The sequence below is a fragment of the Choloepus didactylus genome, chromosome 7, assembly GCF_015220235.1.
Source record: "Choloepus didactylus isolate mChoDid1 chromosome 7, mChoDid1.pri, whole genome shotgun sequence".
NCBI lineage: Eukaryota > Metazoa > Chordata > Mammalia > Pilosa > Megalonychidae > Choloepus > Choloepus didactylus.
Window position 1 is genome coordinate 40,555,095 of NC_051313.1, and position 71,286 is coordinate 40,626,380.

General features: G+C 43.3%; 1 pseudogene; it reads left to right on the plus strand.

The window, feature by feature from the left end:
• The first annotated feature begins 3,596 nt into the window (after window positions 1-3,596).
• Window positions 3,597-22,224, plus strand: LOC119540541 (annotated as a pseudogene).
• The last annotated feature ends 49,062 nt before the right edge of the window (window positions 22,225-71,286 follow it).

Consider the following 71,286-nt stretch of genomic DNA (forward strand, 5'->3'; position numbering starts at 1 on the left):
AACTCCCCATCAAATATGGTAAATATAAAAATATTTCAGGGTTGAAAGCTACTGAGAAATCAGCTATCCAGAATGACACATTTCCTGAGAGCACATGACATCCAGTGTTTTTCTGCTCTGTGATAAGTGGAAGTGAGCAGAGGGGCCTTTGCAACCAGCAGCAAAGGGCTCTCTAAAGTATTTTTGAAGGAGTTCACAAGCTGTAGAAGTCTTGCCATGCACTGGAGGCTAAAAATCTAGGAGTTCATCCTGACTCTGCCTTTCTCATCATCTCATCTCATCCATTCATTCATTTAACAAATGTTGAGCGTCTGCTGTGCCAGGTATTATTCCAGTGCTGTGGAGTTTAACAAATAGCAAAAATACCTGACTTCATGGAGCCTATGTTCTAGTGAGGGAAGATAGACAGGAAACAAAATTAATAGGTAGAACTACATAGTATATTAGAAGTGATAAGTTCTATGAAGAAAAAAATAACAGGGAGGAGGTGCTAAGGATACAGCTTTAAATGAAGTCAGGTAGCCTCACTGAAAAGATGATAAGTGAACAAATAGGTGAGGGAGAAAGCAGCATCTTAGAGAAGAACATTCCAGACAGAGAATAGAAATTGCAAAGGCCCTGAAGTAGGGCAATTCCAAGCATGTTGTGCAAAAAGCCAGGAAGCCAGTGTGGCTGCAGAATAAGAGAGAGATAACTGGAAAAAGTCAGAGATTGAATGCAACAGAGCACACACGGACTTGTAGGTCCTTGTAAGCACTTTGGCTTTCACCATGAATGAGGTGGGGAGTCTTTGGAAGGTTTTGAACAGAGAAGAGTTGTGCTTCCAGATTGAGGAGGCATGGTTAGAAGCATAAAGACAAATTAGCAGACAATTTTAATAACCCATGCAAAAGCTGTCTTGGCTGGGCTAATAGCACTGGACGAGGAGACTCTAGATATGTGTTCTGAAGGGAGTACCAACAGAACTGGATGTGGGTTATGAGAGAAAAAGAAGTCAAGGATGACTCCAAGGCAACCAGAAGGGTTGAGATGCAGTTAACTGAGATGGGGAAGACTTTGAAAGGAACTGGTTTAGGGGTGAAAATGGGAGTTCATTTTGGGAAATGGTGAGTTTAAGATGCCTATTAGACACCCAAGAGGAGTTATTGAGAAGGAGATGGATTTACAAGTCTGGAGAGATTACATTTGGGAGTATAGATGGCATTTAAAGATATAGATGGTGTCACTCTCATCAGGGGATGAGAGGTGTAGATAGAAAGAGGACAAGTGCAAGCCTGAACCCTGGAGCCCTTTCATGTTCAAGGGCAGGGAGATGAAGGAGAACCAATCCGGGAGACGGAGAAGAAAGAGTCAGTGAGGTGAGGAAAAACACCTGGAGATTGTAAGGTGCTTGAATCAAGTACAGGAAACGTTTCAAGGAGGGAATGAGCCCTCACCTCCCTACCTAGACCTTTCCTCAGCACTTCCTCCCTGCTTCCCTCTCCCACCCCCCTCCCTTTTGACCACCCCAGCAACACACACCTACTGGCGATTTAACAAACCTTGCCATTTCATGCCTCTGTGCTCCCACACATGCTGTTCCCTCTGCCTCAAATGCTCTTCCCTACTTACCAACCTGGCAACCTCAGCTCCCCTCCGAAGCCTGTCCTGACTTCTCCCACATGTGGTGAATGCACATCCACTAAAACCCCAGCCCAGCACATAGCAAATCTGCCTGTTACAGTGATCTCACCCCTGGGTCGGGGCCCTATTTTACCCATTGCTGTGGCACACGGAAGGCGCACAACAAATGCTTGTTGCCATGTTGGACACAGCCTATTCCTCACACCGGGTGACTTATGTTGCATTTTCCTCTCCTCGGGAAGGAGAGGCTGGGCTGAAGGGAATCTTGAGAAGCTGGAATGCACCAGGAGACAAGACTAGGGGGAGGGTTTTATGGTTTCACAGCTTCCAGATGGTTGGCCCTGCTTTGTTAGTGGAAGGCCAGTGAGAGATTTCTCTTTCCTTTGTTGGAGTAGATTGAATTCAGACATGCTTTTAATCTTAATCCACGTTCCTGTGGGTGTGAACCCATTTGAATATTAGGACCCTTTGAAGATGTGTTATCCATTAAGATGTGGACTCATATGTGAGTAGAATCTTTTAAGATCCTACTTAGGTGTGGCCGGACTGAATGAGGGTGGGCCTTAATCCTTATGACCGGAGGCCTTATTGAGAGAGGAAATTCAGAGGCAGCCAGGGAACCAGAAGCCAGAAGACAGCAGAAACCAGAAGAGCAGACACAAGGAGAGAGGGCTTGCCGTGTGACAGGAGTCAGAGAGGCAAGCCAAGGAGCCCCAAGGATTGCAGCAAGCCCACACCAGAATGCTGCAGACTTCTGGAAGAAAGCATGGCCTTGCTCACACCTTGGTTTTGGACTTCTAGCCCCTGAAACCATGAGACCACAAATTCCTGTTGTTAAGGCAATCAGTGTGTGGTATTTGTCATAGCAGCCCCCGCATACTAAGACACTTATTTATTTTTTTTAATTATTCATTTTATTGAGATATATTCACATACCATGCAGTCATACAAAACAAATTGTACATTTGATTGTTCACAGTACCATTACGTAGTTGTACATTCATTACCAAAATCAATCCCCGACACCCTCATTACCACACACACAAAAATAACCAGAATAATAATTAAAGTGAAAAGGAGCAACTAAAGTAAAAAAGAACCCTGGGCGCCCTTGTCTGTTTGTTTGTTTGTTTCCTTCCCCCACCTTTCCACTCATCCATCCACAAACTAGACAAACATGAGTGTGATCCCTATGCCCCCCCCCCAATCCCACTGTCCCCCCTCATAAGCCACATTTTTATACAATTGTCTTCAAGATTCATGGGTTCTGGGTTGTAGTTTGATAGTTTCAGGCATCCACCACCAGTTACCCCAATTCATTAGAACCTAAAAAGGGTTGTCTATATTGTGCGTAAGAGTGCCCACCAGAGTGACCTCTCGGCTTCTTTTGGAATCTCTCTGCCACTGAAGCTTATTTCATTTCCTTTCACATCCCCCTTTTGGTCAAGAAGATGTTCTCCGTCCCACGACGCTGGGTCTACATTCCTCCCTGGGAGTCATATTCCACGTTGCCAGGGAGATTCATTACCCTGGGTAAGACACTTATTTTTAGACAAAGCTGAGATGACTTCAGCATTTCATTGTTCTCTCTTCTGCCTCCAATGCCTAATTGTTCTTCTGTGGGAGTCTTCTCTTGGAAGGGAGAATTCACAAGACACAACTGAACACAAAGCGCTCAATAGTAAGTACATCCTTAATTCTTCCTTGGGGGGTGGCTCCTTGGCCCTGTGGTGTGGTGTACATGTGTGGGAGTGAATGCCTCTACCACTGTGTACCCATGGGCCTTCTCTTGCCCACGGCATGTGCTGTGAGTAGGAAGGAAGTCTTGTGAATGTAAGTACAGCTAAGTTGGCTGACCCACCTTTCCACTTGACCTTGTCAGAAAACTGTGCAAGTCAGATAGCTTTTACTTTGTTTTGTTCCTCTTCAAATCAGTTTTACTAAGATGCTGAGAAGGTGATTGTTTGACCAACATGGAATCTGGGGAGAGACAGAAGGGCCAGGCCATGAGCAGACTAACCATGATGTCCGGTGTGGGGGCAGGAGTCTCAGCCAGTGCCCCCAGCCCACACCAACTTCACTGGAGCTGGGCTGTCCTGGAGTGGGCGGCCATGGACTCAAGGTGTGTCCTGCAGAGAGAAGCAAGCCGGGGTCTGATACGCCATCACGCTGCCTCTTGCACCCTGTATTTTTCTCTTTTCAGCATTTTCAGAGTTTGCAAGATATATTTGAAGGATTCTTTTATTAATGCTTAGCTCCTCCACTGCATTGGGAGATCCATGAGGGAAAAACATGTGTGTTTTATCCAGTCCCCAGCCCAACACCTGGCATATTGCATTTGTTGAGTGAATGAATGAATGAATGTTATTAAATGCCCTTGGAAGCTCTTGGAAGAGGAAGGGTTTTATGAAATTCTTTATCGTGATGCATTGTCCCGCTTTCACCAGAATGATATTCCTCTTTTATCGAGACACGACCCCTTCGACTGTTTGTCCAGGAGTGGAGAGAGTTGACACTGACAACCACGTGCCCAGTCCATGCCGGGACCCCCTCCTTTGCTGTGGGCCATGCCAGCCTTTGTGGCAGGACCCTGGTGAGGGCTTTGCAGCAGAAATAAACAGGAGCTGTGAAAATTTAGGGGAGTATATTTAGGGGTTTCCTGTGGCTACCAAAACAAATTACTACTAATTGTGTGGCTTAAAACAGCAGAAATTTATTCTCTCATAGTTCTGGGGGCCAGGGGGTCAGAGGTCCAATGTCAAGGTGTCGGGGCAAGTGCCTCTCAGGGCTCTGGGGGAGATCCATTCCTTGCCTCTTCCGCTCTCTCAGGGCTCCAGGCCTGCCTTGTCCTATGGATTCTACTGTCTGCCTCCATCTTCCCGTGGCCTTCTGCTCTGTCTTCTCTTCTCCTTTAAGGACGCAGGTCATCGGATTTAGGGCCCACTCAATTAATCCAGGATGATCTCATCTCACAACTAAATTATATATGCAAAGACACTTTCTCCAAATAAAGTCACATTTACAGGTTTTGGAGATTAAGATATGGGCATATTTGGGGGGACGGGCTCCATTCAGCCCATTACATGGAGGAAAACTTTGATTCTATTGCATTGGGTAGACTTTGAGGAGGAGGTAGCATTTGAGCTGGTCTTGAAGAAACAAAAGGATTTCAGGTGATGGCTGTGGAGCATCTTCCGGAATAAGGCTCTGCTGGATCCCTTGTTGTGTGAGCTCCCTTGGGGCTGACCTTATCCCTGAGGTATTTCATCTCTTGCCAGAAGAGGAAACTGAGGTTAATTGAGGTTAAGTAACTTGTCTAAGGTTAACCATTAGGTTAAGTAGCAGAATCAGAAGTTGAACCCAGGATTATGTTAGAACAAAACCCATGCTCTTCCATTATGTCAAATGCAACTTGTATCGAATGGTATTAATGATAATAAAACCAGACCAACAATAGCCATGTCTCTGGCACACACAAATTACGTGTTCCCTTAATTTAATCACCTCCAAAATAGTGAAGGTGATACTTTGGTTATTTTTATTTTACAAATTCCAAAATGTGGCATGGGAAGGTTTAATAGCTCATCCAAGTTCACACAACTAATAAGTGGTGGAGCTAGGATTTGAGCAGTGGCTGGTTACAGAATCCACGTCCTTAAATTCTCTTGAGTTTTTCAGATGTGCAAAAGTACGGGGGTTGGGGAATGGCACAGGAGCAGGGGGAGGGAGGAGTGGGGGCTGGATTTTGCCCGTTTAACGATTTTTCGACTGAAAACCTTTTTGGACAAGGATTGATTGGCAAAATCGTGTGTGAGCAGTAACAATAGTAATAATCAGCAATGATAAATATAGCCAAATATTTGTTTTCTCCAGAGCAGACCAATTAGGGTAGGGACAGTGTGTTTCCCTAAATCCCCTCTGCATTCTTGACTGGGCATTAATCCGTGGTGTTTCTGCAATTGAGGCCAGGGGTGGGGGCTTCAGTGACTGACAACCCTGACGATGCTATGGAGTCCTGGCTCTGTATGTTTGCTATGAAACTATATGCAGTAGTCGTGTATCATCCCAGGAATGAGGATCAGGGCTGGAGGCCAAGGGTCCCGGGGACCTGCTTCAGTCTGTGGCTCAGGGCAGGCTGAGGCTCTCTCTGCTTCCTGCAGGCAAAAGGCAGCCTTCTCAGGAGCCCTGGCCTTCAAGGTGGTGAAGGTACAGAATGGCCTCTTTCAGCCACTGCACCTGGTGAATCTTCAGTGTTCACACTGCATATTAGAGGGGGCCTTGGATAAAACAGGCAGAACAGTGTCAAGAGTCCCTCAGAAATGAGTCCAGGACTGCCTTGGCTTTCCTACTTGTGCTATCATCACAGACAGCACCCGGGCAGCCCTGGGGTGGGGGGTGGGAGGTTGTTAGGCAACGAGCCATCTTGGCCTCTGTTTTAGTTTCCTTGGATGCTCAAGCACATACCAAGCAATGGTTTGGCTTAAACAATGGGAATTTATTTGCTAATGGTTTTGAGGCTAAGAGTACGTCCAGATCAAGGGATCATCAAGGCAATGCTTTCTTCCCAAAGACTGTGGCATTATGGGGCTGGTGGCTGGTTCCTTGGTCCTTGCTTCTCTATCACATGGCTATCAGTGCAGATGGCCGCAATTCCTAGCTTCTCAGTTCTCTTCCTGGTTCCTTTGAATTTCACCTTCTTACTTCCTGCAGCTTTTTCCCTTGTCTCTCTGAATTTCATTCCACTTATAAAGCATTCCATCCTTAAGTAATAAGATTAAGATCCATCCTGGTGAGCTGGGCCACACCTTAACCTACAGACCCTCATCAAAAGGTCCTTCTTACAATGGGTTCAGACCCACAGTAATGGATTAAGGTTAAGAACACGTTTTTCTGGGGTACATACAGCTTCAAACCACCACAACCTCCCTCTGGTTTCTAGGCTTCTCCACTCAGGTGCCCTGACCCTGTGTCCTTCCCTGCGACAGAGTTTTCCAGATCTGGACCTAACATTCTGCAGGACTCCTGCAGGGCACCTGCACCCTCCTTCTGAGAAGAGTCTCCCTGAGAACCAATCTCTGCCCCATGGGAGTCTTCCCCTTCCAATATGACCAGTGTTTCCATCTTATAACATTAAAAATATGTATGTCCCAGAAGTAACTCATTACAGAGGGTTTATTAGTGCAGGCTTGGGTCATCTGCAAGTTTTCCTCTTTTCTTCCCTGCTGTTACTTTCTGGCCATTTTCTGCCAGGGGCCAGAGATCCCCGAGTACAGAAGAGTAACCCCTGCACAATGATTTTGCTGCTGCTGGTTTGGGAAGCAATGTGTTATCGATTGAGTTATTTTTAAAAATGTGAATGTGGTTAAAAGGGGAAAATACTAAGTGGTGTATGTTAATAGAATAAAAATTTTTTTAAAAACCATAGGACTGCACAATACAAACAGTGAATCCTAATGTAAACTACAGACTATACTTAATAGTGCAATTATAATAATATTCTTTCATCAATTGTAACAAAGGTACCTGTCACAGCCCAAGGGGGCTTTTGTAGCCAAAGGACTAAAGAAAGCACCGGACACGTTCTGAGACATGAGCTTTTATTATAGGGCTTACCTACAGGGTGGGGAAGTTGAGCCACATTGCCCTGAAATTGGGAGCTTCTCTGGATGGATTCAGGAGCTGCCCTGAATGGAGGCCAGTTCAGAGCACAACGTGGAAATAGTCCGCACTTTGGGTGGCTGAATAAGCTGCTTATAAGGGCTTGATATTCCAATAGGTATGAGAGCATAAGGCAGGGAGCTGGGTTGTGCAACATAGGGAGGGGTTGATTGTCAACAGGGAGGAGGAGAGGATTATAGAGATAACAGTATCTCAGGGAATCTCAGGGAGGAGGTAGTTTCAGGTATAGATTACAGTTAGCATCTGATATTACAAGGAGAGTACCACAAATACAAAGTGTTACTACTGGAGGGGGTGGTATATGGTTACTGTATTTGCTGCATGATTTTTTCTGTAAACTTACAACAGCTCTAATAAAAAAATATATTTTTAAAGTAAAAGCTTTTTTAGTTCTGTGGTCAAAGATTAACAGGTTTTGAAATGAAGAAATAAAATATTAAATAAATGACTGACTCCCATCCTCACCTCAATGTTTTCACTCTTTATGAAAAGTCGGTGTGGCAGCTCCATCAGGAGGACCCGCAAAAATTGCAGTGCGCTGACTTGGTTCCTCTTCAGTCTGCTTCATTCAGTATTCTCTCCTTCTGGCTTTCAAACCCTGTTTGCATGGCCTCTAGTGAAATTCATAAGCAGTACAAGATGAAAGAAAATGTTAACCAAAGCAGCCTTTTAAACCATTTGGAGGATTTCTATCAAACATCCCAGAACCGTTCATGGATCTTTTCTGGCTGGATTCCTCCCACCACATGCTCCCCAACCCCACTCCAAAGGACACCATCCTTTGGTGTCCTCCATCCCTCTTCTCTCCCTCCCTACCCATTGAGGTAGCCGTCTCCTCCCAGTGTCCTTTGCCTCTATCCATGGAAGACTCCGTCTTTCTGAAGGCACTGTGGTCGTAGGTGTGAAGGATTTAAGGGACAAGAACCAGCATTTATGGAGGAGCACTGCTGATCAGGCTCTGCCATAGGAGCTTTCACTACTTTTTTGCATTAAATCCCTACAACAATCTTATAACATAAAAATCCTGTTTTAGAAAAGAAGAAGCTAAACTCAGAGAGATTGAGAGATTTGCCCACCATCACACAGTTGGTAAAATCCCCTGTACCTCCACTTGGGAGAGTCTCCAGAGCAACAGGGGCTTGCTAATCCCCACAGCCATCCATGACAATTCCCCATGCCTCAAGCATGGGAAGAAAGAGAAATGGATGGGTGGCAGGCAGGACGTCAAACTCAGGTGCTAACACTTGCAATGATCTGGCAAACAAAACAGAATTGACCAGGAAGTCCAGAAGAATTATTCAAATTTAAGGTAAGCTGGGAGGAGGTACGCAGGCTGGAAGCCTCTTCCGTTCCTTGGATGGCCTTGGGGGGGTTTGGAAATGCAGCCTCGAGGACCCCTGCTATGTTTTCTGAGCTGGCAGATGTGGAAGTTGAGTGGAGTTTATGATACCACTTAAAGCATGATCATTTTTCTTTTCAAGGAGAGCGTCAGCCTGCAGAGGAAGAACTCACTGGCTTCATTCTATGATCCAGCAGGAGCTGCAGGCTTGAACTGCCATGTCCTTGTTGCCATAGGAACAATTTTCCTCCACATTTTCTGAGATACACAGACCTGGGTAAATGCTGCCATCGTTCATGCATGCACTTCCACTAGTTCCATAGGAAAAACAATGGCCAGATGGTCACTCCCAAAGACAGAACCTGAAGGCCTCTTTCTCAACTTGGAAACTAATTGGTAATCCCATTTCTAATCCCAGGGTGCCTGCAGACTGGCCTGTGGCACATTCAAACTCCCCTCTTGGGCTGGTTTCCTAGGTGAGCAATGATTGGTGGAGGAGGTGTGGGGCGGTTCAGTTCAAGGAATGCATCCTGATGGCTCTGGCTCATCCTAGGAAGCCAGGTTCAGTGAAAGCAAAAAGGAGCTGCCGACGAGGAGTGGTGTGCGCATGTACTCATTCGCACACGCACGCACACAGCTCCCAGTGTGATTGTTTTTGTGCCCCACAATGTTCCCTTCCTGGAGGTCATATCACAGTTTAGTAAACAGAAATTTCTTAGGGGGAGTCACTGAGACTTAGGACTCAAGCAAAGGTTGCCACAGCCTACATGAGGAACCAGAGTCCATACAGAATTTGTGTTTTGTGTTGGTGTGCAGGGCATTTAATTTTTAAAGGATGATAAGGACGTTTGTTCAAGGTTGAATTTTGAAGGTGGAGGCAGCTTCAATGTATGTGGAAAAGGGGCTGGATCTTGACTCATAAAACTTGCCTTGCCACTGATCTAGCTGTGGGACCTCGAGCAAGTCACTAGGCCCAACTGGATAACATTTTTCTCATCATAAAAAGGGATGATCAAGGGTCCTTCACAGATAGATTGATTCTGTTAAGTAAATTGATTGATTCATTCAAGGGTTATCTAGCCCTGGAGTATTTCAGATGAATGTGGGATGAGATCCCTGCTCTCATTCTATTGTACATAAATAAATGAGAAAAATAGTAAATAAGAGTAAATAGTATGCAGATAAACAAACAGGGGTGTGAAACAGAGGGACAGGATAACTACTTTAGAGGAGGGTAATGACAGGCTTCTCTTTAGAAGTGACATTAAAGCCAAGATCTGAATGACAAGAAGGAGCCAACCACACAAAGATGAGAAAGAGCAACTGGGAGAAGGAACATATAGTGCAAAGGGCCCTGTTAATAGGAACGAGCTTGTTTGAGGAGCCCAAAGAAGGGAGACATGGCTGGAGCAGGGCAGGGTGGGGGTGGGGGGTGGGGGTGGTGAAGGGAAAGCGGGGACAGGGGCCAGGTCCTACAGCATTTTGTAAACCCAGATAGTGAATGGGGACTTTATTCTAAGAAAGATAGATGCTTCTGGAATGTTTTGGGAAGGAGCAGGGTAATATGATTTTTTTTATGTTAAAAGATACCTGATCACTCAAAAGAAAGTGGATTGGAAACAAGAAATCCAGTTAGGAGACTATCACAGAAGTCCAGGCAGAAGATGATAGTGGCCTGATCTGGAGTGACAGGAGAGAGGGGGAGAGAAATGCACATTTCAGGACTATGTGTTGCAGATAGCATCAACAAATCTGGTTGATGGATTGGATATGTGGGAGTGGAAGCAAAAGGAAAAGAAGTATCAAGGATACTCCAGATTTTTGGTGTGAGCAACTTGTTGAGTGAACAGATTTTGAGGGATCAATAACTCTGTCCTAGACATGCTGGGTTTGCAGTGTATTTTAGAGGTGCAAGTAGAGATGTTTTCTAGGCAGCTGGATATGGGGGTGCAAAGTTCAGGAGGCAGGTCAGAGCTGGAGTTAGAAATGAGATTGTCAACACTGGGAAGGTTTTTGGATCCGTGGGCCTGGAGAAGGTCACCTAAGGAAAGAGAAGAGGTACAAGGACAGAGCCTTGGGGCTCTTAAACATTTGGAGGTGATGTTGAGGAAGAGGAGCCTGCAAAAGAGACTAAGGAATACAAGTCACTGAGGTCAGAGGAAAAGTAGAAGGGTGTGGCATCATTGAAGCCAAGAGAAGAGAGTGTCTGACAAGGAGAAAGTGGTCAACTGAGTGGCCAAGTAAGATAAGAAAAGTGACACCTGACCTTGACAATATAGAGGCTTACCATGTGGAATGGAAAAGTGCTTTGAAAACCATGACGTGCCATCGGCATGTCTCAAAAGGGGCATTTGTGTAATAAGAGGTACCCAGGGAGAGCTTTTTTCAAAATACACACAGCTGGATCTCAATCCCTGATCAGCTGAATCAGCATCTGTGGTGTTTGGAAAGCCTCTGATGTAGACCTGATCAAGAACCACCAGTTTATACAATTGTAAGTTTTTGCTGCATTTACTTCCATGTCCTACTCCCCAGTATATTCTGTGCAACCTTCAGCCTCTTCAGTGACTCCTAATGAATATTTCTGTGGGAGGATGGCTTATGTTTATCACCTGATATACTGATAATGTTGACACAATAATCATATTCATGACCCTCCTGTCCTATTCCACATAAAATAAATATTTGCATTGTCTGAAACCCCTTGGAGCTCTGGAATTAACAACTGAAGAGTTCACAGTATGTGTTGAACATACGGGTCCTCTATGAATTGGTTTATGAAATGTACCTGTTCAAAAATAAGTTCTAATTAATTTAGATGAGAAAATTAGTAGGTAACTCTATTAGTTTTCTGGGACTGCCATAACAAATGATCACAAACTGGGTGGCTTAAAACAACAGAAATTTATTCTCACAGTTTTAGAGGCTAGATGTCCAAAATTAAGGTGATAGCAGGGCCCTGCTCCCTCTAGGGAGAATCCTTCTTTCCTTTTCCAGCTTCCTGTGGCCCCAGGTTTTCTCTGGCTTTTAGCAGTGCATCTCCAGACTCTGCTTCCATCTTCATCTGGCTGCCTTCTCCTTGTGTGTCTCCAGCCCAGGGTCCCAATTTTCCCCTTATAAAACACCAGTCATATTGGAGTTAGGGCCTTCCCTAATCCAGTATGACCTCATCCTCACTTTATTACAGCTGCAAAGATCCTATTTTCAAATCAGTTCACTTTCACAGGAACTGGAGGGTAGGATTCGAACGTATCTTTTGGGGGGACAGAATTCAACACTCAGGAGTAAACAAAGATGCCCGATTCAAGCCACCGTGAACGAGGCATACTCCAGTCCACGGCAGGCAGCCCTTAGTGACCTGCAGGAGGCTTGGACCTTCCACTGTGTTTTCATAGTCCTCCATTTAGAGGACCTGGATCAATGAGCCAATATGAACAGGATGGAATAGTAAAGGGAATAGTTTTAAAGATCTCATAAATGATTTATTGATTTAAAAACTGTAGTTTAGAAAGTAACTAATCCTTGTATGAGGTTCTGAGGATGCTGCTGAGTCTCTGGGGAAATTGTTATGAACACAGTATTATGTAAATTATCACACAAATAATCAAACTCCCTTGTTCTCATGTTAATCTACCTGGATATGGCTCGGGAGGGTTGTCAGCATGCCTGCTCTGTTGGGATATCTTTATTAATGAGCAAGGAGAGGTAAATACTGTACTAATTAAATCTACTGTGGATGCTAATATGAGGCATGGCCAGCCAGGAGAAATGCAGATGCCACACTCACTCAGAGCTTTTAAGTAAATGGAAAGAGAACAACAAAATGAGTTGTGGATATAGGGAATGAAAATGTGAGAGAATAATAGCCTAGATGCACAGATTATTGGAAAGATTATAGGAAGAAGAAAATACCACTTACTACCATTATAGCTCAGCAAGAACACTGAATCAGCCTGGTACTGCCCACAAATTAGATCTCCAAAGAAGACTGGAATATTACTTGGAAATTCAGTTTTCAAAGGCAGGAAAGAGGAAACCAGGGGCATTTGAGACGATGTTTACTGAACGGGAATAGTCAAGGTCAGGTTGGCTGGGCCTAACTAGAAGTAGAGGCCAGCTGCAGGGGCCTGCCCGAGTGAGAGAAGTTAGGGGGCAATCCAGGGAAAGGAGAATTGATGTAGGACCTCTTCCCTTCGGGGTCCTGGGCATGCACAGTCAATGGGCATCTAGTTGGGCAGAGGTTGACATTAACAAATGATGATTGTGCCCGGGAGGGGAAAAGAGGGCCCTGTGTCTTTGCCCCCTTGGTGGCACCAGGCACTTTTCACTTTTTCTTTCTCTTTTCTAAGCTCCTGCCCCCTTAGTACTGGCGCTCTCCACTGTAAGCCCTGGGCCTGGCTCCAGAGTGATCGTGCAGAAAATTCCCAGGAACCCAAGAAATTAACCTCTTGTCAATCCCTAGCATTGCTGTCTAGGGCCAAAGAGACGACAGCCCCACCTGACACACAGGTGGAAGGTTTAGGGAGAGGTAAGGACTCCGGCTCTGACACGGCCACTAGGCCCAACCGCCTGGGACCTGGAGAGTCTGCTCCAAGGTGGGACCCAGGAGGGAGCCCTGTGATCTCCCCAGTAAAAGGCCATGTTCATTCATTCAATTGAATTCTGTTTGTATTTGTTAGGTAGTTGCTAGAGCCAGGGTTTGTGTTAGGATCCTCGGACATAAGGAAGCAGGAGGGGCAAATTAACAAATCATGTCAACACTGGAAGGTAATCTCCATAGCCTGTTCATGTCCAAAGAGTGGACACAGAGGAGGATGAAAACCACTTATAGCTGGGATCTGAGGACTATCAGAGAAGGCTTTGTGGAGGAGACGCTAAGTCTGCGTTCTAAAACACAAGTCAGAGTGTTTCCCGGGACATGCTTTGGCAGAGCAAGAAAGGGAGAAAGAGGCAGAAAAGGAAGAGGATGGATCAAGAATCAGCTCATTAACAGGAGCATGGGGAGAGGACAGGAAGTAAAGGAGAGAAGGTACAGCTTGGTTCTCACACAGGTGTCACATGGCTGCTGCAGGCCAGGGGGGTGCATTCCAGCCTTGGCCAACTGGCCTGTATCCCCGGGTTTGGAAACAGGGAGTCCTGGGTCTGACTGAGCAGAGCAGGGGTGGGCAGGGACAGCATGGTGACTCATAGGACCTCAGTGAGAGAAATGAATGTGCAGTGCAAACTAATTATCCAGCCCAACACCCCTTCTAGGGTCCCCTTTCTTAGCATAAGTACTATAGGGGAAGTTGAGTTGTGACAATTGCCAGGCTCTTGGAGCTGCGATTCTTGTGCTCCCTTCCCACTCACAGTCTTTGGACCTCAGTGCAGCGGTTAAGAGCCCAGGCTGAATTCACTACTTACATCATGTTTGAAAATAGGCCCTTTGCTTAACTTCTCTGAACCTTGTGCTTCTCATGTAGAAATTGGGGCTAACACCTGCCTGATAGAATTATTACTGTGAGGATTAAATAAGATAATTATGGTACAGGGAAAGATCCCCACTCCCACCACCAACTTTAATTATGGAAATGTGATCTAAAAACTGGAGGAGGGAAGCTCCCATCTGGGACAGATTTTAATGAAGAGGAACTTGGAAAGCAAATGCAGGAAGTAACTGGAGGCTACAGAGTTGGGTGTTAAGGCCTTTATACTTCCAATCTCCCTCGCCCCAACTACAAGTCTCTAGTATAAGGTTTGTCAGAATCTGCATCCAGAAATATCGACTCACTTGGGATTCTCTTTCATCTTTGTTTGCTGTGAGTAAATCCCACCTGTGTGGTGGATTATTTGCTTAGAACCATCTGCCCACCACGCTCAATACCATATCAATATTACCTTAGGCTGCAGAACAAGGGCTCACTGCAGCTCACACAGTTTCACAAGGTTTCTGAGCCCACTCTTTGGGAGTTCCACAGAGACTCCTCTGCCCACCGAGAAGTGAGCTGCCCACTGATAGCTCTTCTGTGCTGTGAGTTCTGTGAGGCCCGTGAGATGTCCACCTCTCATCATAGCCTGGGAAGAATGAGCAAACGGGTGCTGGTGTCTGTAAGAACATCAAGGAGCGCCATCAGTGAAATCTCTAGGACCTGAGGTTTCCACAAGCTATGACTGTTTGTGCAAATTACTTAACTTTTCAGAACCTTTGCTCCCCTGTCACATGGGGCGGGCAGCCTAGCTCAGAGGCTTGGGGAAAGATGAAATCTGTTACTATTCATAGACAGCCCAGCGCCGTGAGGGAGCCAGCGGAATTCAGTGCGTGTTAGCAACCCCTTGCCCCTCCCTGGCCTGGCAGCACCCTCACGGGGCTCCTGCACCCACCTTGGCAGCACAAACCGCTCTGCCCAGCAGACCTGGATGGGCCCCTCCCCCTGCCCTGGCCCCGTCACGGGCACTGCTCTCTGGAAAACACAGGCTGCTTTCAATGCGCCCCTGAGGTTTTCACCGTGTCACTCACATTCTCCAGCTCCCTGACGAGGCCCCTTCCTCTTGGAGCATGAACGTGGACCTGCTCACTTGTGTCACCATGGCTGGGGGCTGGGTCCCCGGGCTGCTGCAGCTGTGGTGCACGGTCTGCCCTCCCACTTCACCCTTCCCAGACCAGGTCACCTCGGCTTCCTCTCCACTACTCATTGTGCCCCTGGGGAATTCACCCAGTTTCGGGAAGTCTCTCTGTCACACTGATGAGGAATCTGTAGGACAGTTTCCCCTGGGGCAGTGTCAAAGGTCACCATGAAGAATATACGGGGTCACCTCAGAAGCATGTCTCCCCCTCTGGCAAGGCCTCAGGAGGGAGCTGGCACTTCACAGCGTAAGTCCCCAGCTCAGGGGAGTCAGCCTCAGAGATGTCGGGAAGAACCGCCAGCCCCCACTCCTGACTCACTTTCTCCCATTTGAGAATCGGAACCCTCTGTTACTGTAGCTTTCTACCCACCTTCTGGGCCTGGGTGGGCCTCTTTTGTCTGGGCCAGAGCCTGGGAGACAGGGTGCAGGTGGGGTGAGAGGCCACTGTCTGGAGGCGGTGGAGTGCTGCGCCAAGGGGGGCCAATCGAAGAAGCATCTTGGGGAGAAGTCAAATCAAAAAGCTAGTAGAGAAGTGGGCTGCACAGAGAGGGACAGAAACAGAAGCCAGCCTGACCAACCTGGGCCCTCCCTGGGCTTGTGCACCCAAGAAGGCTTGTTATCTAAACCATAGGTTGGCAAGTTCTGTAAAAGGCCAAATATTAAATATTTTGGTCCTTGCAGTCCTTAAGTCGCAGTGGAGCACAAAAACAACCATAAGCCATATGTAAACAAACAACTTTAAAGCAAAATAAAACTTTATTCAAACACAGTCATGTTTATTTGTTCCAATAAAACTTTACTAGAACACAGCCATGGACACACAAATATTTTTGTACACTGAAATCTGAATCTTATGTAATTATCACATCACAAAATATTCTTATTCATTTCTTTTTCAACCATTTAAAAACAGAAAAACCCTTCTTAGATTGTAGGCCACATAAAAAAAGGTGGCAGGTGGGATTTGGCCAGCAGCCCATAGTTTGCTCACCCCTGGTCTAAACCAGACCACAGCCGGAACCAGGTCCCGAGCTCAGATACCACACTTGTTTCCTCTTGCAAGCCCACAGAATCCCCAAGTGGAAGCCCACGCAGGACAGAGCAGTGTTTTCCAAACGACTGATTTCCACCTATTTGGGGGTCAGAGAATGAAATAAGTGGTGACAGCCAGCATTTTAAAAATGAAATATAGTAAGGTGAAAAGTATCAGAGTGCATTATTCATAGTAAAGGTAAGTATTGTTTTATTAGGCTTTGGTTTCACTTATGCATGTGCAACTCTCAGTGGGTGTATTTGTACAAGGTCGCCACGTAAAATGTATTTCTTACTGAGGGCACCACCCAGAGTCAGAAAAACAAAGAGTTAGAGTCCCCAAGTGGGTCAGGAAGGCCACTGTCTCTCTGGGATTGTTACTATACTGAAATTTCTCTTCACAAACAATTCTCGATTGGCCACATGCTCAGATGAGCAAAAGGATGGGCACTCCACACTGTCTTTTGTTGTAGTCTTTTGCTGTTTTCTTTGGTCCTAACCTCACTTCCAGTTCATGTCTGACACTAGAGGATATTGAAATGGACTTGCCTCCCTGACTCACAAAAGGAAGGTGTCAGGGAAGGCAGCCCCGGCATCCTGGCATCCTTGATGCTCTGGATGATGCCCAGGGTGGAGTGATGGACCCATGAGAATCATCGGAGCTGGGCCAGGTGGACCGGTGGCATCACTGGAGCCCGGCCTGAGGCCCATCATTGGCAGCTGGACACATCCTGCCCATCGCAGAGCCGCTCGAGGTTTCACCGTGATCTGCCTCTCCAGTCTCACCTCTTCTGATTCTCATCTTGCCTCAGACACACCGAAACCGCAAACCACTCATCGCTCCCTGGGGACTCCTGGCTCTTTCACACCTTTGGACCTGAGTTCATGGACCTCCCGGCATTGCCCTCTTACTCTCCACCCTGTCCAACCTTAGTTCAACCAACTCTTCCTCATTCTTAGGACTCTGTTCAGGTGCTATCTCCAAAAAGAAACCTCTACTGGTGACCTGCCCTCCTCTCTATTTGAATTGAAGAGCCCTTTTTCAAGTCCACCCTAGCAACCTTGGATATCATAAGCCATCATAGTTCTTACCACATTGCATCTAAGTGATCTGAATCCATATTCATTTCCACTAAGGAAGTAGGGACTGGGGCTTATTCATCTCTGTATCCCTAGAACACAGTGCACTGCTGAACAGATGAATGAATGAATGAATGAATGAATGAACCAGGGGAGATAATGCCATTGGGCCTTGACCTTCTCCAACTAGAGGAGGATGCCCTCTTACAGATGACTTAACGTGTAACCAGTCTGTGCTATTTCAGGCTCTAAATCCTAGATATGGGGGCTCATTCCTCAGTTTTGTCTGTGTTTCTGAAGCAATTGCTACACTTCAGGTCACTGATCTTGCAGAATTAATCTCAAAAGGGTTTTTATATTTTAAAAATAATAAAATAAAAATAAAATACTGCAATGGGCCCTCTATGGAGAACAGATAAATGAAGATCTGCTTTAGTTGAGAGTGGCAGGGGTGGAGTGGGGGATGATGATGGAAAGTATGGGAAACAGAAAGAATTCAGCCTGATCCATCCCACCCTCCCTCTCCCCCACAGACTCCCCTGAAGGACTGTGGAACCCTAGGGTTCCTTGGAGCCCAGTTTGAAAGCCACTTAGAAGAACAAATAAAGAGTACCAAGTGATCTATGCAATGAGGTACAGGGGCAGCATCACTGCACTTTCAGAGCACTGAACACATATCCTGCTTTTTGGGCCCTCATCTCCAAACTGACAGCCAGACAAATTGGAGCCCAAGTTAAATCAGCCATTGGATCTCGGTAAAGCCTTGATCGTGTACTGACCACACACAGTGATTTCTTTACTCCAGCTGTGGGAACTCAGCACCTAAAGTGGAGCGGTAGTTGGGATTCTGCCTTATTAGCAATGTGGACCCCTTCATTCATTCAATAGTTATAATTGGGTATCTACAATGAGGCATGTGCAGGGGTGGGCCAAGAGTAGCTTTGCAGTCCAGCTGAAGGAGAGTGTGGGGCAGTGGTGATTAGAGTCCAGGCTTCCAGTACAGACTGGAACTATTGGGTGATTGAAATATCTATGGTTGGTGGCCCTTAGTAAAGTAAAACGGATATACCCATGCCAAAAAGAAGTCTAAAATGAGAGAGAAAGAGAATAAACTTTTCATCAGACTGAACAATAAGACAAAATCATCAAATCTGGGCAGAAAGTAATCTTCCTTGTGTAAGACTTTTTCTCTGAAATAAAAAGTTTTCTCGTTAGTTTGTTTTGGTAGCCATCCTGCCTCTCTCATCGCCTGTCCCTCACTGCCATTACCTTCTTCACTTCTTGAGTTTGAGTCGAATGCAACTCAATGAAGGAGCTTCCTTTCTACACACTGGGCAACATGGATGGTTTTATCCTAAGGTATTTATATTTCTTACTCAGAGAAGATTTTGGACAAAATAGATGCAAAGTGATTGATGAGAGTTCCTATGGTTCTGCCACGGGCTCCTTCCCCTCGTCTCATTCTGTTCCCCTCTGGCTCCACCCCAAAGGCTCAGTCACCTCCTAAGCCTATCGTTCTCCCAGGGCTCTGCAGATCAGAGCCTCATCTCTGATATCCTTGATGACTCTTAGGCACAGTTGGAATTTCTAGGTCAGTTTTTATAAATGAAGCAATAGACTCAGAATAATGAGGTAACTTGATTCATCTCTAAAGGGCAAGGGCTAGTCTTAAATGTCAGTCTTTTGACTAGTCCAGTCACTCAACCTCACTGCCTTCTTGCTGCTTCATGTCCCTTATATTGACCCACATGACACAGCCTTTCATTGGGACCTTCTCCATAATAAGGCATTAAAAAATGCATTATTTTTGCATGACATAACCTACACAAGTAAAGTAAAACTACAAATTAAATCCTGGGGAAAAAGTAATTTCAACTTCTATCACAGGAAAAAAAAAAAAGAAAAAGAGAATAGTCCTAATACATAAAGAACTTCTGAAAATTGAGCAGGAAAAATCACCAAAACCTGAGAGAAAAAGTGAGCAAAAAAATATGTATAGGAATTTCTTTAAAAAAGAAATAAAAAGGCCTTTAAATATATGGAAATATGTGCAAACTTGTGCCTACTAAGAGAAATTGATATTAAAATTAAACTAACATACTAATTCTCATCTGTCAGACTGGCAAAAATCTAAGTTTGTCAAATGCTCTGTTGGAAAAGTGGGGGAAATTGCTATTTTCATCCACTGTCAGTGAGAAAACAAAATGGCGCTACAAGGAATGGGAGTTTTGTTGTATCTAGTACAATTACGTGCATTTGCCCTTCAATCCAGTCACTCAGCTTCTAGGATGACCTCAAAGACACACTCGCATAGATACTAAATGATGTAAGCACAAAGCTCGTCACTGCAGCACAAATAGCTAAAGACTAGAAACAACCTAAATGTCCATAAATAAGGGGTTGGTTGAATAAACTATGGAACATACAATGAAGGACTAAGAGCCGTCAAAGAGAACGAGAAAGACCTCCATAAACTGCTATGGAGTGATCTCCAGGATATATTGTTAATAAGGGCAAATACAAGGTTCAGAAAATGAATATACAGTTATCCCTTCCACATGGCGGAGGCTAGAGGTGTGGTGCCCCTCGCGATCTAGAAAATCTGTGTAAAATTTTTTGGTCATCCCTTCGTACCAGAGAAGAAGTCTGGAGCTTTTCTTTTCCTTCTATGTCCGCATTACCCCCGATGAAGAGGCTGAATGAGAGACGCTGTGTTAGGTGGCCTGTAGAGGACTCCAACACCTTCAACCTGGAATTCATGGGGCTCTGGGTGGCTAGGGCATTGTCCAGAAGCAATAACATCTTAAAGGGTAATCCCTTGCTGGCAAAGTTCGTTCTAACCTCCAGCACAAAACACTGATGGAACCAGTCAAGGAAAAGCGCTTTGACCATCCATGCTTTCTTACTGAACATCCAGAAGATGTCCAGCTCCTTTCAAAGCTTGAGGGTGGCAGATTTATATATCAGGGCTGCTTGATTGTGAACCCTATGACACTGGCACAAAAGAGCAGTGTTGCCCGATCCCTGGCTGCTTTAAAACCTGGGGCTCTCTTCCCTTCTTGGAAGTTGTATGTCCTGAGGCATTTTTTCCCAATATATGGCAGTTTGGTCAGCACTGAGTACCTGTCCTGGTTTGTAGCCTTTCTCTTCAATCAGTTTCTTCAGGGTTTTAGGAGACTCCCCAGCTGCCTCTTGATCAGCAGACATTACCTCTCCAGTTACTTTTACATTGCGTAGGCTAAACCTTTGCTGGCCTGAAAATCTATGGGGTAGATCCTTCACCTTTGTTTTCTTTTAGAGAATCGTATAAGGACTTAGTCCTTTCTCTTCTGATGCCAGGGTCTACCAGAATGTCCTTTTTATAACCATCCTGCACCCAAAAGAATGTTGCACTTTCTACGTGAGAGAGATGTGGATCTTGTGGTTTATGCAAATGCTCTGCAGTTGTTGGTGTATATATATGGTATTAAAAGATAAAATATGTTAATATTATACAATACTGTATTGTATTTTATGTAATTTCTGAGTTTCTAAACTCTTCTTGTGTCATCTGTGGCTTCCACAAAAGTCCCCCAAAATTCCCATTTAATTTTTATGCTGACTGCAATATATTAAAACCGTGATGGAGAAAGTCAAGATGTGGAAGGGATAACTGTAGTACACTATCTTTTGTGTAAGAAGTGGAGGTGGATATAAGAATATAAATAATTTGATCACATTTTCAAGAAGAATCAATGGAAAGATAAGCTAAAGACTAAAATTAATTAATTAATTAATTAATTAAAAGCTACCATTAGGAGGAGGGACAGAAGATGAGGGAAGTGAATTAAACAGAAGCTAGACATCTCTAAATGTACCTTGCTTTATATGGAACCATTAAATAATTTATATGTTTTTAATTAAATTAAAAGAATTCCCTAAACATGGACAACAAACTGGAAAAAAAAGAACCTAATTTTATATGTAGTTGGTGGCATAACCAACTTATTTCATATGAGTTTAAATTACAGTACTTTCATTACACATCCCTAGTGGGATCTATCCAAAGGACAAAAAGAACCACAAAGACACGTCTTCGCGGAGAGTCGCCGGCGTTTCCTGCTTCAGCAGTGCTTGAACGGAGCCCGGCGCCCGCCCTCCGACGGCCCGCCCCTCCGCGCAGCCCTCCGCCGCCGATCCAGCGCCGCGCAGCCGCCGCCGCCTCTCCTCAGCCGCCACCACGGCCGCGCGCCCATCGCCCGTGCGCCAGAACTACAACCAGGACTCGGAGGCCGCCGTCACCCGCCAGACCAACCTGGGGCCACGCCTCTTCCGTCTACCCGTCGACGTCCTACTACTTTGACCATGATGATGTGGCTTTGAAGAACTTTGCCAAATATTTTCGTCACCAATCTCATGAGGAGAGGGAACATGCGGAGAAATTTATGGAGCTGCAAAACCAACGCGGTGGCCGAATCTTCCTTCAGGATATCATGAAACCAGAACGAGACGACTGGGAGAGTGGGCTGAATGCAATGGAGTGTGCATTACTCTTGGAAAAAAAGGTGAATCAGTCTCTACTGGCCCTGCACAAACTGGCCACTGACAAAAACGACCCCCACTTGTGTGAATTCCTTGAGACCCATTACCTGAATGAGCAGGTAAAGTCCATCAAAGAATTGGGTGACTACATAACCAACTTGCGCAAGATGGGGGCCCCGGATTCTGGCTTGGCAGAGTATCTCTTTGACAAGCACACTCTGGGAAACAGTGATGATGAGAGCTAAGCCTTACACCGTCTTCCCCAGAGCCACAGGGTGCCTTCCATGGTCACCATGGCAGTTGCATGCATGTTGGGTTTACCCTTACTTTTTTTATAAGTTGTACCAACATCCAAGTTCTTTCACTTGTACCATTCCTTCAAATAAAGTGATTTGGTACCCCCCCCCCAAAAAAAAAAAACAAACCACAAAGACATCAAGAAATCTTACTCTGTGTTTAGTGGTCTTGTCGATGCTAATGGTGGTATCATAATTTTGAAAGTAGATGTTAGGATAAAACAAATATGCTTGTCCAATGTCATTAGGAAGGAACCAAGATTTTCTGTGTGATGAGAAAAAAATATAGACATACAAAGTCACGGAGTTTAAATAAAAGCTCTGTAATTTTTATTTAAAATTGAAAATATCAATATTAACTTCTGATTTATTTTTCTTTTCCTAAAAAACAAATATGTTCTTGTTATGTCCACTGAAAAGATTTGGAAGCAATGATGACCCAATAACAACAAACACCCCAAGTTCCCAGACTGTAGTCTCTTGATGCCTTTTCCTACCAAAAGGAACAAAGGCTTCATGAGCTGGAACATCTTGTCATGTCTACAGGCAAGGAAGCTATCAGAATTACTGTGGTCATATCAAATGGGTATGGTAGCCAACTTGAATGACCTCCCACTGATCAAAAGTGAGACACTTTAAGGATCCAAAAAAAATGACTACAATGGATTGAAGTATATCAAATATTTAAAAGATCCTGGGTTCATAATCATTTGCCACATCTCCATACACACCACCCCCACCACTGTCCCAGTAGGTAAAACTTCCTTAGTCACCTTCAGAAGCTACTGGAGCACCAACTCATTATTCTGAAAATTAACAAAAGAAAAGAATCAAGCAGTTATCCTGCTGTTCCATACAAACAGTTGCTATGGGGAAGTTCTTTACAGAAGAGTCACAGTAGGAAGGATAGAATTATGAAATCACCAGTTTGCAAACACTAATGAAATAAGGATCCTAGGTACTAATCATCAATTGTTACTAAAACCACTGGGCTCAAGATGGATGGGGAATTCTATAATGTACGGATCAGGTTGACAAGTTTCAATCAACCAGACATTATGTGCCTCGTGATATGATGCAACAGGAAGTACACACCATCACCTATGAACTATTAACACCCTCCTACCAAAAAAAAAAAAAAATAGAGCCTGAATGTAATCATACTCTAGATCTAACTCTGTTTGCAGGAAATATAGGGCATAGAGGAACATGTTAAATGACACCATGAAGAATTAATCAGAAATGTTAAGTATGTGGGAAATTCTACAGGTGAATGACCCAGCTTCATCCAGAGATAACTGTGTTTTTTAAAGATACTTGAAACTGCGATAGATGAATAGAGATTTAAGAGACATACCAACTTTGGTGACTCTTAAAAGTTATACACGCATTCATTGTACTCTTCTTCCAGCTTTTCTGTAGGTTTGAAATTTTTCCAATTTTTTTTTTAAATTTGAAGGAGAAAAAGACATAGCAACAAAATGAAGTGTGTGGATCTTGTTTGGATACTGATTTGAAAAACTAATTTTAAAAGATGTACCTGAGACAACCAAGGAAAATGGAACACAGGCTTTATTGTGAATTGTTGTTAATTTTGTTAGGTGTGAAAAGTTGTACTGTGGTTACCGTAAAGGAAATTGTTGTTAAAAATACATAACATAGTATTAATGGATGAAGAATATTATCATAGAGGCTAAGGCTATAAGGTACAGGGGAAAGGAGAAAGAACATGTCAGTGTCAAAGTGAGAGCTTGGGTTCAATTCCTGGTCTCACCACTTTTTAAATGGGAGAACTTGAATGAGTTTCCTGGGCTCTCTTAGCCTCAGTTTCCACCAAATACCACCTGCCTAGCAGGGTGGTGAGAATCTTAGAAAATAGTACTCATGACAGTGCCTGACACATGGTTGACATTTAACGGGATTTTTTTTTTTTAAGTGTAATGGGTTATCCCTTACAGATGGATTTGCAGTCAACCAATCAACATCCTTATCTAGTGGCTCATGATAATTTCCAAGCATTCACTACAGGCTTACATCACATGAACCCAGGTCCTCTATAGTGACCACTGGTCCTTGAAAGCATCATACCATAAAGGGCAGCAATCAAGGAGAGACTTAGAAGAATCATCAGCCCTGAGGTGGTCATGCAGTGGTCAGGCTAAATGAGTTAATGTTTGTCAAATGTTTAGAACAGTACCTGGGCCATGGTTACATTATACAAGCACCAATATTGTTATTATTGCAAACAACCTAGCAGAACACAAGACAACTTCAACTTCTATAAAGTCTTCTTTTTTCTGTTTCTCTGAACTTCCTCTCAGGTGCTGAGGTAACAATCTATAAATTGATATATTTTCCTGGGCTTCAAAAGGATGACTCAATCTCTTAATTCACAGATTCAGCTCTTGCCTTGGGCTTGAGCCATTGTGAGTTTCCATTTTGACTGCATCATCACTAATGGGGCTTTGGCTCTCAAAGTTAACAATTGCCTTGACCCATAATGACGAGGGGATCGATGGCCCCATGGGGTCCTCCCTCAAGCCTCATCCTCTGCTCCAAGGGAAGTCCAGTCCTCACTGCAGCCAGCGGTAATCAGAGACAGAGACACGAGTCCTTCACTAATACAGTGAGAATTCCCAAGAAGAGCCTGGGCTAACTAGTGCCCCTGGAAGTCGGTGAGTTTGTAGACTTTGTGCTGTAGAGATTTCTATGTTAGAGATTTCTAAACTGCTGTGCAACACATATCCAGAAACTTGACCTGTGAATGACCAGTTGGGGCATGGAGATGTTTCAGACCATGGATGTGGGCTCAGAAATGGGACCTGCATGAGGACTTTGTGACATTGGTAAAATTGCAACATCCTAAGACAAACAAGGGAGCAACAAGACTGGGCCACATCAGCCTCCCATCCCACATCATTCTCCCTCACAAAAGGGTGTAGAACAGGTATGGTTGGCAAAGAGGGGATTCCGCTTAGGCAGCAGTCTTGGCCTTTCCACAATGAATAAAAATAACAAAAACAAAAGACCTTGAGGTTTCCTGAACAGGAGGTGGTGGCTGTGGCTTTATCTGAGGTGCTGGGAACCACCCAAGTTAGCCTGCAGACTCAGCATAAAGGCTACATGAAGATGTGCACTGGGGAGAGGCAGGGCTGGGGGTCTGTGGGAACCATCCCATGTGTATTTAGAGCCGGGTCTCAAGCTTCTCCCCCTCCACCTGCACCGCCCAGCCCCTGCTCCAGCGGGGCGTCCTCACCGTTCTCACCCCGCCTGCCGCTGCCACAGCCACCCGCTCCAGCAAGCACTTCTGCTGCAGCTGCCTCAGGACATTGCCAGAGCCCCAAGCCCACGCTCTCAGATCAAAACCTGAGTCCAAGCTTTCTGTTCCTGCCTTTCCCAGATATGGGTATTTTCAGTGGTGGCTGGGGCAGGATGTCAGGCAAAGGACCTCATTTGAGCCTAAGCAGACTCACCGTATGGGTTGTGCCCTTCACTGGCTTGTGGCCTCTGGAGACTGTCGTCCCTACAAATCCTGGGGGATAACCTCCTAAAGGATTCATACTCAGTAATTCCAGCTATATTGATATATCAGTATTATGGGATATTTATAAATAGATTTGCCTCTTAGAAGATAATGAGGTTGTTGGGAAAATTAATATTTGCAATTAATTAAAGAAATGTCAATCTTTTCCACCCATACATTGGGAGTAGTCTTCCCCCTGAAGGGATCATGGTATTGATGAAAGGATCATATTATTAGTTTTCAGAGAAATAATAGGTAATGTCCTTTCTTTCATAATTTTCTCCTATAGAAAAGCATAAGTGATGAGCTAATAACCAACTAATTGCTTAGCTGTTTTGGAAGTGACTGTAGTCAATCAAGTTCCCTCAAGGATATTTTACTTGAGAATTTCCAGTAAGAGACACAAGTGCATAAACACTGACTTTTGGCTCAATTTATAGTATATATACGTCAATGCTCAGTTCTGTGAAGTTAACAAAAATCTTTATGATATGCCATAGAATTCACAGGTAAAGAAAAGTGTGTGATTAAAATTAATAATAAAACACAATTCTATTTCACAAAAAAAAAGAAAAAAGAAAAAGGGACTCATACCCATCCCCCTCCATGGCCAGAATGGTCCTATTTGCATATGTGAGTCAAGAGCTGTGATTTGGATCTGCGTCCAAATGTTGCCTTCTTTAGTCTGTCATGAGGTAGTATTCATTGATTCCTGAATGTGTCACTATGAATTATAAAGTTTCCAGAATAGGGAAAATTAATATGACAGTATAATTTTGCTTAAAGATTCAGTTAAGCAATACCAACTATGGCTCTTCAACTAAGGTCACTAATCAGGAGTAATAAAAATAAGACTAATGTCTATATGCATCCGTTTAGGCTTTATAGCTGAATACATGTTTTTGAATACACACAATCTCACTTTATTTTTAGAGTTAAGCTCTAGTGTCACTTGGGTGAATCTCCCATTTTAATTTAGCCAAAAAAGACTCCAACAGATGAAGTGACTTGTCCAAGGTCACCAGACCGAAACATAGGTCTAGGCAGAAGAGGACACTTTCTCTTTCATCTCTGCAGGAACTCAGCCCCTGGCAGATCGCAGCACCTTGCTAGGCAGCTCTTGAAGCTGCCTCCCCCTCCTATATGCCTCTCTCAATTTATGGTTGGCCAGGATACCTGACGGGGTTCAGCGAAGCCCACTGCCCACCACTGACTGAGGGTCTTTGCTAGCAGCAACTCTTTCCATTGCCTACACCCCCCAGGCTTTGGAGAAACAAGAGACCATCTTCCTCCTCAGTCTTGGGACACTGCTGGTTCCACACACAGGGGTCATAAATGGCTCGCACTACAGTGACAGTGTGGCTAGGAAAACGCTTGTCCAGTGTGACAGAGTCCTATAGGCGGCATCACTGTGAATGCCCAGGGTGAGAAATCTGTGCGATGCTCGGGAGGAAGGCTGAACAGCAGGGAGAGAGCTGTGGTGTACACTGACTCTGCACACACGGGATGGCAGTGGAATGGAGGTTTGAGCTTCTTTTCCTCCTTGAAGGACAAGCAGGCTATGACAATAGGAAATCAGTTGTCTTGTTGGTTTCTTCCTTTTTTTTTTTCCAACTTTCTTTCAAGCTCTGTCCTTTTGTCAATTTTTTTGTTTAAAATCATTTCTTCAGAATTGCCTGTTTATTTCTCATTAAATGTAGTACTTTGTGTTTTCTGTACAGTATGTCCACTCCAAGGGACAGAGAGAAGCCAGTGCTAACAAAGATGATGCACATTTTGTTGTTCTCTTAACAAATTTTTTGTAAGAGGCCAAATCACTCAGAACCTGGCTATTTTCTTTTTGGTAAGACAGATGGGAAATTGCCAGGGGTGTGTGATAAGGATTGTCTTTTCACAATTACAACTGAGATCAATTTATGCATCCTAAATAGTGATAGGAAAAGAGGAAGAGGAACTACAGGAGAACAGATGTTCCTTTCTTGTCTACATCTTGATTTCTTCTTATTCCAGAAATGGCTTTATCTGAATATGCTGGTGACTAAGGTGAGCTGGTGAATGGTTGTCGTGTTCCTTTGAGAAGCCCTCCCAGTGAATCGGGACTCTTAGAAAATGGGTGGATGAAACAGAAAGTGAGGACAGGGGAACAGCTGGCCAACTCTTTGGAAACACTTGTCCATCATCATAATAAGAAATCCTTCCAGCATGTAAATGTGGTGACTGTGCGCTTGAGCGGTGAGCAGCACATATCTGATAATACCGGTTCATCAGGCCAGTGATGTAGGTGTGGGACTTCTGTGTTTCTGTGCCAGGGAGCAAGCAGGAGAACAAATGACTGACTCTGTCATCAAGGATCTAGGCATTTGTGGACCCGTGTAAAGTGGGGCAGAGGGTGTCAAAGAAAGAGTCAAGTGGGAGGAGCTTGGGGAAGTGAATCTAGATGGGCTTCATGGAGGAAGTGACTTTTCTGTAGGATTTCAGTGGAGAGAGGTGAGGGCTTATTGGGCAGAAGAATGGCATGTGCTCAGACTAGGGGCATATCATGGGATACATGGTGAGTGAAACAGTGTTTGAAATTTGCTGGGTGGAGTGTGATACAGGCTGATGATGGTCTTGGAGAAACAAGGCAACTTAGATGGAGTTGGATGGTGATGGGGGAATAGTGAGAACACAGTAGTTCTTACTAGGGTGAACAATTATTTCCGTATCAGGACCAGAACCTTTACCACTTGAAAGTGCTTTACAGATGGTGAAGTGGGAGAGTAATAATGCTGACTGCCGTTAGCAGAGGTTTTTTGAAGAAACAACAAAAGGTGGCCGTGGGGGTGGGGCAGGGGGAGTGTTTTGCTCTTCTTTAGTTCCATCTCTCATTTAATAAGAAAAATATGTTGCACTCAACATATGTGGCTGGAAATGGAACTCACTGAACTTAGAAAATTTGCCTCTCAAACCCAGGAAGTTCAAATTTATTTGACAACTTTGTTTCTTTGATTATTTGGGAGAAGATGGAACTTTTCTTAAGCATTATTATTACGTGTGCCTGGTATAAAAAAAGTGTACCTAATAAATGTAAGAAATGCCTTAAACAACAACAACAAAAAAAAGATATTTTAAAAACCTTTAAAAAGTAAAAGAGTGATTCTTTAAGAAAGCCTTTCAGGATGCTTGCATTAATGCATACATGTTTCAACAAACATTTATGCAAGCTTGCTACGCATGAGGCCCACGGCAAGGTGCTGGGGAACAAGACATACAGCCACTTCCAGTGGAATGGGACCAGGGCATGGGGAGTGGAAGTTCCAACAAGGGCCCTGCAAGTCAGAGTTGGCATGAGAACAACAGCCTGCCACAAAGGCAGGTGGCAGTGACCGTGGTGGTGGACCCACCTCTGAGCCTCCCCCTCCCCCAGCCCTTCCCTGCAGCCGGTAAACAGGCTCCAGGCTCTTCCTGTGGAAAAGAGAGAAATCCTTCTAGTCCCTGCTCGAGACAGCACTCACTCTTCCTTCATCTCCCAGCATCTGTAAAATGGAGATTATAGTAATGCCTCCCTCACCAAGTCGTGAGGATTAAATACCTTAATGCGTGCAAAGTGGTCAGAACAGTGCCTTGCACATAACAAGCACCTAGGAAATGTGAGCTCTAATTATTAATTCAGTCTTAGGAGGGAATGGGAGACAAATGCATCTCAGGCCATCAGTCTCAAATCAGAATCTACCCTGTGTTTATTGGCATGGAAATAGCACACATTAAATTTTTTACAAAGCAGGTTACAAAATAGTAATTGCATTCTTATCTCCATTTTTGGGAAAGATATATATTTATACATAAAAATTAATGGATAGAACACTCAACAATAAGAAAGGAAACAACCCAACTAAAAATGGGTAAAAGATCTGAACAGACATGTCACTGAGGAAGATAGACAGATGACAAATAAACATGTGAAAATATGCTGAACATCTTATGTCATCAGGGAATTGCAAATTAGAGCAACAGTGAGATACCACTGCATACCCAAAATGACTAAAATCCGAAATATTGACAACATCAAATGCTGGCAAGGATGTGGAGCAACAGGAATTGTCATTTGCTTCTGGTGGGTGTGCAAAAAGGTAAGCCACTTTTGAAGACAGTTTGGCAGTTTCTCACAAAGCTAAACATAGACCTACCATGAGATCCAGCAATCGCACTCCTAGGTTTTTACCAAAAGGAGTTGAAAACATGTCCATGTGAAAACTTGCACACAAATGTTTATAGCAGCTTCATTCATAATTGTCAAAACCTGGAAGCAACCAAATTGTCCTTCAGTAGGTGAATGGATAGACAAACTGGCACATCCATACAATGGCATATTATTCAGTGATGAAGAGGAAATGAGCTATCAAGCCACGAAAAGACATAGAGGAACCTTACATGCTTGTTGCTAAGTGAAAGCAGTCAGCTGGAAAAGGCTACCTACTGTTTGATTCCAGCTCTATGACATTCTGGGAGAGAGAAGACTATTGGTTGCCACAGGTTCAGGAGACAATAGTGGAGGGGAGAGATGAACCAGGTATTTTTAGGACAGTGAAACTATTCTGTATGAAACCGTAATGGTGGACACTTGGCATTATGTATTTGTCAAAGCCCATAGAAATGTGCAACACAAAGAGCCAATCCTAATGTGAATTATAGACTTAGTTGTTAATAATCTATCGATATTGGTTCATCACTTGTGACATATGTACCACACTAATGCAAGATGTTTGTAATAGAAGAAATTATGTATGGGGGGTGATACATGGGAACTCTCTACTTTTTGTGCAGTTTTTCTGTAAACCTAAAACTGCTCTAAAAATAAAGTTTATTGTTTAAAAGAAAATAGTGGAGAAAAAAGTGGTTACTCTCAAGGTGGAGAAATTTTAGGAGGTTTTAATTGAATTTAAGCTTATTTGTATTTTCTGATTTTAAAGCCCAGCAGTTTCTTACACAAGTTTTCATAAAGAATTACAAGACATGTGGTCCTTATTCAAACACTGTCTTACACAAAATGAGATCCTCACCAATAGATTTTACTGGAAATTGAACAGGGATTCTGAAAATGATTGCATTCAAAAGACAGGATGATCTATTTTTACCTCATGGATATTTGCTTCTTCATCACATGTAACATTCCCTTTTCTTGAGGGGATTCTTTGGGCTTTACTGGCTATCCTCCAGAGCCCACACATCCTACCCCCAGTGGGGTTCCCTGATTCCTAGCCTGTCTCTTTATCCCTCTGAATGGAAGGTTGTCAGACTCTGAATATACTCTCTCCGCAGAGCTCCCAGCTGTTGTTTGCTTTTTCTGGCACAAAATTGCTTTGAATCCTTACCTGAGGACGTTTGGCTTCAGACAAATGGGCAGCACCTGGGGAGAGAGGGGGCAATGGACAAAGGACGAGAGTAGCCTCCCAACACCCACATTTCATTCAAAGAGAAAAAAGCACGGAAGGAAGAAACCCCCTGTGCCTTTCTCCTCGAGGACCTGGCCTCTGGCTACTGCATTAACCTTTCACTGCCTCGAATGTGAAGAGGGAATGGGAGTGGGCGGGAGGGGAGACAGCGTGGAGAAGGGGTGTGCGGGCAGCAGGCCCCCCTCATTTGCCCCTGCTCCAGCTGAGGGCTGGCCCCAGCTTGTCAGCAGTAGGAGACGGAGGAGAGGAATCCTTCCACCTGGCAGATTTGTGGAGCTTCAGGAAACTGTCAGTTCCCAGGAACCATTTCTGAGGAGGGGCACTCGGTTGATCATCAGAAAGGGGCGGGCTGGGAGGATCGGACCTGCTCTGCTGTCTCGGCAACATGAGGACCCTGCTGGGGGTCTGAGGTGTGCTTGGAAGGCTGCCCAAGGCACCACCCCCAGGGGCCGACCATGGCCAACAGTAACCTCTCGCCCCCAGGGCGAAGTCTAGTCCCAGGAGTACTCAATCTCCGTCTGGAGCACAGCCGGGGAGGCTTCTGCCGGGAGAGAGCAAAGAAACATTACTGAGAGTCGCCTTGTCTCAGACACGGCATTCAGCGTTTTCACCTACGTTATCCCATGTGACACCTGGAGCTGAGTATTAATATCTGAGTTTACTGGCTGTGTGACTTGGACCATACCCAATCTCTTGTAGCCTTGGTTTCCTCATCTATAAAATACTGATACGAGTGTCTGTAGGTCATACGTTTGTGGGGAGGAATAAGTGAATTAATATGTAGCATCCATAGAGAAGCATTCGATAAACGATAGCCATGATTAAGAAGAATGAGGGAGAGCTTGACGCACCAACAGGGAAATGGCTCTCAGCCATATCATTAAAAGGGGGCGGGAGTGAGAACAACAACGGAATGTACACAAGTGGGTTCCTATTTGTTTAAAATAGAAGGATGTATATGTGGATGTGCATGCTTGGGGGATTTTGAGATTTTAACTTTTTTTACCCCTATGTTTCCCCCTTTTCCTTGGGCCTGCCAGGCAGGAAGGCCCAAGAGAGTGGACCTGGCAAAGCCTACCTCAAGGAGCCGAACGGTGACACCCCCTGGAGCCAGCACCCCTGGCTTGCTCACCAGCAGCCAAGAGGGCTCCATTATGTCCCAGCTGGGTGTCATCCCCAAACCCCATCCCCTCAAGGAGTGACTCCTGGCTGTGCCCCCACAGCTTTGATCCATCTCTAACTATTTGATATATCCTATATGCATGTATCCCCAACCCTCAGCAGTGTTCCAGAACAACCAAAAATAGGTGGGGCTGGATACCTAGGTAAGGACACCTGACCACCCCCCTCCCAGCTTTGGACAGAAACAAAGAACCTCTCACGGTGGTTCTCTTTGGAAGAGCAACTCTTGAGTGAGAGGAAAACTAACTTCATTGAAGACTCCCTTGAACTACTTGAGTTCTCAGTATGTGCAAATATAACATATTTTTCTTAACATTTCTATGGTGAAATATACACACAAAAAAGTGCATAAAACTCACAGGTATGGAGAGTAGTTATAAAGTAGACAACCAGTTAACTATTACCTGGATTAGACAAACAAACAAATATTGTCAGTGTCTTATAAATCTTCATGATCATAACCCCTCCCTCTCTCTTAGAGGCTGTATAAATTACTTTTTCAAATAAAAGAAATAAATTTAAATGAAAGGAAAGAAGGAACAAAGGATGGAGGGAGAGAAAAAGGGAAGGAGGGGAGAGAGGGAGGAAAGGAGAGAAGGGAGGGTTGGAGGGAAAGAGGGAGAAAGGCAGTGAAACTTGCTGGAAGTCACTGTATTTGTTCCCTGTGGCTGCTGAACAAATTACCACACATTTAGTAGCTTAGAACAATACAAATTCATTATCTGACAGTCTTGGAGGTCAGAAGTCTGACGTGGGTCTCGCTGGGCTAAGAGGGAGATGTTGGCAGGGCCGTGTTCCTTCTGCAGGTTCCAGGGGAGTATCCATTCCTTGCCTTTTCCAGCTTCTAGAGGTGCCTCATTCCTTGGCTTGTGGAGCCTTCCCCCTTCTTCACAACCTGCCATGGCTGCTGGATTTTCTCACTTTGCATCCCTTGCACCTGGTTTGTCTTCTGCTGCCCTCTTCTGGCTTTAAGGACCCTTGTGATTACATTGGGCCCATCCAGATCATCCGGGATAATCTCCCTATTTTAAAGTCAACCGATCAGCACTCTTAATTGCATCTGCAACCTGATCCCCCTTTGCTGTGTAACTCAATATAGTCACTGGTTCCGGGGATTAGGATTTGGACATCTTAGTCATTGTCTGCCCACCACAGCCACCCTGGTAAGCAGCAGAGCAGGGATTTGAGGCTGCACCCACTGGCTCTCCACCCTGGCTGGAGTTCAGTGTAGAAATGTAAAGGACGGGGGAAGTGAGGAAGGTGGGAGGCAGGGGTGTGAGGAGAGACCACCAGGTGGGAGGGGATGCTAGGGTGGGAGGGGCTGAAAACCGAGCTCATCTGGTACCCAGGGCAGGGTTGCCAGGATAGAACCGTGACGCCATTGTTGTCGCCAATTACCCCATTTCCCTTTATAACATTTTAATTGTAAATGTAATTTTAATTTACTTCCTCTCCCTTACTTGTTGTCTTATGTTTCACAACACTGCTGTAACCCATAACAATCTAATTGCCCCAGGAGGTCTTTTTTTGTCAGTCTCTTGTCTGCTTAGTCTCTTTACTTGTTACCTCATATTAAACTATTTACAACACTACTATAAACTGTACCCTAATGCGTACCCCAGCCCTTCAAAGAATTTCTTAGACTTATATTAATTCTGTAAACTATTAACTAATGCTTACGCCAGCTTCTGTCTGTTTTCAGCAATGCCCCTTACACACTTCCAGTTAAACATAACCAATCAATCACTATCTGTCGATGTCACTATCTCCACCACCCTTTGTCTAAAGCCCATAAAAATCCTAAACCTTTTGATGGGGGGAGACAGATTTGAGGCCTTTTTGCCTCCTGTTTTTTCCTACACAACATTCTCTGTAATAAAACTTTTTTGCTCTTTGAAACCCCAGGTGTCATAGATTGGTTTATATGTGCATTGGGCAGCGAATCCTATTTGGTAACAAGGAGCGAGAGAGAAAGAACCTGGCACAGGAATATCTGTTGACAGGAACTAAGGACACATGAACTCTAAAGCAACTTGAAAATGTAAGAGTACTTAAGACACCATAGTCTTTGCAAACAAAATTGTATTGGTTTCTGGCAGAAACACGCAAACAAAAAATACAGATATTCTTTTCCCTTGAGCCTTGCCTCCTCCATCACAAGGAATGAAAGAATGGCTGCCCACAACTGCAGCTGGCCCAAGTTCCACTCAGATCAGGGAGGATATCAGGAGGATGTGACCTCCTCATCTCTGCCCACCTCCCGGGTGTCCTCCTCAGCCGGGGTCTCCCCTCCCTGCGCTCTTCCTGCCCCACTCCCATCTGCTGAGCCTGGTGGAGGTAGAGGGTTAAGGCTCTGCAGCCAGAGGGTTCTGGGTTTGAATCCTAGCTCCACTACCATTATGATCATGAGCAAGTGACTTCATGTTTTCATTAGCTTTCACATATATGAATGGTGAGAATTACAATACCCACCACATAGGGTCATAGTGAAGATTAAACAGAGAATTTTATGTAAACACATAGCTTGGTGGCTAGCACAGGGAAAACGTTTAGTGAACATTAACTAGAGTCACTGAGGGGAGATCTTTAAGCTAAGCTGGTTGAATAATTTAATTATCCTCTAGGTTAAAAGGGAGGGGAAGGAGAGCTCCCAGTGTCTCCAAGCTCTCTGCTACAGTGAAAAGGAAGACCATGTCTGGCACAGAATAGGAACTTCATAAGGCTTTATTGGATAAGTGATAATAAAAACTGCAATTGTAAAATAGTTAAAATTTATTGAGAGCTTACTTATAGCTAAACATGGTTCTCATCACTTTACATGTGTTGATTGATTTAATACTCACAAAACCATATAAGACAGGATTCAGTTTACAGATGAGGAAACTGAGGCACAAAGAGATGACTTTACTCATCTAGTGTTGCATACAGGTAGAGCCAGAATTTAACTCCAAGCACTCTTTATAAATGGATTGATGAATGAATGGACAAAGGGATGGGCAGGGCCTGGGAAGAGATCAGGAGTTTTTTGAACTGCACTTGATTTTGAAAATTGGTGAAGAAAGCTGTGGGGAGTCAGCCAGATATCGAGCTTGTCTGAACACAAATATTTTCTGTAAGTTCAGCAAGGCAATCTCTACTCTGTTCCTTTTTCACCCTAGTATTTGGGTTCAGTATTCTTGTATATTCCCCATCAGAAACAGTTTTTGATGTGTTTTAATGATTAAATTACAAAATCAGAAGATTGCAGATTTTAATCTTTGCACATGCACCATGCCCGCAATGATTTATTTTCTGTGTCTTCTATGACCTTCGCAATTTGGTAGGAACAAGTTCAATTTGGTTCCCCAGCTGTCAGCACACTCATTACTGGGCTGCTGCTCTCCATCTGCCCTTGGTTTCCAGGAGCGAGGTGCTGAGGTTTGACTTTTAACAGCCCTTTACCTTTAATTTTCCCTCCCAATCACACTTAACCAAGTCAGAGGATTCACGTGGGGGCAGCAATTTCTTCATTTTAATTTCTCAGAAATATGGTTCTGCATTCTGGATATGTTACTTTTTAAATGTTTTTAATGCTGTTTTTAAAAAATGTATTTTTACCAAAGAATATAAGATTTGCTGAATGCCATTCTGATTTCCAAAGAATATGAGATTTGCTGGATGGCATTCTGATACTGTGCAGGGCAGAGTATGAAATAAGAGAAATTGCGACTGCTCCTGCCCTGGGGCTGACATTTCCGTTCTCACTTCCCTGATTAGCTCTGGGCATTTAAAGTGGACGGCATAAAATACATGCATCAGATAGGGCCCTATTTACACGAAAGACTGCTATTGACTTGAGACCGAAATTTGCCCAGAGTGGTCTCTGCCCTGTCTATTCTCTAAGAGAACAGCCAAGCAGAGGACAGCTGAGGAGCATAAAGGTGAAGAACGAAACGGTGAGCCCATTCTTGAGTATGCCATGGTTTACTAATGCTGCCAGAATGCAAAATACCAGAAATGGATTGGCTTTTATAAAAAGGGGTTTATTTGATTACAGAGTTACAGTCTTAAGGCCATAAAGTGTACAAGGTAAGGTATCAACAATAGGGTACCTTCACTGGAGAAAGGCCATTGATATCCGGAAAACCTCTGTTAGCTGGGAAGGCACATGGCTGGGGTCTGCTTGCTCCCGGGTTGCGTTTCAAAATGGCGTTCTCCAAAATGTCAGCTTTCAATGGCTGTCTTCCAAAATATCTGTTTCAGCTGCAGCTCTGAGGTCCTTCTATTTGTGAACTTTTATGAGACTCCAGTGAACCAATCAAGGCCCACACCAAATGGGGGGGGGCCACACCTCATGGAAACATTCAATCAGAGGCCACACTCTAACCAAAGATGTCACTCAGTTGGGTGGGCCACATCTCCATGGAAACAACCCAATCCCAATATCCCATGAAATTGGGTTAAAAGATCATGGCCTTTTCTGGGGGACATAATATATCCAAACCAGCACAGCTACCAAGCATGGGCATCATACAGAGGTCAGCTGGGAAGTCTACGCACACGCAACTAGTTTAGCAACAAGGCAAACTCTGTAGGGTATAAGCAGACGCTACTGCTACTTTCTTTCTTTAGAAAATAATGCCTTTCTACACCGATTCATCCCTTCTGTAAGACTATTCTTCCTTGCTCTGTATGAAATCTCCAATAGATCCCATAGCTTTTCTGCCCATCTTGAGGTGTTAAAAGTCCAGCTCTATCTAATATCAAAACTTCAGTTCTCATTCCATTTTAAAGCTTCTTCCTTTAGTGATTTTAGGTTTAACTCAAGCTCAGAAATCTGCAGAGGTAAAAGGTGGCACAGTTACTTCTTCCCTATTTCTGCCCCTGACTGTCCCTCTTTCCCTCTCTTCACTCGCCATATTGTATCCGGGGTTGGACCAAAGTGCAGAAGAGAAACGAGGAATGAAAGAGACCTTCTGAGACCTGTGCACTTACTTCCCATGGTGGGTTCTCTAGATAGGACCAATGTCCAAAATATGGCTCTTTCTTCTGTGGGGCATAGATTATTGTCACTCTGATGATGGATCCATGCCACAGGCCCTTTCTTGCTGGGGCTTTCCTACTCCAGTGTCCCCAGTATGGAAGACACTCTCTCTAGCAGGCCATTTATGTTATTCCCCCAGATCCTGTCTGCTACGGTCCTCTCTCCCCTTGCAGGAAGCCCCAGCATGATCCAATTCTGACCACCTCTCAAAGACAAAGGTCTTACATGGGCAATTCTCTAAAGAAATATGCTATGGTCAAAAAAGGAAAAGAAAAGAAAAAATGTTCAACATAGGCATTAAAAATGAAATTAAAACAAGATGCCATTTTTTTTTCATATATGGAATTGAGAGAGATTTAAACTGTTAAACTATTCGGGATTGGTAAGTATGCAGGTACTATTTATCCTCTTGGAAATACACTGCAAAGCATTAAAATATGCCTCTGAAATTGTGAGACAATACATTCCCATTGTTTAAGCCAACCAGTGCGTGGTATTTTTCAGAGCAGCCCTGGCAAGCTAAGACAGTGCCCTATCCTAAAGCAATTATTTGTTGTAGTTGTTTAAAAGTCCTCTGTGTAGAAGAGGCAACAATTAGTCGATTCAGCCAGCTAGCCTCTTCAGTTAAAATTTCAGTCAATTATTTTTATTTAAATTACCGAGTTGGTGCCTCAAAAAGGTGGTTCCACAATGAGATATCATCTCTCACCCATAAGAATGGCTGCTATTAAACAGACAGGAAACTACAAATGTTGTAGAGGATGTGGAGAAATAGGGACACTTATTCACTGCTGATGGGAATGTAAAATAGTATAGGTGTGGAAGATGGTTTGGTGGTTTCTCAGAAAACTAAATATTGAGTTGCTCTATGACCCAACAGTTCCACTACTTGGTTTATACCCAGAAGATCTGAAAGCAGGGAAATGAACAGACATTTGCATGCCAATGTTTTTAGTAGCACTATTCACAAATTACCAAAAGATGGAAACAATCCAAGTGTCCATCAACTGAATAATGGATAAGCAAAATGTGGTATAGACATACAATGGAATATTACTCAGTAGTAAGAAGGAATGAGATCCTGAAGCACATGACAACCTTGAAGACATAATGCTGAGTGAAATAAGTCAGACACAAAGGGACAGATATTATATGATTTCACTAATATGAACCAACCAGAATATGTAAACTCATAGTCATAAAACGTAGACTAAAGGTTACCAAGAGAGAAATTGAAGCTAGAGGATGGAGGGTGGTTGCCTATTATGTTCAGAATTTTTAACAATGTTGAACTTAAATGTTTGGAAATGGATTGATGTGAGGGTTGCTCGTTATCAGGGTTATAAGTAACGGTGCTGAATTGTCTGTAAATTTGGCTGAAAGGGGTTGTTTAGAGTCATGTATGTCACCAGAAATTGTTTAAGATTAACACTACAAATATAATTGTTATTTCATGAATTAGTACAAATGTATGACACTTGTACAAAGATTTAATAATAGATTGGTATATGGGGAAAAAAGTACCTTTTGCAAGCTATGGATTATAGTTTACACTAATATCCTAATATCCTTTCATCAACAGTAACAAGTGTACCAAACCAATACCAGTGGTACGCTAGTAATGGGGAGAAGGGGAGTAAAAGGAATGGGTGTTTTTTTATGTACATTCTTTTTTTATGTATATCTGTTATTTTTCTTTTTGGAGCAATGAAAATGGTTTAAAATTGAATGTGATGATGATTGCACAACTAGGTGATGACATTGATGGTACATTCTGGATGGATTACATAGTATGTGAACATATCTCAATAAAACTTGCAGAAAAAAAAGTTAAAAAAAGGTCATTACAGTATTTTGACACAGTTTTGGAGTAACTAATTTCTGGGACATTATTTTCCACTAGGACCTTCAACCAACGTGATTCCATGTCCTAATTCTGTTGTGAAAATATCTGCAAATTTGCTGTGGCTAACTGGGAAATCTTCAAGTCCTGCAATAGTGAAGATAAGTAGCGTTTTTCTTAATATTTGGTCTCCCTGCATCCCCCACCCCCACCCTAGCTTGGCAGAACTGGTCTCACGCAGCCGGAATGGCATTGGATTCTCTGGAGCATCCTGAAAACTCGGCTTCTTTGTGCCTTCCCCCCTTTTCCAGGTGTGGGAGAAAAGGCAGTACAGTATTGCTTAGTTCTCTAAAAAACGGTCTGCTGCAGCCCCCAGAGTGCATTCATGTTGGGAGGACAGGTTGTAATTGTGCACATCTTGGCACTGGGTAGCCCGGGAGAGTGCTCTCAAGCAGAGGGTGAATCATAGCTCTGTTTGTGTTAATAGCATCTCAAGAAGCTGTAGACTGGGCCTGGGAAAGGGCTGGAGAGGGATGTGGCTATAGGATCGTGCAGATGCATTGGTCCTGGGCTACCCAACCTCATACCCCATATGCAGGCCACAACTCAGGAACCCAATATGGCTGGGTCAGCCTGAAGGAGGGTCAGAAGGCCAGCAGGTCTGGCATGGTGAGGGCAGACAGCACGCTGCACACAGCTTAAGGGGCCTGTGGCTGTGGGGGATAGGTGTGATGCATTTCTCAAATTTGCTTCTTTGGTGCACCCAGCCTTTCCCAACCTCGTTCCATGTCCCCACCACACTTAATTAGGTAGAACCAGTTCCCTAGCATCTTTGCCTTCGCTTCCTCCTGCTCTTCTGTACTACCATATTACAGCTTTCAATTTACTTGCTGAAATGGTAACAGGGAAGGGATCATCCAAAAAATTCATTTTTATCCAACTGATATTGTAAGACGACTGGACCTGGGCGGTAATGGCAGTCTCCTGGCAAACATGCATTCCTCAGCCATTGTGGACCAGGCTGGGTTCTTGGTGTTAAAGACAAAATGGTGAATAAGAAAATGCCCCTGCCCTCAAGAAGCTCACCGCCCCTGGGAGAGGCCTACAGGGAAGAGATGATTACATGGGTAATTCTCTAAAACCTCAGTTCTCCCTATGTGAAATTCTACCATATAGCTTAAGAATTTTAGTTCCAGGATCTATGCACCAAATCATTCTCACTTGAGGTAATTAGATGGGGTGGGGTAGAGAGGATAGAGCTTAGAGTTAAGAATGGATGAGGGAGATACCATAAATGGCAGAGTAGTAATGGAGTAATTTTTGCTGAAATTTTTGGAGGAGAGAGCAAGGAAACTGAGGGACTATCACACGAGAACTTCTTTCAGGAAGGAAAGTGGAAGCAGTGATGTGTATCAGAGAGGCTGGCAGCAAGGATGTTGCATGAAGTTACCATTGGCAAAGCAAAGGCTAAACGGCCTTCGTATGAGAGGGCAGGAAGTCGAGATACTTCCACGCAGCTCAGCATTCCAGTTTTCCGAGCCATGTTGAACCAGTGAGAGCTGGGAGTCAGAAGTCAACATCTCCAAGATATAAAATCAGAAAAGCTTTGAACATTTGGATAGAGAAGCAGAAAGAAAAGTAAATCCCTTTCACCAGACATCCTAGCTATAAGAAAGTAAAATTTCCACTTTTGAGCATTTCTTCGAAACAACACAGGAGAGTCTAAAGATTTTTCTCTTAGCAGATAGATATCAGTTGAACAGTGTACATGATCACTAATTTGGAATGTGTAAATATTAATAATATTCTATTTATCTAACATGCTGTCTTTATTTTATTAGCGTGAATGTAATAAATAGTGTAATTGAGTCCCTTATAGTCTCCACTCCCCAGCCTGCTTTTCCTTATTAGGTGCAAAACTCCTAACTGTTGAATTCTCCAGGGGTTTTTCTGGATCCTATGTTATATAGTTGGAAAGAAATTTTGTTGTTGGTATTGTTAGAAAACAAAGAAGGGCAAACCCATTTTGACTTGAGGAATTCAAAGGAATCTTCTCCAGGGGGTGATTTTTAGGCCAGATCCTGAGAGATGAAATGGCATTAGCCAGGTGACTAAGAAGGAGACTTGCACAGCCCTTGTCATGCCCAGGTCCTTCTCGTGGTTCCATCAGACCATCTGGTCATGTTTTCAATGTGGGAGACAGTTGAGTGGGAATATCAGAGAACGAGCAGTAATAGTAACAACAATCACTTGAATCTGCTTTGAAGGTTACAAACACCCCTGCCTATATAACCTTATTAAAGCCTCACAACAACCCTGTGAGATAGATGCTGAGCCCAACTTATGAGGAAATGAGGAAACTGAGGCTCATTGCAGCAGAAGGCCTTGCCTAAATTCATAACAGCAGTAACTGATGGAGCCAGAACTTTTCCCAGGTCTTCTGATGCTCAATCCTGTAAACTATGAAAACTGATGTTCTATTATCCGATACATGTCAGAAGGAATATGCCACATCAGCAGTGTTGTGCACTATTGTAACTAAAAGGGGATGGGATAACATTTGGAGCTGTTTTTAGAATGGAAAAATCCATTCTTTGAAATCCTTAAAAAAATTTTTTTGACGTAGATGATTCCAATAAATGACAGTGAACAAGGTAGGTGCGGAAAGAGACAGGGCAAATGCAAACATTACGTATTTAATGTAATATTAGTTGAGCTAACTTTTACAAACAGGTAACAAGGGAAAGTCAAGAGAGCATCAGAAATCGATAACACAATTTTAGTGTTAGCTGCATTTAAGTGAGACAGCTCTGACTCATTCAACATGTGATGTCAGGCCAAGCAGGTTATAAGGGGCAAGAATGTACTTTTGGGAAAAGTTGGAAAAGGAACTGTATATTTGAATATACCACATCTTGTTAACCCTTCCTATGGATGAGGATAAAAGAAATAATAAGGGACTTTCTAGGAACCCTGGGGAAACTGTATCCTTTCTTAAGTCTTTAGAGCAGGACAGAGCATGCATCACCCTGTGTAGGAAGCCAAAACCTCATATGAATCACTGGCAACAAATGGAATATGAAGGCTCGGAAGCCAGAAAGGGTTCATAAAGTGCTGGTGCCTTCAATTTCATAAGCAAGGAGTGATCTATACCAACATAGAGAAAGAAAGGAATATCTAACTGTCAAGAAAAGGAGGGTTTTTACTGGCTCTTGATGGTCCAGTCCACAGTTAATATTTGCTCTCAGGAAGGGTCTTCTGTTGTATAAACTTAGCCCCTTAATTAAGCACTTGTCCTGTCCACAGACCCTTCTTTTTCTTTTCTCATTCCTTATCTTCTTGATTTAACATCTACAGTAGTAGGACTCCTTTGGGAAGACAGAACTGACTATTATATCACATAACTGATATTGCTGTTTTACTCTGAGAGGGATAAATTGACCAAGGACTTTCTAGAGCCATGTAACAGAAGATTTGTGTAGGTTTTGCTTTATTCGGTTTGCATTTGTTGTCATCTTTGGTGGGAAGGATGCTTCATCCCACAATGTTCATGAGTTCTTCCCTAAATTAGGAGAACTTCTGTTGTGAATATTACTTTCCAGGCTATTGTTTTCTCCCCCACAAAACTGCATGAAGCTCATACAATAGAGAGATTGTAAGATGGCTATGAAATTCCAGCAGGCAGAGAAAATGGGCTGTGAGGCAAAGGATATGGGCACTCTGCTTGGTTTCTAGCTAGATTTGTAGCGAGTTCTGAGGCTGCATCTTCCAGGAACGGGGAACCGTGGGGAGAATGACCTGCAGTTGGGCCTGTGACCTCCTCAGAGTGAACCGAGCTCAAGTCGTTGCTGGCTCCCAGGGTACCTTAGGCTGTAAAGCTGCTGCACAGGCCACAGCAACTTAACTGCTTCAGTAACTACCAGGGTTATTGCACCCGTGAACCCCATGTCCTCACGGTGCCTCTGCACTGACAGGCCAGTCCATCAGGAAGCCGTAACCACAGGCCATACAATTCCTCACTTTCCAAGCTCTTCAGGCTTCCTGTCTCCAATGCTCTCTTCGTGGATAACTGGCACCTTGGGGTGATGTGAAATAACCAATTTTCTTTTGAAATTCATCCTTTCTTTTTACCTAGAAAGGGGCAGACCCACCCATGCCTGTGGTTTAGGCCCTCAGGGGACTGGGAATGATTCACATCCACTGTAAAATGAAATGTTTTACAGCACATGAAATACTGTTGTTTAACAAGAAAACCCTAGATTGTTTTTTCTCTTTCACTTTGCCAGACTTTTTTTTTTTTTTTTAATACAAAAGTCATCCGTGCTTGTTATAACGAATCAGACAGTAGGGAAGCAGACACGTGGCAGTGCCTCCACCCCACTCTCCTGTCCCCTTGAGGTCCCGTATGTTACAGCCTGGCGTGCGTCCTTTCACACTTTCCTCAAAGTGTATACACACACGCCAACTTACATACACAGGTGCAGTGAAGCCTGAGTTTTGGCCTCTCCAACCTTCCCAGTTTGTGATCACATTTTAGCCTGTTCCTTCATCGTTTGTGTTTCTGTCACGCTCAGCATTTCTAGAGTAACCAGGACCCAATCTGCCAGATAAACAGGATGACAAATGTGGAGAAGAGACAACAGTGCAGGTGGACAGGCTCCCTGATGCTGCCTGCTTCCTGAGACGCCAGTGGTCACGTTTATCCTGATGCCTGAGCCCCTCTCGGAGCTCAGCATGTTGGGTGTGTGAGGATCGAAACACCAAGAAACCTGTGTAGATCCTGGGGGGTGAGGAGAAGGAAAGCAGGTTCTGCAGACTTGGTGCCAAGCAGGATACACTGGGGAGAAGATGGTTGTTCTCATTTGATGGCTGAGAATATTCCAGAGACTATTCAGTGAGTGGATTATTCAGGACTCTGACTTCTCCACATCCTCCTGCTGAGGACAGTGTCAGGGCTCATTAGCACTTCCACCAGTGCGAGCCCTTGCCGGAGAAGAGGCGAGAGCAGTCGATTTTGCCACTCATTAGCGACTCTGGACAGACACTAGTGGGAAGATTGAACCTATTGGCAAAATGAAAGTTCGCTTCTCTGAGGGCACAGTTATCCATTCTAGTACTTTCACCAATAGCTGTCACCCAGACTTGACTGCTGGTCTCACGGAGCCACGTGCAAGGCAATATTTTTAAAAGTATTTGCTACTTTACATGATAACTCATGGTTCTCGATTCAGTGGACTGCAGAAGGAAAAATATCTCCTGTAAAACAGACACCACAACCACCCCAGCTGTTGTGTTAGGGTCCTGGCCTAAAGGTAAAGGACCATGTTTGATAAGAATTGAAGCTGCTTCATGTGGAAGCACAGCAGTTTACCAAAGACCCCATAGGGGCCTACTCTAATTGGCCTTACTTGAAATTTGTATACTATTTTACAGCTGGCAAAACACTTACCTCTCCTTCAATTCTCACAACTCTGTCAGGTTATTAGTTTTCTTATCTCCATCTCACTGATAAACTGAAGGCTACAGAAGTTAATTGAATCGCCCAAGGCCACATCAAGTCCTGTGCTCTTTCTCTGACACCAAAGTATACAGTGGGAGCTTAATAAATAGTGAAAGGAAGAGCCATGGTTTGATGAAGTAGGGAGTGAAAGTGACACAAAGAAAATCAAAGCCCATCTTGTACTCTAAGGGTGAATAGTAAATTTCAATCAGATTGGTGATCCAAGGACTGAGGGCTAAATTGCAAACTCATCTTCGGGATATGTTAGGTGGCCTGTTGGGTTTTTATAAAATGTTTGCCCTTAGTGCAAAAACTTTAACTTGGGGATTCTTTGCAAAAATTTATGTCAATTTGCCATGTAAATTAGTCAGAATACTTCCTTTTCTGAATGAGTAAAAACTTGGATTTTAAAATATTTTCCCAGAATTTTTGTCTATTAGCTATCTTTTGTTTTGTTTTTAAGCTTAGACAAAAAAAGTTTTTTTCAGTTCATAGAAATACAGGCAGTTCCTCTCAAGGTAATCATTTGTTCTTTGTTAAATGATCACTTTTGATATTTTTTAAATGTTGTTGGGAAATGAACTTAAATATCCACATGATTAAAAGAAACTCCGAAATTAGGAATTTACCAAGTTCAGACATTTCTGAGAAATCAGAGGCACAAGAACTTTTGTTTTTGAAAATTAAGCCTGTCTCTCACATTATTCAGTTCATTTTTGCTAATCTACAGAGCCAATGTTTTAAACCAGAATGTACAATTTCTTATGGTGTTTATTCTCCTTTGCAGAAACGGGGAACAAAGTGTTAGTAAAGATTATCAGAAAAATTGCCAAAAATCTAGAAATGGGAAAAAGAGATCACTGAGCCCTTTCAATGGCATGCTGTCTAGCAGACCCTTTGTCTTTCTATGATCAGGCAATTTGACAACTCTATAGGAGTAGAAGTTGAAGAAAACTGAGATTAATGCAAACGGCTCTTATTCATGCAATATAAACGAATGTTGTCCAATAGAGACATAATTGTTTTCTGCCCTGTAGAAAGGATACCCCAAACTATACATTTTATTTTACTATGTATCATTAGCCAGTTTTGTATCTAGTAGCAAATTCATTTCAGCATTTCAGAATTCCTGGTTGTGTGTATTCTGTTCTTCAAATCTTCTTTGAGCCAGTTTTAGCATCTTATTGGTTCCCTAATTAATTAATGAGTCAAGATATTTGATATTTGTTCATTTTATATTTGTGTGAGAGAATGATTTTATCTTTTTGAAAATTGTACCTTAACAAGACTCAACTAAAAATTGATTTCCCAGCCTCCACAGTGATCTCTCCCTTTTCTGAGTAGCTCTGGCATTTACAGCCTATATCCCTTAGCTGTACTCGAGTAGAGTTACCAGATTTAGCAAATAAAAATACAGGATGCCAACCTAAATTTGAATTTCAGATCAATGATAAATAAATTTTTAGCATAAGTATATCCCATGTAAGGTTGTATAAACTTATACTAAAAACTTATATATACTTATATTTTAAAAATTTTGTGGTTGATTTGAAATTCAAATTTAATTGTGTATCCTATATTTTATCTGGCAGCCCTACAGTCAGGAAGTAAATCAGCTGCCCCAAGGTGATAGAAACAGTAACAAGAGTTAAAAAAAATGCTCACGTATGTAGAGTACCAGAAGCTATGCTAAGCACTTTTATCTTCTCAACCACCATCTAAGGTGGGTACTATTTTACCCATTTTATGGTAAGGTAACTAAGGCTCATAGAAGTTAAGCAACATGCCCAATGTCTCACAATTAGTTAAAGGTAGGTGCGCCAGTTTGTATATTTATGTCCCCCAGAAAAAGTCATATTCTTCAATACATTCTTGTGGGGGCAGATGTATTAGTGTGGATTGGGTTGGAACCCACTGGTTCAGTGTCGATGTGACCCACCCAACTGTAGGTGATAACTCTGATTGGATAATTTCCCTGGAGGCGTGGCCCCACCCCTTCAGCGTGGGCCTTGTTTAGTTTACTGGAACACTATATAAGCTCAGACAGAAGGAGCTCATAGCGAGCTGGAGTTGAGGCAGTCATTTTGAAGACGGCTGTTGGAAGCTGATGCAGACATTTTGGAGAACAACATTTTGGAACACAACCTAAGAGCAAGCCACATGTCTTCCCAGCTAACAGAGGTTTTCTGGATGCCAATGGCCTTTCTCCAGTGAAGGTACCCTTTGTTGGTGGACACTTTGTAGCCTTAAGACTGTAACTGTGTAACCAAATAAACCCCCTTTTATAAAAGCCAATCCATTTCTGGTGTTTTGCATTCTGGTAGCAATAGCAAACTAGAACAGTAGGTCTGTGTGATTCTAGGGTGTGTGCTCTATGCCACCAAGCTGCATTGCCTCCCTAAGTCTCTCTGGAAGTACTTACAGAGAGGAGGGATGGCTGCCCATCAAGGGGTGGCCAGTGATGGGCAGAAGAGATTCCTAAATTCTCATTCAATTAAACTATTTTGGAATGTGAAGCCCTGTATTCTACCCTTTTCTCCCATGTGTATTTTTCTTTATCTTTGAGGATCACAACTCTGCAAATCTGTCTTCTACCTCTTGTGTCCATACAATACCTGCCAGATATTGTTCAATATTTTTGGTGAATAAAAATACTTTGACCCTTAAGAGGTGTGTGTGTACATGTGTCTTGCAAAAATAAACATAGGAAGGATAACTAGAAACTAGTGAAACTGGTTACCTACAAGTGGTTGGTAGAAAGATGTAGGAGAGAAATGGGAGGGTCTGACTCTAGTCTGAGAATACCATTTTATCTAGTTTTAATTTGGTACTGTGTTAATGTTTTACTTATTTATAAGTATAATTAAACCAATTAGGATGAGGAAAAACTGAAATTGAATTCAAACAGAAATAAATGCCTGGGTTTCAAATGCACAATATGATTACACAGAAGAAAAAAAGAGAATGAATTCAATTAACTTTTTAAAAAGTATTTATTTTTAATTGTGGTAAAATATGCATAACATAAAAATCATTTTAACCATTTTAAGAGGACAATTCTTTGACATTAAGTATATTGACAATACTGTGTAACTGTCATCATTATCTATTTCCAGACTATTTTCATCATCCCGGAACAAAACTCAGATCCATTTAGCAATAACTCTGCATTGTCCATTCTCCCCACCTCTGATAACCACTATTCTGCTTTCTGTCTCTATGAATTTCCTTTTTCTAAGTATTTCATAAAAGAGAAATCATACAATATTCACACTTTTATTCCTGACATTTCATTCAACATGATGTCTTCAAGTTTCATCAATGTATTCAGTCCCGATTAGGCCACAGTCAGCCCATGGGCCTCCAATTTGAGGCCTCTGGTACAGAAGAGCAGCTTGTTTTCTCTGTTCCCAGCCGGGCTTTCTGTAAGCTAGTGTGAGCAGTTTTCAAGGCACACCTGCTCCAAGGCAATCAGCCCTTTCAACCTGTGTGTGACGCTCCAGTTTCTCTGTGGCTGACATTCAGGCACACAGAGGTGAGGGAGGTGTGGATGGGCATCTGGAATTCTGGCTGCTGGGTATTTCTAAGTAGCTACCATTTACCTGGTGCCTCTTTTCATGAACAACAGTGCTAAATTTATTCCTAGGAATTTCATTCTTTTAGATGCTATTGTAAATGGAATTGTTTTCTTGATTTCCTTTTCAGATTGTTCATTACTGATGTATAGAAACCAACTGACTTCTGCATGTTTATCTTATATCCTGCAACTTTGCTGAATTCATTGATTAGTTCTAGTAGCTTTTTTTTGTGGATTCTTTGGGATTTTCTATATATATAGGATCATGTCATCTGTGAATAAAAATAACTTGACTTCTTCCTTTCCAGTTTGGATACCTTTTATTTCTTTCTCTCGTCTGATTGTTCTAGCTAGAACTTCCAGTGCAATGTTGAATAACTGTTGTGATAGTGGGCATCCTGTCTTGTTCCTGATCTTAAGGGGAATGCTTTCAGTATTTTCACTATTGAGTATGATATTTGCTGGGGTTTTCCACAAATGCTCTTTATTATGTTGAGAGCATTCCCTTTTATTCCTAGTTTTCTTAGTGTTTTTATCATGAAAGGATGTCAGATTTTGTCAAATGCCTTCTCTGCATCAATTGTGATGATCATCTGTTTTCTTGCTTTTTTACTTTATTATATTAATGTGGTATATACTTTTATGTTGAATCATTCTTGTATTCCTGGAATAAACACCACTTGGTCATGGTGTACAATCCTTTGAATATACTGTTGGATTTGGTTTGCTAATATTTTGTTGAGGATTTTTGCACTTATATTCTTAAGGGATATTGGTCTATAATTTTCTTTTCTTATGCTGTCTTTATCTGGCTTTGGTACCAGAGTAATGCTGGTCTCACATAATGAGTTAGGAAGTAATTCCTCCCACTTTTTGGATGAGTTTGAAAAGGACTGTTGTTAAATCTTTAAATGTTTGGTAGAACTCAGCAGTGAAACATTCTGGTCCTCAATTTTTCTTTGTTGAGAGGTTTTAAATTATTAATTCAATCTCTTTACTCATTATAGGTTTGTTGAGGTTTTTTATTTCTTCTTGCATAAGATTAGGTAATTTGTATGTTTCAAGGAATTTGTTCATTTCATTCAGGTTTTCTAATTTGTTGTCATATAACTGTTCATCATAACATCTTACAACCCTTTTTGTTTCTGTAATATCTGTAGTAATGTCCCCATTTCATTCCTGATTTTATTTGTGTCCTTTCTTTTTTTTCCTTTGTCAGTCTGGATAAAAGTTTGTTAATTTTATTGATCTTTTTTTTTAAAAAAACTAACTTCTGGTTTTGTTGATTCTATTGTTTTCTATTCTCTATTTCATTCATCTCTTTCTAGTCTTTAGTATTTCTTTCCTTTTACTAGCTTTGGGTTTAGTTTGCTCTTCTTGTTCTGGTTTCTTTAGGTGTGAAGTTAGGTTATTGATCTGTGATCTTTTTGTTTTCTTATATAGGCATTTAGACCTATAAATTTCCCTCTGAGCACTGCCTTCTTGTGTCTCTTAAGTTTTGGTATGTTGTTTCTGTTTTTATTTATCTCAAGATATTTCCTAATTTCCCTTTAGATTTCTTCTTTGACCCATTGGTTGTTTATTTCTGTGTTGATTTCCACATATTTGTAAGTTTTCTTCTGTTATTGATTCAAAGCTTTATTTCCAAGAAGATACCTTGTATGATTTCAATGTTTTAACATTTATTAAGATTTGATTTGTGGCCTAAGATATGGTCTATCCTAGAAAATGTTCCATGTGAACTTGAGAAGAATATATATTCTGGGTTCAAGTCCTCTGTTTCCTTATTCATCTGTTTAGATGTTCTATCCATTACTGAAAGTGCCATATTGAAGTCTCCAACTATTGTTATAGAACTATTTCTCCCTTCAATTCTGTCAATTTTTCATCATATATTTTGGGGTTTTGCTGTAAGATGCATGTACATTTATAACATATCTCCTTGCTGGGTTGAAACTTTTATCAAGATATAATATCCTTCTTTGTCTCTTGTGATCTGTTTTGATTTAAAGTCAAATTCAATCTTGGATTGGGGGAAATTTGCCATAAAAGGAATTTTGGGAACAATCGAAAAAATCTGAATGTATATTAGATGAGAGTTTTGTATTAATTTGTTTAAATTCCTAAAACTACTGTGGTTATAAAGAGAATATCCTTGTTCTTTGAAGATATATGCTAAGACATTTAGGGGTAAAGGGACATAACGTATGCAACTTTCATATGGTTCAGCAGTAATAATGATAGTAATTACATAGAGACAGAGAGAGAGAAAAAAATATGACAAATATTTATGTTATGTTATGTTAATGTGATATGTTAAAGTGATATGGAAAGCCACTGTATAATCTTTACAACTTTTCTCTAAGTTTGAAGTATTCTTTTTAAATAAAAAGTTGTGTTTTTGTTGTTGTTGTTATTGTTGTTTTGATGTATGCTGACCCTAACCTCTCCACTGGAGAGAAATGAGGATTAGACACTAGAAAGAAGGTATGGAGTTGCTAAAGGATTTAGACTGTTGGCAACGTACATGCTGCTGGGAGGGTGGGTCAGCAGGGAACTAGAAACCTTTTCTGACGTAAGTGTGTCCTGGGGCCTGCTCCCCAAGTTGTGTTGGGTTGAGTTACCCAGGTGAGCCATGGGATCTCTGAAAAGAGGAAGGTATTTTCCACACAGTTGCTGTACCAAAAATTTGGCAGTCACCCTCCACTCCTCTCCCTCATTCGATCTTTCAGTGAATCACCAAATCCTATTGATTCTCCTTTTTTGCTTTAACTCAAATTGATCCCTATCCTCTCCATGTCCTCTGCCAAGGTCCTCGCTTCCTTGCCAGCATTTCTGCCTAACTTCCTACCCAGTCTCCTGTCCATCCGTAGCACCTTCCAATCCAGTCTTCCCACCTCAGCCAGGTGCACAGCAAATGAAGCCCGGCTCCTCCATAGGGCTCGAAGGAGCACCTGGTTCAGGTGCTCCCTCAGGTCGGCGCATCTCCTGCTTCCCTACCACTTCCTACTTCCCCGTCACCTTCCCCTCTACTCCCTACACTGCCTTTGCCCCAAAATTCTGAGCTATTTCTAGTTTCCCAAAATACATTATTGAGGTCTCTGAGGAGACCCCAACAAAATGCCTTGCAGGCATTTGGTAGTCAGATTTCTCTGCTCCTCTAATTCTTTTATTTTTCCATCCTATAAAATTTGATAAGCTTTCTCATTCATTGCAGTCTCTTCTCCAAGTCTCTTCATCCTCTGAGTTTCTATATATTTATTTTTATTCCCTTATTCTCATTTTAGTGGGGTTTCAGGAGGGAGCAGAGATAAACACTCATATTCAATTTGCCATGCTGGTTGGAAAGTTCATTTCACGTTCCCTCTTTGTATGCTTCTGTACTAACACAGTACTCTAACCCTCTGTTACCTGTCTACCTCCCCTTGTGGTCTATTGCTTCCCTAAGGGCAGCGGCCTCTTGGCATCTCCAGCCCCCAGCTCCCCTAGCAAAGAGGGCATGTAACAATTATTTATTGAATTGAATGGAACTTTCTTTGCATAATTGTTGCTGCCCATTGGAAAGTTGGAGAATATAGTAAATGATCTCTTAAGGAGATCTCTTAAGATCTCTTAAGATCGTAATTCTCCCATACTCTTTTAAAGATAGTCCTGATGAAAGGAGTTTTTCAAGATTGAAGCAGAAATAGCAAAATCTACTCATATAGTGCCTTGTTTAGAGTATGTACAGCTTTTTCTGACTCAGAGAAGTGCTTATTTTACTTAGAAGTAATTGCTTTTCAAAGGCTGGCAATTCTCATTAGTTCCCAGGTGAGTGAATCTAATAAGAAAGTCTCCTGACTGAGCTAGGAAAAGTAATAGAACAAAATGTATAGTGGGTTTTTCCACCTTGCAAACAAAGTAGCTCCTGTGCTATACATAATCGAAACTAAATTGGCATGCTTTATCTAAGATACATTTTATTCCATGAGAGCAAAGAGAACTGGGCATTCAGGGTAGAGATCTTTGAGGGCCAAAAAAGAGCTGGGTGGAGCAGGTATTTATCTCTCTTGGGAACATAATGCTGGCACCATTTTGCTGTATCTGGGGAAGACTTCTGAAGCAGCCTAAAATTCTTATCTTCCTGTACCCTGCTTCTAGCCTTAACTTTGGAGACTATATTTGTAATCAAATAGTTGCAGACAATTGATGTGGGAAACTCCTGGGAAGGGTGACTGGAAATGAGTGAAATGAGCTTGCAGTTGAGGCTCCCACTCTTGGCCAGAAGTTCGCAACCTTGGCTGTACATTGGAATCACCTGGTTTTTCTTTTAATCCTGCTGCCCAGGCATCCCTAGTTTTTAAAGCATCCCGGGTAGTACCAATGTGCAATCTGGGATGCAGACCACTGCTCCAGGGATTTTTCCTGCAATACTTGCTGATGAGGCTGCCTTTTTTCAGCTCTGCCTAACCTTTGTTGAAGCAGGTTCTGCACACGTGCACTCTTGCTGACTTCTGAGAATTTGGCACTGGCACATGTGAATTTTATTCCTGCTCCTTCATTTACTGTGAAGGAGAACAGCTTCATCTGTACTGAAAACTCGAAAGTTAATAAAGGAAAGGAACATTTGGGGGGAGTGTGTGTGGATAAGAGGGAGGTTAACATTTAATTTCATTTTTCAGAAGCAGTTTTTGTATTTATCAAAGTAGCATGTGCTTATTTTAGAAATATGAAAGCCCCCAAAAAGCACAAAGAAAATCACCAAAAAGTCTGAGAAAACAATGGTTTGATGAATGCCTTTCTAATTTTTTTCTATGCATCTATAAATATACATATGTATTTTATAAGTGTGGAATTATATGGTTTTGTAGCTTGAATCCTTTATTTAGCAATATATCATTAAATATATGTTGATAAATCTATATCAATAAATACATACTAATAAATATATCCCATTAAGTAGTCCTTTGATTTTTAATGGCTACCTTTTATTCCTTTTTAGGGAATATACCACCATTACTTAACCAATCACCTATAAGAGAATGCTGAATGGAACTTTTTATATTGCCTGATTATTGGGGCTAAAACCAAAAAGCTGAGGACCAGAGGCCCAACCTGTCTTATCCTATGGAGAGCCTTCAAAAACATCCCCACAGATTGAGAAAATCTTCTTGACCAAAAGGGAAGCAAAATGGAACAAAATAAAGTTTCAGTGACTGACAGATTTCAAATGGAGTCGAGAGGTCACGCTGGAGGGCATTCTTATGCAATATGTATATATATATATATATATATATATATATATATATATCCCTTTTTAGTTGTTAGTGTATTGGAATAGCTAGAAGGAAATACCTAAGACTGTCGAACTGCAGCCCGGTGGCCTTGATTCTTGAAGACGGCTATGTGGCTATATAGCTTGTGCGGTGTGACCATGTGTGCTGGTTTGTATATATTATGTCCCCCAGAAAAATCCATATTCTTTAATGCAGTCTTGTGGGGGCAGATGTATTAGTGTGGATTAGGTTGGAACTTATTGGTTCAGTATTTCCACGGAGGTGTGGCCATGCCCATTCGGTGTGGGCCTTGATTGGTTTACTAGGGCCTTATAAAGCTCAGACAGAAGTTGCTCATAGCTAGCTGGAGCTGAGACAAACATTTTGAAGACAGCTGTTGGAAGCTGATGCAGACATTTTGGAGAACACCATTTTGAATCGCAACCTAGGAGCAAGCAGACACTAGCCACGTGCCTTCCCAGATAACAGAGGTTTTCCAGATGCCAATGGCCTTTCTCCAGTGAGGGTATACTCATGTTGATGCCTTTGTTTGGACACTTTCATGGCCTTCAGAATGTTACTTTGTAACCAAATAAACCCCCTTTATAAAAGCCAATCTATTTTTGGTGTTTTGCATTCTGGCAGCATTCTAGATGATTCCATCTAGAATCATCTAGAGGGTTCTCTTACCTCAGCCTACTGCATATTCCCCCTTCCCCACCCCTCATCTCTACAGGCTCAAGATATGGAGACTGCAGGGCACATGGGATAGGAAGTTGGTGACCTAGGGGAGAAGGCTCCACAGGCCCTGAATTCAGATGGGGGTGTAAGTATTTGCAAGGAGAACTAGGCATCTCGTGTCCTGGTTGAATGTTTACTTAAAGAGTGAAATTGCTGCTCTGGACCTATTTGAACAGGAGGAAAGGAACACCCAGAGGTGGCAGCGCAAGGAGCAGCCTGCTCTCACCCCCACTCAGGTGGGTGCTGTGGAAGGAAGCCAGGCACACTGCCCAGAGCACAACTTCCTGCAGGATGATGGATCCAGTCCAAGAGGCCGTGGACTTTCTGGCATGGGCTGAGAGGCTGAAGAAGCCCAGTAGAAGTGTATCTCCCCTGTGAGGGAATTATGTTGAGGGAAGGTGCCCCGCAGACCTCCCAAAGGACTTACTCAAGGACCCCACTAGAGAGTGAGTATTTGGATGCCCGATATCCAGAAGACGTACAACCACAAGAATGACCACACCAGGTAAAAAGACATTTGCACCTTTCCCACCTCTTCCACCCTTCCTTTCCCCTGCTCTGGGGGAAGTCTGAAGGAGCAATGTGAAGGGGAGGGGAGGGCAAGAAAGAGCTGCCCATACACCATCCCTTCCCCCAGTGCAGGTCCCCGAGCCTGGGGAGGGGAAAGGCAGCGGTTAGGCAGATGTGAGATACAACAACTTGGTTATGTGAACCAACATGCATGCCACCTGACCCAGCAGTTCTAACTCTAGGAATCTATCTAAGGGAATAATCAGAGACTGTAGCAAGAACTATGTTGTAAGACAATTGCTGTCCATGAAAAGTATTTCACCACATCCTGAAATGACTTTATTTTTATGTTAAAAGAAAAATCACCTGTTCTTTCAATAGCTAACAGTATTTTGCTTAACAACATTCTAACGGTCTACTTTTTAAATATATATTTGCAATACAACAGCTCCTGTAATAAATAGAATCACTTGGAATAAAGAAAAAGAGCTTTCAAAAGCTGGTCATTACACAGCATTAAGGACACAGTGTTCCACGTACTATTGCTGTGAAAAAACTGTCCCAAATAAAGTGGCATCAAATAACCACCTTTTTATTATGCTCATGGATTTTGTGGCTCAGGAATTTGGATAAAGCACAGCAGGATGGCTTGTTTCTGTTCCCTGATATCTGGGGCCTCAGCTGAGAGTTGAATGGTTGGGGATGCCTCAAACATCTGGGGGATGGAATCATCTAGAAGCTCTTTCACTCCCATGGATGGAGCACCTATGCATGGCTTGATTTTGTAGTTTGGGCGTCTGACAGCAATGCAGCTGGGTTCCAAAAGGGAGTACCCCCAGAGTGAGATTTCCGAGAGAACCAAATGGAAGCTGCACAATTTTCCAGGACCTAGCCTTGGAAGTAAATGGCATCATTACGCCATACCCTATTCACTGAAGCAATTACAAACCTGTCCATATTCAAGGGAAAGGCCATGGATCCTCACCTCTCAATGGAAAGAGTGTTGAACAATTTGTAGGCCATGCTTTAAAACTGCCATGTAGAGTTCCTAGTATCTAACAAAATTGGAGTAAAGTTCACAGTAAAAGCAATTCATTTTTACACTTTCTTCTGAACTCTAAGTATACCCAACACTCGATATCTATGTGCTGAGCATGGAGCTGGGTGCTGGGAAGCTAAAGAGGAAGAAGGTGCAGAATCTGCTTTTGAGGAGCTCTGAGTCTAGTGGGGGAGACAGGAACATGCACACATTTCTGCAAACACTGTGAAATGAGCACCTACGGGAACCCAAAGGAAGAATGACTAACTGCTCTAGGAAGCATGCACCTTTGGAATTTTTTTTCCCACTGAAGAAGAAATAATGTCCTTCTTAATATTCCCCTGACTGGTTAGAAGACTGCCTAGGGCTTTTACCTTTGGCACACTGCTCACAAGTGACTGCCATCATCCAAGGTGCCATGTGACCTTAACACCACAATGTACTTCCAAGTCAAAAGGTGGGAAGTCCAATAGGGATGAATGGAAACTATTCATCTATTTCTTGGCAAATAGAAATGATTTCTCTATATATGTTCTTCATAATACATAGTAAAAATGCAGAAAGACCCTCAATGCAATGAAGACAGGTGTAGGTTGCCTATTTTATATATGTAGCACTGTCTGTACCTAAGCACTGTACTCTGAACCTCAACTCAGGCCACCCCTGATATCTGCAAGCTGGGACAGGGGTACAAAAGAAGACCCATATGCGATAGGTCTAAATCTTAAGAAGTTATAAACGAAGCTAATAAACTGATGTGCCAGTTTGAATGTATTATGCCCCCCAAAAGGCCATTATCTTTGATGTAATCTTGTGTGAGCAGAACTATCAGTGTTAATTAGATTGTAATTCTTTGAGTGTTTCCATGGAGATGCGCCCCACCCAACTGTGGGTGATGACTTTGATTGGATAATTTCCAAGGAGGTGTTGGCCTGTCCATTGGGTGGGTCTGAATTAAATTACTGGAACACCATATAAGATCAGACAGAAGGAGCAAGCTGCTACAGCCAAGAGGGACACTTTGAAGAAAGCACAGGAGCTGCAGATGAGAGACATTTTGAAGACAGCCATTGAAAGCAGACTCTTGCTCCAGAGAAGCTGAGAGAGGACAAATATCCCAAGTGCAACTAAGAGTGACATTTTTGAGGAACTGCAGCCTAGAGAGGAATGTCCTGGGAGAAAGCCATTTTGAAGCTAGAACTTTGGAGCAGATGCCAGCCACGTGCCTTCCCAGCTAACTGAAGTTTTCCAGACACCATTGGCCATTCTCCAGTGAAGGTACGCAATTCCTGATGTGTTACCTTGGACATTTTATGGCCTTAAGACTGTAACTGTGTAACCAAACAAACCCCCTTTTATAAAAGCCAATCCATCTCTGGTGTTTTGCATTCCAGCAGCATTAGCAAACTAGAACAACTGACAAATAAAATATATTGTCCTTCTGTTGGGGATTGAGTCATGTCTCCCATAAGGACATGTTCAAACCCTAACCCTTGGTACTGTGGTTATGAACTCATTTGTAAATAGGATCTTTGAAGATCTATTAAGATGAGGTCAAACTGAATAAAGGTTGGCCTTACTCCTATATGGTTGGAGCCCTTATAAGCAAAGGAAAGTTGGACATGGAAATAGAAGGCACAGGAGGAGACTGAAGGAGACAGAAGGGCATGTGATGGAGGCAGAGACTGATCACCATCAAGCCACCATCAGAACACCACAGACCTTGGAGAAAGCACAGCACTTAAGTTGACTTTGGACTTCTAGCTTCCAAAACCATGAGACAATAAATTGCTAGTGTTTCAGCCAACCAGTCTTTTTGGTACTTGTCATAACAGCCTTAGCAAACTAAGAACGCCTTCAATTTTGACAATTCTATCTTCATAACTACTTGGAAGGGCCAGGTTCAAATTTAGGATCTCAGTCCCCTCGAAGAGCTATGCCTGAATGTGGAGGAATGGTCAGTGGCACCCCCCACCCTTGTTGTTCCACCCCTGACTCATTGCCGGGTGCATGTTTTCCCTATGCATGTCTACCCCCAGCCTGTGCATCCTAACTCTAGCCACACCTCTGCAAATATCCACCCTTGGCCATCCCTTGGGCCCAGGGATACAAGTCCCGGCATGGTGGTCAGCCCTGGGAGGAAGGCCCCATGGAAGAGGCGCACTCAGGTCCCAGAAGTGGCTCAGGGGAGTTCGGGAGGGAATACTGGGTCCTGGAGATATGGGGAGTGCTCCAGAGTGGGAGGGCCGTGGGCTCTGAGTGGGCACATCCCTTGACTCTGTGGATTCCTGGCCCATGGGGAGGGGCATGGTGTGTGGATGGGGATGGGGAGCAGGGCCCTCTACATCTCCGACCCAGGACAGGGGCTCCTCTTTCCTGGTCTAAGGGTGGGATAGCCTAGCCTACCATGTCTCAAGCCACTTACCACTGATCCTCAGAGCAAATCTCATGCCAAATGCAAGCTTTTCTCATAAAAAGTAATGAAATTCTGATACATGCTTATGGCATGGATGAACCTCGAAGACATCATGTTGAGTGAAATAAGCCAACAGCATATGAAATAATTAAAGTGTATGAATTCATTAAGTCAGAATCTAGAAACAGGTGACCAGGGGCTGGGGTGAGGATGGGGGATGGGGAATTCATACTTAATTGACATGGGGCTTCTGTTTGGGGTAATGGTAAAGTTTTGGTAATGGCTGGTGGTGATGTGATGGTGGCACAACATTGTGAATGTAATTAACACCACTGAATTGCAAAACGGGAAATTTTAGGTTGTATGTATGTTACTAGAATAAAAAAAATAATAATAATAGAATGGTAAATAAACAATATAAGATACTTGGAAATTTTTTTTGAAAAGTGATGTTATCTGACAAAGAAGTGGAGTGATTTCTTGGAAAGTCACATTACAAGGAAGAAAAGGCCTGAGGTCAGGGCCCCTAATTTCTGAGCTACTCTTTGTAGTCAAGTATCATTTATTACTGCTAATGACAAAACATAACATCTTCCCTCATACAGAGACAAGGCCACTTATAAAGCATTGGTTTAAAACTTCTCAATTCCAACTCTTTTAAAAAAAGCAATTGGCTGAGAGCCTGTTTGTAGTTGCATGGATCAAATCCCCCACCCCCTGACCCCCCCAAACCCCATGAATTACCTAGGCTCAAATGGTGCCACTCACTGAACCAGAGATTCTCTGGGTTAGATGCTAAAGGCATCAGACCTGCTTTTTTTTTTTTCATTGAGATTGTTCACATTCCATACAATTATCCAAAGATCAAAAGTGGACAATCAATTGCCCCCAGTACCATCAAACAGCTGTGCATCCATCACCACAATTAATTTTTCTGAATTTTTAGAACATTTTCATTACTTTAGAAAAGAAATAAAAACAACAACAACAAAAAAGGAACCTCAAATCCTCCCATACCCCCTAACCACCCCCCTCCATTATTGACTCATAGTTTTGGTATAGTACATTTGTTACTGTTGATGAAAGAATATTAAAATACTACTAACTGTAGTATATAGTTTACAATAGGTATACTTTTCTCCCAATATGCCCCTCTATTATTAACTTCTAGTTATAGTGTCATATATTTGTTCTAGTTCATGAAAGAGATTTGTAATATTTGTACAGTTAATCATGGACATTGCCCACCACAAGAGTCACTGTTTTATACATTCCCATCTTTTAACCTCCAACTTCCCTTCTGGTGACATACATGACTCTAAGCTTCCCTTTTGCAGAGCCTTCACACACCTTTCAGCACTGTTAGTTATTCTTACAACGTGCTACTGTCACCTGTCCATTTTCGAACACTTAAGTTCAACCTAGTTGAACATTCTGCTCATAATAAGCAACCACTCCCCATTCTTTAGCCTCGTTCTATATCCTGATAACTTGTATTTCGTGTCTGTGAGTTTACATATTATAATTAGTTCATATCAGTGAGACCCTGCAGTATTTGTCCTTATGTGTCCGACTTACTTCACTCAATATAGTGTCCTCAAGGATTCTTCATCAACCCATTTTTTTAAGATGGTTTTTTTCACACACCATACATTCCATCTTAAGTAAACAATCGATGGGTCCCTGTATAGTGACATATTTGTGTATTCACCACCCTCACCACTATCTTTATAAGGACATCTCCATTTCTTCCACAAAGAAGGAGGAAGAGTCAAAGAAGGTATAGAGACAAAAGAAAAAGAAAAAAGAAAGAGAAAACAAAACATGACAGCTAGGAAGCAACAAAAGGAAAGACAGCATTAAACTAAAGTAGCATAAAGAGTCAGACAGTATCACCAATGCCAAGAATTCCATACCCCTCCCTTATGTCCCCCTCTTATATGTATTTAGCTTTGGTATATTGACTTTGTTACATTAAAGGAAGCATAGTACAATGTTTCTGTTAATTATAGTCTCTGGTTTGCTTTGATTGCATTTTTCCTCCAATACCACCCTATTTTTAACAACTTGCAAGTTGACATTCATTTGTTCTCTCTCATGTAAAAACATATTTGTACACTTTATCACAATTGTTGACCACCCTAGGTTTCACTGAGTTATACAGTCCCAGTCTTTATCTTTCCTCTTTCCTTCATGCTCCTAACCTTCCTCTCTCAACCATATTCATAGTTATCTTTGTTTAGTGTACTTACATTGCTGTCCTACCATCACCCAAGATTGTATTCCAAACCTATCACTTCTGTCTTTTCCTATCTGTCTGTAGTGCTCCCTTTAGTATTTCCTGTAGCACAGGTATCTTGTTCACAAACTCTGTCATTGTCTATTTGTCAGAGAATATTTTAAACTCTCCCTCATGTTTGAAGGCCAGTTTTGCTGGATATAGGATTCTTGGTTGGCAGTTTTTCTCTTTCAGTATCTTAAATATACCACACCACTTCCTTCTTGCCTCCATGGTTTCTACTGAGAGATCCGCACATAGTCTTATCAAGCTTCCTTTGTATGTAATGGGTTGCTTTTCTCTTGATGCTTTCAGGATTCTTTCTTTGTCTTTAACATTAGGTAACCTGATTATTAAGTGTCTTGGCATAGGCCTATTCAGATCTATTCCATTTGGGGGATGCTGCGCTTCTTGGATCTGTAATTTTATGTCTTTCATAAGAGATGGGAAATTTTCATTGATTATTTCCTCTATTATTGCTTCTGCCCCTTTTCCCTTCTCTTCTGCTTCTGCGACACCCATGACACGTACAATCATGCATTTCATGTTGTCATTCAATTCCCTGAGATGTTGCTCATATTTTTCCATTCTTTTCCCTATCTGTTCTTTTGTGTGCAGGATTTCAGGTGTCTTGTTCTCCAGTTCCTGAGTGTTTTCTTCTACCTCTTGAGATCTGCTGTTGTATATCTCCATTGTGTCTTTCATCTCTTGTGTTGTGCCTTTCATTTTCATAGATTCTGCCAGTTGTTTTTTCAGACTTTCGATTTCTACCAGTGTTTTCATTATATACTTCATCTCTTATGCCATATCTTCCCTAAACTTTTTGAATTGATTTAGCATTAGTTGTTTCAATACCTGTATCTCATTTGAAGTGTAAGTTTTTTCCTTTGACTGTATCATAACTTTGTTTTTCTTAGCATAGGTTGTAGTTTTCTGTTGTCTACACATCTGATTTCCTTGGTTACCCAAATCAGGTATTCCCAGAACAGGCTCAGATCTCAGAAGGGAGCAATATTCGGTATCAGGTCTCCTTGAGGCTGTGTCTTAGAAGATTGACACACCCTGTGAGGCCTCAAGCTGCTGTGCTTTTCCTTATCTGCTCAGCAGGTGGTGCCTGTCAGCCTGTCGCTCCTGACTGCTCTAAGGAAGTATGGCCCCCTTTGTCCTTAGTTTCCGTTTTGGCTATTTTCCCCCAGGATCTGGGGTCTAGTTCTGAATAAGAGGCAGGTAGTAGGGCTGGGCACCACCTCCTCCCCCTAGGGAGTTTTCATTTGCATTTAAATAGGTTCTTTTTCTCTCACTCTGCTATCTCCACCCTTGTCTGGGTCAGAGAGCTGTGAACTGAAAATGGCTGTGGCTTTCTCCACTGAGCCACCCAGGTTGAGAGAGAGAAAAAGGGACAGAAAGCCCCCCTTCAGGGCCAGTCCATGGTCCCCCCCCCCAGCTTTACCTGCCAGCCAGAGATAGCACCCAGTCCTCTGGCTCCCCCTCCTGGCACAGAGAAGTCCCCTGGCTCTTTAAGGTCAGTTGTCACTAAAAGCCTCTGTCTGCTTGTTGGAGATTTGTAGCTTGTATTGAGCAGTCCACATTTGTTAGTCAAAACCCCAGTTGGAGCTGGACTGAGGTGTATTTTCTTCTTTAGAGAGTGCTGCTCTCTATCACAGACAGGCTTTGCAGTTCAGGCTGTGATTGGGGAGGGGGCTCCTGCTGTGGTTCTGTGGCTTTTACCTACAGATTCTATGCTGCCGTCTCAGGCATTCCTCCCAATCCAGGTTGGTGTATGATGTGTGGACAGTCATGTTTGTCCCCCAGCAGTTATTTCAGGTTATTTACTAGTTGTTCCTGGTTGTTTATTAGTTGTTTCAGGGGGACTAACTAGCTTCCACTCCTCTCTATGCTGCCATCTTCTTTCTCCTCCAGACCTGCTTTAACCCAGCTCCTGGGTTATCAGCTCAGGCAGCACCTGGGCCTCACCTGGGGAACACTGAGAAATGCCAGTGCCCAGGCCCCAGGCCCTGACCGATTTGATCAGACTTCTGGGGCTGGGGGCTGGTGGTTGGTATTTTATCCGAGTTCCCTGGGTGGTTCTAAGGTGACCACGAACTTCAAGTATCCTCAGAACAGATATTCTCATTCTGCCAAGGAGGACCATGGCCTGGCCTAGTGAAAGACCCACGAGGACCAGCTCAAGTGCAAAAGCGCCCCATGAGCAGCTGGATGTAGGCGCCTCCCCTCTGTTCCCAGTGAGAAGCTCCGCGTGAATCTTGGACCAGGAGCTGGGGCTGGAGATCTGGAATGTCTTACAGGCCCCTGTGTGATTGCAAGCTCCTCCTTCTAGCACTGATTGCCAGTGGCTCAGGAAACAAACAAACAAAAACTGAACTTAATGACTGCAAACTTAATGGCAAAATGCTAATCAGGAAGAGAAGGAAAAGTTCCTCTAGGGGAGCACTATTGGGGCAGCTTCCCGTATGCATGGGGATGAGCCGGGCGGAGTTCTGTCCTCCTGGTTGCGCCTTCCTTTGCTCTCCCAGAACCCTGGAGGCCCTTGTGCCTCCTGGTGGTGGTGCTGTGTGTGTTGTTTGCCTGGGTGACAGCCTTCCTCCCTCCAGCCTTCTGGGCTCACGTCTTCCTATCTCATGGGCAAGTTCTGGGCCAAGGGCAGGCAAGGATGGCTCTTCTGTGTTCCTGTGCCCCCTTTGCCATCCAAGGCTGGCTGTGAGCTGGGTCCAGACTCTGGCTCTTACAGTGAGGTCAGGGGCTGCTTCGCCAGCCCTGGATATGCTGACCTCAATCTAGGGTCAGACCCCGAGGGCTCGGAACACCAGGAAAGCAGGCAGCGGTGCACCTTAACGTCATCGCCTTCCATGTCCGTGGGTTCACACACTGCCTCATTCATTGAAAAACATTAAAACTCATCATCTTTCCCCAGAATGAGGATAAAGACTTTAATTACAAGAATCAGGAAAAGCAATGACATTTCAGCTAAAATAGGTTTTCCTAAAGGACTATTACCTCATTTGACCCAATGCTTTAAGACATTTGACATTTTCTTTCCTATTGAAGCCAGGGTTCAAAAATTGTTGCATCAAGTCTTATAAATGCCCACAGAGAAATCTGATATCAGAATCAAACCCCGACTTTTTGTGTTCCCTTCTACTTTGGATGTTTTGCTTGTTTTGTTTTCTCTTGTGAATGACTTGGATCAAACAAAGTAGTTACCTCTGCTTTGTCCCAAAGAGAGCTCGAAAAGCTCACCAAGTTAGTCTCAGGGATCAAGGTCCCATGTGCCCAACTACACCCTCAATAGGGAATGTCCTTGAAACATTCCTAACCCCATATGAGAACAGGTATGTAACCAAATTTCTTTCCAGAACAACTGTATCATGCTGGAATCATCTGACTTGTGTTCAATTGATTAAAAAATGGAAACTACAAAAATATATGTGGAAAAAATTTAATTCACCCACAATTCAGCTGACCAGATTTTCAAATGAAAAAGTTAGACAAACAAATGTAAAGTCTAAGCCTAGCATGCCTTGGGGACACACAGTAGATGCCGAGAACATTCTCATCTCTCTTTTACCTTGGACACCAAAGGTGTGTAAAAGGCCATGGATACTTGCTCCTTGGTGCAAGTTAATCTGGTATAGAGATGCCAGCTCTTGTACCATCAGTGTTGGTAAAATAGGTATATTTCTGCAGAAAGGAAGCCTTGTGCTGGGGTTCCAACTTCTCAAATAGGAGCTGTGACATGGGAGAAGCAAGATGCAGTGCCAGGTAAGAGTATAACTGGTTTCCCTAAAGGAGCCCTGGAGCAGAGCTGGCTTCAGGGACAGGCAGCCTGTGCACTAACAGGTTCCTGCACTCAGCAGGACCCCACACTTGTGTTAATGTGCTGTCTTGAAATTCTTAATAACTTTTGGACAAGGGGCATGTTCATTTTGCACTAACGTATACAGCTGGTGCTGTGCTGAAGTCCAACAGAGCTGGTTGGAATCTTGGTCTATACTTACTACCGCCACTTTGACTATTGAGCTATTATTACTACTCTAGTTGTTATTTATTATACTTTTCAAGCATTAATGCATTTAATCCTCACCAGTGCTACTTACTAACAATATCCCAATTTTACAGGTGATAAAACTGAGGCAACAGAGAACTTAAGTAAATTTCTGACTTTACATACGATCCCAAAGAGTATGATACTAGAGCCTGTGCTCTTAACCACTATGCTATTTAAATTCATGGCTTACTAGCTTTGTGACTTGGGAGTTTCCTAAGCTGTCAAATGGGGATGTAGTAGTGAGAACGAGAAACCTAGAAACCATCCACCCCTACACTTTCTGAGAACTGAAACCACACCCTCCTGTCTACATTAATCGCTATCCCACTATCTTCATTGGCATGACTTCTTTTCTAGGCCTCTCCTGCCCAGGCAGATGGTTTGATGGTTTCCACCCTAAGATTCTTTGAATCCCTCCTCTCAAAATCTTTACCTTGCTGCTTCTACCAGTCCTGGGCTATTGTATCATGATTCGTACCCAATCCTAATGAAGTCCTGCATTGGCAGATCCACCTTAAACCAAACTTCCGGCTCTCAATAATTTCTGATCATGCCTTCCTCCTTTGGAGAGACTTCTGAAGTTTTGCAGAACTAGTTGTCTTCCTTATTAGAGTAAGAGATAAACTCAACTTTGTCTTTTCAATGGGTTCTTTGGCATTATTTGGGGAGCCAGCTCTTGATCATTGGCACAAATCTCAGACCACAAACTCAGATGTGTATGAAATATAACCTAACTTCTGTATTTGGCCCCATTTCTCTTGGGGATGACAGAGCCTTAATTTCTATCACTTTTGTGTCTCTGACCCATTCCTATTTTCCATGAGTGTGTCAGGGAAGGCCCTATGTGGCTCTCAAAGCCATGATCCCAGGCAGGCCTCCACTAGGATGTCTGCCATGAGCTCTGTGATGGGACATGATTGTGGCGAGAGGAGTCGTCCTGCTAATTCCAGGCCATGCTGGGCTTCCAGGAGCTGAGAGGCTGCCCACAGCCCTGCCTGCCACCATGCAGCCATTCTGTCTCTGGGATCTTACTCCAGGGTTCTCAGGGATCACACATCCTCTGTGCTCTGGGATCCTCAAACCCACCAATTGGTTCATCACTCCCCTAAACCCAGCAGAAAGGGTGCTGGGCCCATTCCAGTTATTATTTCTGTACCACAAATTACCCCAAAACTTAGCAGGCTAGAACAACCATTTTATTATGACCATGGAATGTATGAGTTGGGAATCCAGAAGGGGCACAGTGGGGATGCCTTGCTTCTGCCATGATGTGCAAGGGTCTATTTGACAGCTGGGGCCAGGGATCACCTGGGGTTGTCTTTGCTCACAAGTGTGGCTGTCGGTGCTGGCTGCCAGCTGGGGCCTGAGCTGGGAGCTGCTGCCCAGAACACCTATAGGAGGCCTCTTGCTGTGATCAGGGCTTCCTCCCAGAATGGCCACTCAGGGCTCCAAAGGGGACAGTCTCAGCTCCCCAGGCAGAGCTGCACGGCCTTCTAAGAACAACTCCCAGAAATCACATAATGGTACTGTCACCATAGTCATAAGCCCAACCAGATTCAAGGGGAGGGAGCCCGGCCCCCGTCTCTCCTTGGGAGGAGGGCCAAAGTCACCCGGTCAGAAAAGCATGCACGATGGAGACAGGACCTGCCACAGCCCCGTCTCCGGGACCCTCTGATGTCTCTCGTGTCATTTCCCCATCATCTCTTCCCAACCCTTTCCTAGTGGGGGTGCAAAAGGAAATTCTTCTTTTTTTTAAGAAAAGAATCTTCACGGTGGCAGTGTCAAGAGTCCTCTCCTTCCCCCCACATCACTGGCTTGTGGAAATCAATGCAGAATTCAACTTGTGTTTCCTTTCCATTGACAGTGGTCCCTACATGGCCTGGCTGTGAGGGGACGGAGGGAGTAAAAGAGTGAATTATCAGGAGAAAAAGGTTACTATCCTACCCCAAGGAAAATGATAAGAACCTCCGAGCGTTGCTGCGACAACACATGCAAAGGTCCTGGCACTCCGGAGAGAACCTGTCCGTCCTTTCCTCTTAGCAGGGACTCCTCAGTGCAGGGCTTGGTCCCAGCTGTGAAGGAACAAATGCTGAGCAGGGTTGACTTGAGGAGAGTGAATTAATTCAGACTTGGACTTGATGGTGGAGACAACATAAGTAAGTCCTTTAAGAGCATCCGGAGTAGGGAATGTGATTCCCTGAGTCTCTTTACAGCCCTACACTGCCTCCCTGGTTCTCAGAGAGTCCATTCCATTTACCGGCATCCTGGTGTCCCTGGAGCCACCTTGGCAGCTCCATATTTCAGACTGGACTGTCTGAGCTGCTGGGAAAGCCTGCTTTTGGGGGCCTTTGACTAGGGCAGTGCAGACTAGTGCTTTATCAAGTTCAGCATCTGGGTCCCAAAAGAGGGGAGTCTTCAAAGCACTCCAGCCTGTGAGGCTACTGCTAACTATGGCACTTGAGGACAATAAATGTAGAAATATAGGCAAGAAATCACCTTCACCCCTGGAAGTCCAAGATCCTCCTCACATGGGCCAACTTGCAAGGAAATTGTTTCCACAGGGTTTCTGCCTGAAAAGTTTTTGCGGGTGATTTGTTTTCTGCAGTGCCAAGGAATTTGTTAGCATCTCCTTTGCCCTTCCTTCAGAAAGTAAGAGTGAAGTCAAACTCTCATAATGAAAACAATTTTTCAAACAATGGGTAGGGAAATTGCTTTGTCATTTCCAGCAAAAGAAAAAATATGCCTAAGTTTTCTCACTGGTTGAGCTTTTACCCTGCAAGAGCAGGAAGACATGTGTAATGGGCTTGTACTGGCTTATTTCTTGTTACTGATGTTGGAAGCAGAAAATGGGACACTTTTGCTTATTCTCCATGATTTAGACTGTAATGTGGCAATTCTCAACTTTTTTTGTGATGGGACACCTTTGCTTATTCTCCATGATTTAGACTGTAATGTGGCAATTCTCAAGGTCCTTGTTGTATCAGCATTCACAGCAGTCAAATAAGTTATACACACTGATTCAAATGTGAGAGCACATTTGTGAAGGGATTCCTGCATATCAGTTGAGAATCTTTGGGTAACATGTCTACACAAAGCCTTGTTTAATTTTTTTTGTTTCTTTATTTCACCTATAGGCTCCTTTTTTTTTTTTAATTTTTAATGCAATTTTATTGAGATATATTCATACACTATACAATCTATCTAAAGTATACAATCAATGGCTCACAGTATCATCACATCCTTGTTTAATTTTAAGTACTATTTCTAGCCAATCAGTGAAGTCCTGCTTGCCTTGGTGCCTTCTGGGTGTGCTCCCACGGTGCCCTGCACTTGCCACGTATTATATCACTTATTATTGTGACTCTTAGTGTCCTTTTCCTTGTCCCCATCAGACTCTAAACTCCTTGAGGAAGGAGCTTATGTTTTATTTGCCAGTGTGTTCTCAATCTCAAGCCGAGAGCCTCGCATGTAGGAAGGGTTCAGGTCTAATCCTACCACGGTCCTACTCTACCACATGGTTGGGCTGCCTGTTCCTTTTGGTGGTTGGCAGACAGCTGGTGAGACTCAGTCCCTGCTTAACTCTCCAGCCTCTCTGTGCTTGCGCCTGGCTAGCACATAGCTGATGCTCACAGACATACAAAAAGCTTGTTGAACGAATTAGATGTACTTAGGCCAAGGAGCAAATGGATGCCTTCATAGTAAACAGTCGTCTTCTCCTTGTCTTTGAGGATCTCAGTTGTGGGTGGGTGGGTGCCTGATGGGACAGGGAAAGTGACACAGAAGGCTGGTGCCTGTGCAGCAGGAGGTGGGAATGGTCAAAGCCCAGAGGACGGGCTTGTTGGACCAAGTCAAAGCACTTTCAGGATAAGGAGACTCCAGGCAGAAAGCATTTGGCTCAGAAAGTCCCCAGGAATGTTCATCTCTGAAAGTGTGAAGATTCACAGTTCACCTCTAAAGCTGAGGCGTTGTTCACAGGGATCCACATTTGTCCAATTCTTAGGGAAGTTGCTTGGTAGCATTGCTCCCATCAGCCAGGAATGGGCACCAGGTTTCCAGCTTCCCACTGTTTTCCTTCCTTCGTGGCCTTTGCCTGAGACAGATACAGGATCTGCCCAGCAGTCCTCGCCGTGAGCTCCAGAGAATGGCTGCTTTTTAATAGAGCAAGTAAACCCTGCTTATATATCTCCACAGGAAATGATGGCTCCCTTGCAGGTTTCAACATTCCATTTTGTTAACATTTTTACCAAATAAAGTAGCTGCCAACATTGCTGGATCCCGGGAATTCCAAGCAGAAAGCTTTCTCATTTTCAGGAACACACCAGCTTTTTCAAATGTGTAGGCACTTTTTTAAACCAACTTCTGTGCATTATTATATACAAAGTAACTGCCTCATAAACAGGTTTCATTAAGAGTCCATGGAGTTGAAATGCTATAAATGGGATAGTCACAAAACCAGGCAGACAGGAGCCCTGGTTCCGCTCCAGACGCTGGATCAGAATAGATCCGGCAGATGGGGCTGCTCCCTGCCCCCACCCCCACCACTCCCCCAACAATGAGGAGCCCCTGGTCAGAGCAGAGCCTGGCCTCAAATCATGTTTTGAGGTCCTCAGCCCAGCACGCCTAGCACCCGTGAATGCGCAGCAAACGTAACTTGAACTAAAGTGTTGAACTGAAGGTAGACCTTTCATTTTTCAGATTCCAGATAGATCAGATTTCAGATAAATTAGATTCCAATGACTAAAAAATAAATCTAAAGTAAATACTTTTCAAATGATCTAAGATTTTCACACCTGGAGTTTCTCTGGGCACCAGATCAGCTTCTCAACAAATTACAAAAAGATTTTTTTTTTTAATGAAAATGAAATGATCTCTTTGAAGCGTTGAGCATTGCGGGTCCTGGTGTAGCATTCCTGCTCTTTTCAGTGGTATAAGTGACTTCCAAGCTCAGCTCACCCTGGTAAGGAAATTCATTTGGTCCTATGGGTCACCTTCTGTTGCTTAGATACTGGGTAGCTCCCCCCACTCCCACTCCCAACAAGGAGAAGCCCCTTTGTCCATGTGCACCTGCCGTCCCCAGGTGTTGGAATCCTGACCTGTATTCTCAGCCCAGGTTGAGTGAGGTCAGGAGCTGACCCCTCCGCTCACTTCCTCCTAACTGCTCAACAGAACAGCTCTTGGTGGAGAGGGCCCAAGGGCTAGTTGTATCCTGAAGACTTGAAAACAAACTTACTCATCCTCTCTACATGTGATTGGCCAAGGGAAAGTCTCAGGTTCACTTTTCTCTGCACTGGCCAGCCCATCTTCCAGGGTAACCATCTTCTGTGGTTCTGGAAGGTGCTCCATCAGGAGTCTGAAGGTTCTGGCCAAAAATGCAGCCTCAGCTGTGCTTCACAGCACTGAGGGTGAGAAGGGTGGCATCAGCTAAGCAGCCTGCTGCAGAGGGGCCTCACTGGCACCGTGAGAACAGAAACTTCCCTGCAGGCTTCTTAGGCCAGGCATTTGCTCATAGTTTCTAGGTCACCCAGACTTCTAGGGTGAACCCCCTAGCCCTTGGCTCCACTGACACAATCAGCCCCTGTTGCTACGGCAGCCACTGGGGGGGAGGGGGCATGTGTATGTGACCCAAAGAAACTGGGCTGCCTCTAGGACCAGTCCCAGCAGAGTGTCTTACAGAAGGAAATAGCAGTCCAGACCCCTCCCTCCAAAGACACACACATGTGTAAATAGTATGTAAAAAAAAGTATACATACACACACCTAAAAGCTAGTCAAATCCCTTCTCAATCCTTTTAAGTCATCTCTGCTCTCAGTCTCACTCTTCCCTCTCTTTACCACCCCTCTCCCCAACTTTCCCATGCCCAGCCTGCATCCCTCTTTTTTTCCCTGTCTCCCCGATGTAGACTTCTCTTGCCACCATGTTCTCCCTGTCTTCTTTCCCCACCGGGCCTCATTGTTCACTGTGCCATGTCCCCAACATGTGCTCTTCCCCACCAGGAATCCATCCCTAATGGTTTTCCTAGTGAGAGTTCATCACCCTGGAATTGTGGTAAGTGAAAATTATCCAATTTGATATATACAGATGGATAAGGCCACCCAATCATATCCTCTCCACAAAGTCCATTTGCCCTCCCCCTTCAGGTCAGGCTGCCCTCCTGACCCCATCAATTCTTTCCAAAATCCCAGCCTTAGCACCTCTGTACCCTTCTTTTAGAGTATATGTTGTGGCCCAGCTCAGAATGAAGTGGGGGTACATTTCTACACAAGAACACTTCCAATCAGCACGAGCCTCCTGCCACCCCAGGGCGATGTGTATGGGTCAGGCTCCTCCTCTCTGAGCAGGCTCAGTCACCTGGCTTGTTAGTTAGGACTCTGGTGAGAACTTTTGCCCAGATTAGCGGTTCTCCTCAGCCTCTTCCCACCTCCCTTGGCTTACTCTGCCCACTGTGCTTCTTCTAGTCTGTTACTCCACACCAGAGCAGAAGTAGTTCCCGAGTTACAGAAGACCCACTACCCTTTGTCGACTTCTCAAGCTTTCAGCAAAGCCTCCCCCAGCTTGGGTCTCCTCCTTGGCCCTGAGACCCTTAGTCGTAACAGTGTCAAAGATCAAGTGCTTAAGGGATTCTTCTAAAGTCTTTGATGAAATGAGTCAAATGTCTCTCATTTAGTAGAAACTGAAACAGGACCACAGACTGAGTTAAACATTGTTCAAGAGTCTTGTTTACTAAGTGC